Genomic DNA, 71,303 nt, shown 5'->3' on the forward strand with positions numbered 1-71,303 from the left:
AAATAAATGTTTTTCTAAAAAGTTGACAGGAGGTTGAGATGTACGCCAGTAGTAGAGCATTTGTCCTAGGAGGCCGCAGCTTAATCCTAGCACTCAGAGACAAAGGGAGGTGGATCTCCGATTAACACCAGCCAGGTGACTAGTGGGACACTGTCTTGGGGGGGGGGGGGGATAAAACAAACAAAGAAAAACTTTAAAGCCCTGAGATCAACCTTAGAAACACACATATAAGACTTTGGGGTTTTTTGTTTGGTTGGTTGGTTGGTTGGTTTGGTTTGGTTTGGTTTGGTTTGGTTTGGTTTTGGTTCCCTGGGTTTTTTGATTGTTTGTTTGTTTTGTGAGACAGGGTTTCTTTGTGTGTGTAACAGCTCTGACTCTCCTGGAACTCACCACGTAGACCAGGCTGGCCTTGAACTCACAGAGACCCACCTGCCTCTAGCTCCCAAGTGTGATATTAAAAGCATGGACCACCACTGCTCAGCTTTGAATCAAGTTTTATACAGTTAACAAATTACTAATCAGCTGGCCAATTAAGTGTGATGGTACCTGTTTGTAATCCCAGGAGGCAGAGGCAGGCTGATCCTGTGAGCTCAAGGCCAGCCTTGTCAGCAGATGAAGTTCCAAGACAACAACTGCTTGCCAGACAGTGGTGGCAGACTCCTTTAATCCCAGCACTCGGGAGTCAGAGGCAGGATCTCTGAGTTCCAGGCCAGTCAAAGCAACCATCACCTGCTGGTGGTTCAATCTAAAGTAATAGCTACAAAGTCCCACGTGAAATTCTATCTGTTCACTCATTCCTTCCCCAAACACTATTGAGCACAATTTCTTGATCCCAAGAGAACATTGGCTGGGCCTTTAATTAGAACTATAAAAGACACTGTTGTAGAGTGGAAAGAGCAAGAAAGAAAACAAGCAATTAAGACAGTCTGGTGAGTCCAGTGTGGTGATGCCCGCCTTTAATCCTAACCCTCGGGAGGCAGAGGCAGGTGGATCTCTGTGAGTTTGAGGTCAACCAGGTCTACAGAGTGAAATCCAGGACAGTTGGGGCTGTTACACAGAGAAACCCTGTCTTGAAAAACCAAAAAAGAGAAAAACACACTCTGGTCAGGGGTAGGAGGCAAAGCTAAGCCACCCTGGCGGCCAGGAAAGACTGCCAACGGGCAGTGATGCTTCAGCTGTTCTTTACCAATGAGACGGAACTAGGTAGTACCTCAGGGGCAGAGTGCTTGCCTGCTAGACCCTTGATTCAATTCTCAGGGGAACAAAAAAAGATAAGTGGGAATAAGGCTTCTGGAATGACATTGTAATGGGAAGAGCCAGAATTCCTCCTTTCTACTCTTAGAATCCCAGTCAGTGTTCTAGGGTCTAGAATTGTAACAGCGAACAAGACAGAAATGTCGAAGCCCTCCTGTGGAGAAGTGTCACGTAAGAAGAGGACCGGGAAAGAGCCAGAGAGGATCTAGGGCAGTATTGTTCAGGGGAGGAACTCCCTAAGGATGTAGCATTTGAGTGAAGGACAGGAGGAACCTCAGGAGGGGCAGAAAGTGCAAAACCCCTGAGGTTGGCTGTGAATCTAGAAACAAGTGGTTAGCGAAGAACAATTCAGTCAGAGATCATATCTGAGAGCGATCTGGGGAGACACCATGGAGAACCTGGCATTTGTCCCAAGGGACTCTGGGGGATCATCAAGGAAATGACCGTGGAGTTAGAAGAATATTTCAGAACTGGGACTTATCAATAGATACAGGTTTCGTGCACCCTTGGCGCACACTCTGCTGCTGAGTTTCTTCACTATAGAGAGTAAGCACCATAGGCTCTGCAGTCAGGTTGTGCAGGGTGAAGGTGGTCGCTTCCTAGGTATCTGTCTAACCTTGAGCAGGTCACTTAATGTTGCCCCTCAGTTTCTTGATCAGCTAAGTTTCACCCGTCTCCTAGAAATGATAAGATAACTAATTAAACTGAGGTAAACACTGAAGTATTTGGGAGTCAAGCACTGTGTGCAGCAACCCTCGGACCTGGAAAGTAGAGGCCAGAGAAGCAGATCAGTGCTGGGGGGATGACTCCATCAGTGGAGTTTGTCCAGCAACCATGAAGATCTAGCATCAGCAGCCACGTAAAGATAAAAGCCAGTGCTGGGCATGGTGGTGTATGCCTTTAATCTCAGCACTCAGGAGGTCAGCCTGGTCGACAGACCAGGTTCCAAGCCAGCCAGCGCTGTCTCCAAAAGCTGCAAGCATTGGCAAAATGTATACATTTATATAATATATAATTTACATAAATACTATATATCTATATAAATATATAGAAATACATACACACATAACATACATATATGACCAATACTGGGAGAAGAGACAGTCAGCTCCCCAGAGATTGTTAGCCATCAAATTTAGCCAAAACATTGTTTCAGGATCAGTGAAAGACCTTGTCTCAAGGCACTAATTGGAGAACCATACTGACAGACAGACAGACAGACAGACAGACAGACAGACGCACACGCACACACACATACATGGTGGAGAGCAATAGAAAAATGTACCTGCTGTCAACCTCTGTCCTCCAGGGTTGTCTGCGAACACACACTAAACCAAAAACAAACAGAAGTTCAAGGTCACCTTGGTTTCACGTCAAGTTCAAGTACAGCAGATCTTGCCTCAAACAAACAAAAACAGTCAGGCTTGGCGACTCACTCCAGTAATTCGAAGACAGAAACAAGAGAGTCACCACAAGTCCAAGGTCATTTGTCTTCCTATCAAGTTCACTTGTTAGAGGACAAGTTTGGTCCCAAGCACCAACCCTGGGAGACTCACAGCTCCGTGACTCCAGCTCTATGAACATTTGAAACCTCTGGCCTCTTGGTGTGCATACCTATGTAAAGACTCACACATATACAGAATTTGCAATAACAAACAAACAACATCAAAAACTGAGACTAAGCCGGGCGGTGGTGGCGCACGCCTTTAATCCCAGCACTCCGGAGGCAGAGGCAGGTGGATCTCTGTGAGTTTGAGGCCAGCATGGTCTACAGAGCTAGTTCCAGGACAGGCTCTAAAAACCACCGCCTGGCTAAGTTTTTATTTTATATATGAGTGCACTGCCACAGCCCGGCCTATTGTTGTTCTTAGGATTCATCTTGTTTTTATGTTTGTCATGAGACAAACATAGCCAGAACAGGCCTGGAATTCCTGTTCCTCCATCCTCTGCCTCCATGCTGGGATGTCAGCTGGGTACCGCCACACCTGACCTATGACATTAAGTTTTCTAAGAATGGGGCAGATATGAAGATATTTTTATCCTGGCTCATTATCTTGTCACATTGCAGGTACATAGCTCCTATAGTAGAAGCAGAATTTGGAATACAGATGTGTATTCATAAAGGTTGTCTTGTCCCTTGAGCAAACCTTGGGATTTTGTTGTAAACCCCATTGTTTCAGCTGTTAGGCAGTCAAGGATGCTATGTCATGTACAGTCAAGGATGTTATATCATGTACAAGGATGCTATGTCATGTATGGTCAAGGATGCTATGTCGTACAAGGACGTTATGTCATGTACAGTCAAGGGTGCTCTGTCATGTACAAGGATGTTATGTCATGTAGAAGACCTTGGTGGTCTTGTGTCAGTTGTCTTCATAGATGTGTCTATGATTCTATTTCTTTCTCAGTATTTTAGTTAGTATAGTCAATATGAATTTGAAACGCCCTTACTGTGTCATTCCCCACTGGTTCTTTCTCTGCCCTTTATTTATTTATTTTAAAGAACTCTGGATTTTTTTAATATTTATTTATTTATTATGTATACAATATTCTTTCTACGTGTATGCCTGCAGGCCAGAAGAGGGCACCAGACCTCATTACAGATGGTTGTGAGCCACTATGTCGTTGCTGGGAATTGAACTCAGGACCTTTGGAAGAGCAGGCAGTGCTCTTAACCACTGAGCCATCTCTCCAGCCCCCCCCCTTTTTTTTTTTAAAGATTTATTTATTTATTATGTATACAGTATTCTCAGTACTCTGCTTGCAGGCCAGAAGAGGGCACCAGATCTCATTACAGATGGTTGTGAGCCACCATGTGGTTGCTGGGACTTGAACTCAGGACCTTTGGAAGAGCAGGCAGTGCTCTTAACCACTGAGCCATCTCTCCAGCCCCCCCCCCCTTTATTTATTTTGTAGTACTGGGGACTCCCAGGACTCCTGCATGCTCTGCCACTGAGTACACTCCCACCTCCTTTAAGGTTGGCCTGAAATTGCTATGTAGCCCAGGCTATCCTTGATCTCTCCATCTTCCTTCTTCAGCCCAGAGTCCTGGGAGTAACTGTAGCTGTGTCTGGACTCCTTTTGGATCAATTTAATGCTTTCCCCCTATCTTTTCTCCTTCCTTCTCATGCTACTTTTGCTTCAGAAGAAATGTATTTGCTAGCCAGGTGATGGTGATGCACACCTTTAAGCCCAGCAGTCAGGAGGCAGAGACAGGTGGGTCTTTGTGAGTTCAAGGCCAGCCTGGTCCTCAGAACGAGTTCCAGGACAGGCTCCAAAGCTACAGAGAAACCCTGACTCAAAATCTTTCCCCTAGTGTAGCTTTAATGCTTGAAAATATAGAACCAATCCTACTTCATGAGTGAGAAAAATGGGTAGAAGTAACCCTGGTCTCAATCTCCGGTTTTATCACCTACAGGCGGGGATAAACAGATAAGGTGCCTAGGAGCTGCCCTGGTAATTACAGTTCTTTGGCTTTTTAGAAAGAGCTCATTTAAAGTGTGGAAAGGCTGTGGTGGGCGGAGCAGGTCACAGTTTATGCAAAAGCAACTCCCACTCCAGGGATTCAGCCAGAGGATCCAGATGACCCTGGTGAGCTCAACAGAGACAGCAGGAGGCTAGAAGCCCAAAGGCTGAGTCTACATTCTCTATCCACAATCAGGAGCAAGCGACCTTTCATAATATATGTGGAGCTATTTATATATTCGATTGTATATTGCTAAGAACTCTGCTGGAGGCTAACTTCCGGTAAGGGTTAGATTTGGTATCCTGTATTTTTCTATAACATTAGAGCCCCTGCTACTATGAAGTAATTCTGACACAGCCAAACAGAGATTCATTGACTTGCTTCTAGGTTTCCTAATAGTGGAAGCAGAAACATGAATTCCTCAGGCAACTCAGGCCATTGGGGACAACTTAGATTCTACAAATGCCGGGATAGACGAGGGGCTGGAAAGATAGCTCATCAGCTGCAGCACTTGTTGCTTTTCCAGAAGTCCTGAGTTTGGCTCCTACATCCACATCAGACAGCTCACAACAGCCTGTAACTCCAGTTGCAGAGGGTCTGACCCTCTTCTGACCTCTGAGAGCATGTGCATGCACCTGTGCATCACACACACACACACACACACACACACACACACACACACACACTTTAAATGAGCCTTTGGAAAATTAGACGTAGGACCTTGAAGCTTTCGGAGCCCTGGACTAATCTGTATACCATGAATTTCTTGGCCTGCAGAATCACTCTTCCCCATCAGAAAAGTGAGGCCTTTGTACATGGTAGGGAACTTTACAGTTTGTATCCTGGTATAATAGGAAAAAGTTTGAACTGTTTACATTGATGACATTGATAAAATGGCATTTTAAAAGTTTCTGTTGTTTTTTTATTTAAATATAAGTTTTATTAATTCTTTGAAAATTCCATATGTGCAATGTATTTTGATCATATTCACACACTCACACTCACTCACACACATACACACACACTCTAAGCAGTCATTGTTATTGCTGGACATGCCTGTCTGAGATGCCAGCTCTTATGAGGCTAATGAAAAAGGACCATGAGTTCCAAGCCTGGGCCTCTGCAGGGGACCAACACTGCTTTTTCGTTTTTTTAGTATTGAAAGCTGCACGCTTGTTTTGTCCCAGCCTCCTGTGCAGCATATGGTTCTTACTCAGCTGTCATGTTATTTTAGTTATTAAGACAAGGTCTCATATATCTCAGGCAGGCCTGGAGCTTTCTATGTTGCTGAGAAAGATCCTGAATTCTTGATCCTCCTGTCTCTACTTCCCAAGGGCTGGGACTACAGGCATATGCCACCCACTATATTTAGTTATATACATCTATATATCTATGTCTATAAATAGTTTATAAAATGGCCTTGAAAAGTATATGTTGTTTTTTATTAAAAAATATAAAAATAGGGCTGGAGAGATGGCTCAGCGGTTAAGAGCACTGACTGCTCTTCCAAAGGTCCTGAGTTCAATTCCCAGCAACCACATGGTGGCTCACAACCATCTGCAATGAGGTCTGGTGCCCTCTTCTGGCCTGCAGGTATATTGTATACATAATAAAGTAAATAAATGTTTAAAAAAATATATAAAAATAACCTTTATTTTTACTTTCTATATTTGGGTGCTGTCATTACGCAGATCTTGTTTAGGCAATCGTATTGTTGAGACTCTTCATGGGTGTATCTTCCATGTCATGTCTAAAAGACACTTTCTAGCAGCAGGTGTCCTTGTCTTCTGGCTTCTACAATCTTTCTGCTCCCTCTTCTGCAATATTCCAAGAGCTTTAAGTGCAGGGATTGTGTTGCAGATGTATTAACTAGTGCTGGGCCTCTGCACTCTGACCAGCCGTGGGTCTCTGGCCAGCTGTGGGCATTGCACTCTGACCAGCCGTGGGCCTCTGCCCTCTGACCAGCTGTGGGTCTCTGCACTCTGACCAGCTGTGGGCATTGCACTCTGACCAGCCGTGGGCCTCTGCCCTCTGACAAGCCGTGGGTCTCTGTACTCTGACCAGCTGTAGGTCTCTGCACTCTGACCAGCCGTGGGTCTCTGCCCTCTGGCCAGCTGTGGGTCTCTGCACTCCAACCAGCTGTGGGTCTCTGCTCTCCAACCAGCTGTGGGCATCTGCACTCTGACCAACTGTGGGCCTCTGCAGTAGCCCCCATGTGCTGAGAAAGAAGTTCATCTAAAGAGGGAAAGAGAGCGGCACCGACCCGTGGATATGAGGACAGCTATTGAAAGCACATGTAGGACTACATTTATTTAGGATACTGACAGCAGTGGGCTCTCTGCTGAGGCCGTTAGCTTCTCTAGCCAGATTGGCTGTAGCACGCACGCATGAATTCCCTCCTACTGAGCAGATCCTAAATCCAATTAGACAGCTGTTGGTTAGCCCCAAGAGAAAAGTGCCACATCACCACTGGGGATGTCTTGCCAGGTTGCTCATTATTGTGGTTCTCAGGCTCAACAACCAGGCAGGACTATTGAGTCCTTGGGCACATCTCCCGATACTATGAGAGCCAGTCCTCAGGGAAGTGGTCAGTTCTAGCTTGATTCCTCCAAGTCCTATGGTGTCTTTAAGAACTTACCTTTAAGCTCTAGGCGATAACTAAGGGCCATGACAATAACCTCTACTGTTTTGATAGCTTGGATTTCCCACTACTACAAGGAATAACCACTATGATGTGACTTCCAGGAAATTATTGTATGAGACAAGATCTCACCTTTTACTTTTGAGCTGGAAATTCTCTGTGTAGGCAAGGATGACCTTGAATCTCCTCATTCTTCTGCCTCTACTTCCAGACGCTGGGATTTCAGGAGGCCTGCAGTACCAGCTTAGCTAAAATTCTAATTTGTTTTGGTTTTTTTTTCTGGTTTTTTGAGACAGAGTCTCACTATGTAGACCAGGCTGGCCTTGAACTCCCAGAAATCCAGCTGCCTTGCCAGAGCTGGGTTTAAAGGTTTGTGCCACCATACCTAGCTCTGTTCAAATTCGCATAGTCTCTGTCTTCATTCTACCCCAGAGGACACTTCATTGGCATAGTCTAGGGGTCTTTAGTGACTAGCATCATCCATGGACTAGCATCAAATTGCCTGAAAGTTTGCTGGAGTGTAATTTCAGGCTTGTGCCAGATCCAGATCAAAATATGCATCCCCACAGGTCTGCAGGGTGGTTCCTGTTTATGGCAAAGTTTGAAAAGAATTAATCCAGTGAGTGGCAGCTTTCTCTTCCCTCCTTCCTTCTACCAGGGTTAGAATAATTTCAAGCATCCTGTATTTCAATCCAGCGCTGCTGGTAATGTTTTGGGTGGAATAACACGGGATTTTGAGTTTTTGAGGGAAGGGTTGACTTGTGTTATTTTACACCATCATTGGCCTCTATTAGATGCCAGCAGCATCTCCTGGACCAGCTGCAACCCTCTAACGTGTTGCCAAGTTAGTCATTTACTACACTTTCTTTTTTTCGAGACAGTTGCGCCACCACTGCCCGGCTAAAATTGCTTTTTAAAAAACATTTATTTAGCTGGGTGGTGGTGGCGCACACTTTTAATCCCAGCACTCGGGAGGCAGAGACAGGCAGATCTCTGTAATTTGAGGTCAGCCTGGTCTATAAGAGCTGGTTCCAGGATGGGCACCAAAGATACAAAGAAACCCTGTCTTGAAAAAACAAAACAAAACAAAACAAAAAAAAAATAAAAAATAAATAAAAATAAAAAAAACATTTATTCAATTTATTTTATGTGTGCTTTTGTATGTGTATCTATCTACACACCATACATGCGCTGTGGGGGTCAGAAGAGGGCACTGGATTCCCCTGGATCTGGAGTTATAGAGGATTGTGAAGCACTGTGTGGGTTCTAGGAAATAAACCCAGGTCCTCTGCAAGGGGAACAAGTGCTCTTAACCACTGAGCACCTCTCTAGCCCATTAGTACGCTTGTTCTTCATTTTGGTTTCTTGACACAGGATCTCTCTACATAGCATCAGTTGTCGCAGAACTATTATACTTTTTATTGCTTGTCTTCACTTTTGAATAGCTACCATGTGCTCTGACTCGGACACTGCAGACAGCATTGGGGGCTTGTTTTTGTACTAAGGACTGAACCTAGGGCGCCACGCATGCTAAGCAGGTGCGCTCCTGCTGAGCATAGCCTCAGCCCTTTTAAAATTAATTAACAATCTGTTTATTTATTTGCATTTTAGAAATCAGGTCTCATGTAACTCAGGCTAGCCTTTCTTTTCTTTTTTCCAGTTCATGGGCAATTTTAATAGAATTTAAAAAGAAAAGCCCCTCGTGCAGGGAAACTGAGGTCTCTGGGGAGAATAGGGAAGGTAGAGCCATGAACTGACTAAAGGCCCGAGGTGGAGAGGAAGCTTCAGAAGGAACGGAGTACAAGAGCTCAGAACAAGCATCCTTGATTTCCCAAAAATGGCCCAACCCAGGAACCTCATGGTGGCTGGGAGGGACTGGCTTTTTATTCTTTTTTTTCTTTTTTGAGAAAGGGTCTTACTATTTTGCTGTTCTAAGGGCTGTTCTGAAACCCATTATGTAGATCAGGCTAGCCTTGAACTCATAGAGATTGATCTGCCTCTGCCTCCCTATTAAAGAGTTGCATGACTGGGCCTGACTGCCCTGAACCTTTCTCCAAAGCTGGTTTTGAACTCCTGATCTTCCTGCCTTGATCTCCTAAGTGCTAGAATTACAATGACAATGTCATGCTGGCTTTTTTCACATTAAAAATTCATGTTTTATATCTATCAACTGGGGGAGGGCATGCCACTTGTTTATGGAGGTTAGAAGACAACCTTTTAGAGTTGGTCCTTTATTTCCTACGAATCTAACTCAAGTTGTCAAGTTTTGTAACAAGCACCTTTACCCACAGAGCCATCTTTCCAACATAATTCTTGTTTGTTTGGTTTTGGTTTTTCAAGACAGTTTCTCTGTGTAGTCCTGGTTGTCCTGGAATTCACTCTGTAGACCAGGCTGACCTCAAACTCAGAGATTCACCTGCCTCTGCCTCCCAAGTGCTAGGATTAAAGGTGTGTGCCACCACTGCCTGGCTGCCAACATAATTTTTAGATAACATTTTAAATTAACTGTGAATGTGTGTATGTCAGAGGACAACTTGTGTGAGTGGGTTCTTTCTACCGTGTGAGTTCAGGATCAAGTTGAGGTCATCCGGCTTGGTGGAAGGTGCTTTTACTGGCTGAGTCACCTTGCCAGTCCTTAATTTTTCATTTTTGAAACATTAAATTTTTTGAAAATTGCTGAGTTGGCCTCAAATCTGTGATAACTTCTGCCTCAGACTCCCATCTACTGAACTGTGTCAACATTAAAAACAACCACTCTCATCTTAAAGGGAATGAGAGATGGTTTATTCTGCAGCCATTTTGAGTGGCCATGGCCTAGTACACAGATTTTGGTTACCCAAATTTCACATTCCAATGTGGAAGCAGTTTCATGAAGTTTTATAGATTTACAGAACAATGACAGTCATAAGTTACGGCAAGTTTAAAACACATTAGTAGGTACATCAGAGAGACAGGTTCAGAAAGAAGGGGGAAGCTTTTCTAAAGGCCCAAGCAGCTGTCTGACAACATTCTCTGCATTTGAGTTGGTCTAGGCCAGTGGTCTGCTATGTTTAATAGATTCCAAACAGTTTTTATCTACTAGTCACAAGATGTTAGTTTCTTTGCAGAGAAAGATAAGGAAGTTTTGGAGGCTAAAGCTAGCCTAACGAAGGTAGTTAGTTAACTTGGACCTGTAACACTGCAGGCTCTCCACAGCACTGAAATTGCATGCAGTCAACCAATCTCTGCAGACATGGCTTCTTGTTTTCCTTCACAGCTGAAATCACAGTGTGCACCACCACTGCCTGGCTGGAAATGCTCTCCTGATTTTGAGACAGTCTCACGGCCGTTTATAATACAATGCTCAGGGGCTATAGAAATGGCTCAGCAGCTAAGAGCATCAGCTGTTCTTTCAGAGGACCCGGGTTCAATTCCCAGCACCCACAGAGTGGCTCACAACTGTCTGTAACTCCAGTTCTAGGGATCTGACACCCTCATACAGACATATACAGGTGAAATACCAGTGTACATCAAATAAAAAAAATAAACCTTTAAAAATAATACCATGATCAGCTACTGACTTCTCCTATGGGTGCAAGGTGATCCTATATCCAAAAATACTGAAGAAATGGGGAATGGTTACTTACACCTATAATCACCTCTTAGGGTGGGTGGTTACTGGACTAGATGGGTCTATGCAACAAGCTCCAGACCAGCAAGGGTTACTGGGTTACTCCCAGCACCCAGGAGGTAGGCACATCTCTGTGAGTACAAGCCCCACTGTCTGCATAGTGAGTTCCAGGACATCCAGATCTATGTAGAGAGACCCTGTCTCAACAACAAACGGTCAGAGCAAGCTATCATCCCTTTCTCCAAATTCCTAATCTTTTATTCCCTGAGCTAGGAAACTTACTTGCCAGTCAAGGAGGTACATACCTGGAAACTCAGTACTGGGGACGCTGAGGGAGGAAGTTTATTGAGTTTGAGGTCAGTTTGGGACCCAGCACAGTGTTAGGGCTCTTACCTAGCATATTCAAGATTCTGGTTCAAGACTGAGAGATGGTGCAGTGGTCAAGAGGGTGTGTTACCCTCTTAGAGGGTCACAGTTTGATTCCCAGCACTCAGGCCAGATAGCTCACAATTGCCTTTAATTACCGTTCCAGAGGATCTGAGGAGCGCTTCAGGGGACCCAAGGGACACCTCCATTGTCTTTGAAAGCACCCACACACATGTGGCACACACAGAGACACAGAGACATACACAAGATCAAAAAGAAAATAAATATTTAAAAAATCCTCACCAGGTGTGGTGGCACACACCCACAATTTCCTTCACTAGGAGGCAGAAGCAAGTGGATCTCTGTGAGTTTCAGGCCACCCTGGTCTACAGAATGAGTTCCAGTATACCCAGAACTATATAGTGAGATCCTGTCTTGGAAGGTTTTTTTTCCCTCATTCAATGTCCAGTACTGCAGGTGAAAACAAAACGAAACAAACCGTCAGGGGATCGGAGGTGTATCTTAGCTAACAGCGTGCTTGCCTAGCGTGCAGAAAGTCCTGGGGTCCACCCTCAACAACACATAATCTGGGTGTGATAGAGGACACCTGTAATTCGGAGGCAGAAGCAGAAGGACCGGAAGTCAGGATCATCCTTGGATACAGGCAGAAGTGGAGGTCAGTCAGGGACTGTGAGTGCAGAGGTGGTTCAGCAGCTGTAGCACTCATGACTCTTTACAAGCACCCACAAGGCAGCTCATAACCATCTCAGAAAATCCCAGACCCAGGGGATCCAATGCCCTCTTCTGACCTCTGTAGGCACTAGGCATGAACACGGTACACGGAAGATGCAGGTATGTCATACACAAGTGCACATGTACCCACTCCCGCACATGCAGACATGCACAGGAACATGAGCACAAATGAAATTACCAGGTGCTGCACATCCCCGCAAGCCTTTTGGAAGCTGAGATAAAAGGATCAAGGACATCCTGGCCATAGCCGTGAACACAGAGTGATTTCCAGACCAGCCTGGGCTATGGAGCAATACTCTGCTTTAAAAGGGGTGTAAGGCCGGGTGGTGGTGGCGCACGCCTTTAATTCCAGCACTCAGGCAGAGGCAGGCGGATCTCTATAAGTTCGAGACCAGCCTGGCCTACAAGAGCTAGTTCCAGGACAGGCTCCAAACAGAGAAACTCTGTCTCAAAAAAACAAAAAATAAATAGATAAATAAATGAATAAATAAATAAAAAAGGGGTGTATTAGGGTGGTGGCGGCACACACCTTTAATCCCAGCACCCTGGGAGGATTTCTGTGAGTTCAAGGCCAGCCCGGTCTACAGAGTTCCAAGACAGCCGGGGCTGTAACTGGGGCCACATCGAGTCGCTGTCTCAAAACAAAACAAAAAAACCAACCAAATAAAAAAAAAAAATGCTCATTCTAGCCCAGTTTGCTGACACTTTTAATTCTAGCACTCCAGAGGCAGAGGCAGGTTGATCTCTGTGCGTGTGAGATCCCTGTTTCAAAATAACCAAAAATATAAGGTCATTTCTAAGCAATGGAAGACCTTATGTCAAAACTGATATAGGCTTTTAGGCAACACTTTGGCAGTATCTATCAAGACAAATATGAGTGGCCTTTTAATTCTGAAACATTTAGGACTTTAACCTAGAGATATGTCCATATTTGTGCCAGAAGGTAAATGTATGAGATTACTAACTGCAGCCTTGTCTGTCACAGGGAAAGCAGGAAACACCTTAATTATCCATTGTGAAGAAGCTATTGAATCATTGATGACATTGAAAAGATGGGAGAGCTGGCATAGTGGTCCATAGCCATAATCCCTGCACTAGGAGGTGGGGGTAGGAAGATCAACAGTTCCTGGCCAGCCTCAGGGCTCAGCATCTAGATTACTCATGATCTCTTCCTTTACAAGCACCGGCTTGCCTGGGCTACAGGAGACCCTCCTTAAGGGTATGTGTGTGCTACAGAGCTCTAGTATAAGGCTGCAGTGGACTAGACACTGGGTAAAAGGATCAGAGCCAGGCGGTGGAGGTGTACGCACGCCTTTAATCCCAGTACTCAACAGGCAGATCTCTGTAAGTTCGAGGCCAGCCTGGCCTCCAATTCCAGGTCAGGCTCCAAAGCTACACAGAGTAACCCTGTCTCGAAAAACTGGAAAGAAAAAAGAAAGGGAAAGAAAAGAAAAAGGATAGGAGAAAGGCAGATGTAGGGGAGTTTTACTTATAATCTTTTGCCATTGTCACAAATGTTAACCATGATCAAATATAGTTTTATTTTTTATTTCAGGCTAGTTTCAAAGTTGCGTGGTAATCTTCATGCCTCAGACTCCTGAGCCTTGGGGTTAAAGGCTTATAGCATCTTACTTGGAAAATACTATTTTTTTTTTTTTTTTTTGGTTTTGTTTCTGAGACAAGGTCTCACTATGTAGCTCTGGCTGGTCTAGAGCTCTATGTAGATCAAGCTGGCTTTGCTTCCCCAGTGCTGGCATTAAAGGTCTGTGCCACTACAACCAGCCACAAAAAGAAAACTATTTTTCCAAAGGGCATATACCTGTAATCCCAGCCAGCACTTAAGACGGGAATATCATGAGTTCAAGGTCGGCCTGTACAACTTATCCTGATCCTTTGTGTAAAAGACACTGCAACTATTTAGTAGTGGCATATGGTGGCACTAGGGAGGCAGAGGCAGAATGACCACTGCCAGTCCTAGGCCAGCCAGGACTATCCATCAATACCCTGTCTCGGTGGGGCAGGGGGAGGAAGGAAACGACAAATTAACTCAGCAAAGGCCTCTGATTCCTCAGCTGTGCTGTGCCGAGTAGCCCCTAATCCAAACAAACAGGAAGTCTGGGGGTAGTATAAAATTGGGGTGGGGTTGGGGTAGTTCCTGCAAAAAATAAATTTATGGGGATATAAAACATTTAATAGAACATTGCACAAAAGATCTTCCGTACCTACTGGATAGCAGGTACTCACTTTTCTTTATTTCCGTATCTGTATCCTTGGGGAAGGATTGGTTCTAACTATTGAAGGTAATGAAAACTGAGACAGTGTCAGATCTGGGTTCTGAGTATTTGTTTTTGTGTATCGAGATAGGATCTTCTGTTTCCAGCTGACGGAGAATTTACTCTGCAGCCGAGAAGGGCTTTGCATTCCTGCCACCTCCTCCCAAAAGCTGGGATATCAGGCCTGTGCCATCCTGCCAGGACAAGTTAGCTTAATCTATATTTATCCTCCTCTGGTGGGCTGCTGCCTCTGTTTTTTCCTGGAGACAGCTCTTCTATGTAGCCCTGACTGTTCTGGAATTCTCTGTAGACTAGGCTGGTCTCTCTCCATCTCAGAGATCCACCTCTGGAGTGCTGGAATTAAAGGTGTCTACCATCACCACCAGGCAGCTGGCTGTTTTATTAGGGCTATGGATGGGCAGTGGTGGCGCACGCCTTTAATCCCAGCACTCGGGAGGCAGAGGCAGGCGAATCTCTGTGAGTTCGAGGCCAGCCTGGTCTACAAGAGCTAGTTCCAGGACAGGCTCCAAAACTACAGAGAAACACTGTCTCGAGGAAAAAAAAAAAAAAAAAAAAAAAAGGAAGGCTAATCAGCGAAGCTGACTTGGCACTTGGGAGCCACGTGTTTGACTTTCATAGACTGTACTATGTGAAGAAGTGTACAAAGGGAAACTACCAAAAAGAAAAACTGAGCGTGGCAGATTAAAGGCACCAAATTGAAAGAAACTGGCACGGACTGCAGTCTATACGCGTTGTTGAACCAGTAACAGGAATTTCAGTGTTTTAATTTTTAGGATGGACTCCTTGTTGAAGCAGTCTTGGGAGTTAAAATTTTAAGGTAGCTTACCCAGTAACTAGCCACCGTTTCCAGGGCTCTGAGATCACAAGGCGCCAAACTTGCCCGGTCCCCGCCCCCCCGCAGGGCCCATACCCAGGCCTCTCACAATGGATCCCAGGCCCAGGGCCTACGATCCCGCACCTTCGTGCTCCTTTCGATCCGGTCCCTCGCCTCCGCCTATCCTGATATAGAAACAACAGGGTGTGCCCTCCGTGTTCGGAGCGCAGACCCAATCCGAGGGGCGGTAGGGCGGGTGCTGGGGCCCCACGCCGAGGGCCCTTGAAGTTGGCGGGAGCCCGAGGGGGGCGGGCCACCAGGGAACACGGGAAGCCGAGCAGTGAGGCGCGCGCGGCGCTCAAACTCGCGCCGCCTGTAGCTCACGCACGAGCCCCACCCTCTCCGTCACCAAAGGCGCCCAGCCAATGGGCGAGCCGGAAAGGCCGGGCTCGCAAGCGAGGGACCGGGAGGGGGAGCCGCGCGCGGGGGAAGGGAAGGCGAAGGCGGGCTGCGCTTGACGGACGGCTCCCTCCAGCCAATCCTCCTTGCGGCTTCTCCGCTCTCTTCTGTGCTGGGCTCTGTTCCACGTCCCTCCATCTCTCCCTCCTCCCCCCCACCCCTCCGACTCACTCCTCTGCGTCCCGCCCCGCCTCCCCTCCCCCACTCTGCGGGCAAATCACTGCTGGAAAGAGGCGGGGGCCGAAGCGGCAGGCTCGTGTGGAGCCTTGAGGCGGAATTGACGGGCGCTCGGACCAATAGAAGGTAGGCTGGTGGCGCGGCTGTGGCCGGGTCCGACCAATGGGCGCGCGGCCTGGGGGCGGAGGCCCAGGTTCCAAACGCTCCGCGGCGCCATGGGCTGAAAACTCAACCGAGATGGAATCTCCCAGTCTGAACCGGTTTCAACCGGTTCCGAGTTTGAGGCACTAGGAGGAGGGGGAGAAGCGGCTGCAGCGGCCGCGGCAGGAGCAGCGGGAGCTTCAGCATCAGCAAGAGCAACAGTAGCTACAGCCCCGGCGGCCGTGCCTGTTCCAGCCTTTGCTGCAGCAGTCGTGCAACCATCCCGAGGGGGAGGGGGGAGCCGCCAGCCGCCGAGGAGCACGCGAAAGGGGGAAAGTTTAGGCGAGCCCGGGTGGGGGGGCCCGGCGCCGGAGCGGCGTGAGCGAGGGAGCCCTGTGTGGTAGGGGGAGCCGGACTGCAACTGGCGGCAGAGCGGCCCCGGCCGTACGGACTCGCGCTGCTACTCCCGCCGCCGCCTGTGGCTGGAGGGTCCTGGGCTCTGTCTCCCGGACTGGCCCGCTCCCCTCCCCCTTTCTTCCCTCCCCAGCCGGGCGGGAGCATTTATTCCTCGGATTAATTCCCCTTTTTGGTGGGGCGCGTGTGTGTGTGTGCGTGCGCGCGTGTGTGCGTGAGTGTGTGTTGGGTGGAGTTGTCCCTGGAATAGTAAATATTGAGCTTTTTTTTTGCCCTCTTCGTTTTTTAATTTCTTATTTTTTTAAAGGTGGGAAAATTGTGAAACCCACCTTGATCTCCTCCCCTCTCCCTCCTCCCCACCTTCCCTCGCCCCAAGCCCGGACAAGGAAGGAAGAAGCAGTTGGCTGAATTTCTGGGTAAGTCGGCCGTGTGCTCGGGGCCGAGGGTCGGGCGGCGGCGCGGCCGGCGTGAGGCGAGGCGGGCGGGCGGGCGCGGGGCCCTCGGCGGAGCCTGCGATTGAATGGAAGCGCTTCTGTCGATGGAGGCGGGGAGGCGGCCGCGGGAGGGGAGCGCTTGCTGGGTCATTGGCGTGTGCGGGTGGCGGTGGAGGAAGGCGAAGAGCGTGGTAGTGAGGTAGAGCCCCTGCGTGTGGGTGGAAGGGCTTCCCCAGTCCAAAGGGCTGGCTAGAGTTGGGGTGATTTCAGGAACGTCTCTGTAAATTATTAGGAGTGGAAGTTTCCAGAAATATTTAGTGCAGCAGCATTGAAACGTCCGCCTGCATCACGTGGCCCCTCGGTGGAGAGCTTGGGATGGGGGAGGGAGGGGCTACCGAGTCCCTTCTTCTGGTGGGGAAACTCGAAAGCCTCGTGGGTGGTTTTTTGTTGTTGTTTTGTAGTGGAACAAGAAGTAGGAAAGATGAGTTAAAATTTTTTCTGGGATCAGTAAGTGGGGTTCCGCGTTGGAGGTTTTTTTCTTTTCCGTCCGGGGCTTGTGTGTCTTGGTGGTGGAATCATTTACTGCTGGCCATCGACTGTGAATGATGCCCTCCTAGATACTCCTTCTAGTCCCTTGAGTTTGGGGTGGAGAAGAGGAAGTGGTGGTAGTAGAGGATGCACTAAATACTCGCCGAGGCGGGACCTCGGAGCACTCAGAGGACATGCTGCAGAGAGAATGGGGCGGTGAACTTTAGGCGCCGGGTCTGAATGCCTCCTCCGAGTATGGGCGGGGTGAGTGCGTGCTCCTGTGAGCTATAGTTAGAAGTGCTGAGAGTCGTTCGGGTGGGAAGCCAAGGGAGGGCGGGCCTTCCTAGTGAGGCGTGTTTCTTACTGAATGAAGCAGGCGGTTGCCCACACGCCGAAGTAACAGTCTTTTGTAGCGTCTTGTTTCTGACCTAATGTGAAGTTACCTCCAAGCTTTGGTTAGGATTTTCAGATTTTTGGGTGGCAACTGGTAGGTAGTGTGTCGCTGCTTGCTTGAGGTGACATTGAAGGTATATCAGCACTTATTAGAGTCAAAGCTTTGGTGGATGGTTCCCTATTGTACGCAGTGACTGCGAGTGGAATTTAGGATTAGGGAATACCAACAAAAAAAGGGTGTTTCTGGTGAAAGCTCTCCCGCTATGGCTGTTTACTTAGTGCATGGTCTTCGCCTGGTAGTGGAAAGAATGTTTTGGAAGCTGCTTGATTTGGGCTATTAAATGTACTTGGCATTGACCACAAAGCAGCCATTTCTGGGTTACCTGTAGTTGAAGAGAATAGGTTGGTCATTTGGAAGATGACTGGTAGTTCTGAGGATGGCCAGCATCTGTATTTAAGTATCCTTAGATTGTACCCCTCCCCATACGAGTCTAGCATTGGAACTCTTGAAGATGACCAACTTGAAAATGAAACTTGAGGGGCACTTTGACTAATAATTATTTCATGTAAATTGTGGTAGTGTCGAGAAAAAGTTAATTGCAACTTTTAACCATAAAATTCTGTTTTACTTTGTTATGGCCCTTGAAGGTAGCGGAAGCATAGTTCTTTGTTTATGGAATGTATTTCTCTTGTATATTAGTATTTAGAACTTATTGAGGTACAGTCGCGCTGTGTACCCCAGTCTGGCCTTGGTGCTTTCACCCCCATTAGGTTACAGATGTGTTTGCCTATTCAATTCTCACAGGGTTTTTTTTTTGAGCCTCATGTAGATGAAGCTGCTGGCCTGCCTTTTACCTTAGAAGTGCTTGGTTGATGGCATTGTGTTTCTTTAGTTTACATTAATTTTTTTTTTCTCGAGACAGGGTTTCTCTGTAGTTTTTTTTTTTTTTTTTTGTTCCTGTCCTGGAATTAGCTCTTGTAGACCAGGCTGGCCTCGAACTCACAGAGGCCTGCCTTTGCCTCCCGAGTGCTGGGATTAAAGGCGTGCGCCACCACCGCCCGGCTCTACGTTAACGTATTTTTAAGTGTGTCTTTATCAGTGTGACAGAATGTTTGGACTCTCAAAGAGCAACCAGTGCTCTTAACCACTGAGTCATCTCCAGCCTGAAGGTTTGAATAGGGACATGGGCAGTTCCTGAACCTGTTACCCTCCTCTTGCCTTTATCTGTTGAAGTAGTGTGCTGGGTTCATCCTCTGGACTTCTGTTAGTCTCGGCCTGATTATTAATTCCTTGAGACAGGGTTTCATAGTTGAGGCTGACCTCACACTCTGCAGGTGAGGATGGGCTGGATCTTCTGATTCTCAAGAATAGTGGGGCTGCAGATACATGTCGTAACCACCCCTGGTTCCAAACCCTGAGCTTCATGCATTGTAGAACACTACTAGCAGAACCAAGCCTAATCTTTGACTTATTGCAACTAATTTATATCTCAATAAAACCTTCATCACAACGGGTAAATGTGCAATTAAATAATGCAAAGAAATAAAATGTAGAAACTACTGATCTTATATGTGTTTTGAGACAGGTCTTACTCTGTAGCCTTGGCTGGGATGAAAGCTGTGGGTGACCACACCTGGCCTTGTTCTTCATTCAGGATCTCTGTGGTCCAAGATGTCCTGAATTTACATCTCCACTTTCACCTCCTAGGAACTGGGATATAGGGCTAAACCACCAAGCCCTGCTTGTATAGGTTTCAAACTACTGTTTTCAAAAAGGGGTTGAGGGTTTGGACTGAATGGCTCAGCAGAGGACCCAGCACCCATTCTGGGTGGCCCATAATAACTGTCACTGTAGCTCAGGTGAAATCTGACATCACTCTGGCCTCTGCAGACAGCTAGCTGCACTCAGGTGCACATGCCCACACAAACACATACAGAAGTAAAAAATAAGATCTTAAAAACATCTTTTCTTACCTCGTTGTTCAAAACCTGTAATCAAATATGCCATTCATTTCCTGGTCCTGGAAGGTTTCCAAACACTGCTAAAAGGTGCCATGGATACCTAAGGTATCCTCTTTAAATGCTATGCAGTTGTTTTGTTTTACTTTCATTTTATGTGCATTGCTGTTTTGCCTGTAGGTAAGTCTGGGGATTGTTAGATCTTAGAGCTACCAACAGTTGTTAGCTGCCATATGGGGTTGGGATTTGAACCCAGTTCCCTTCAAAAAACAGCAAGTGCTCTTAAACACTGACCCATCTCTTCAGCCCCTGCAGAATTTAACTTTGAGCTAGAAGCTAGGTGTGGTGGCTCAAACCTATAGTCATGGTGTCTGGAAGTTGAGGCAGGAGAATTGCCTCATAAGTGATGTTCATAGGCAGCTCTCTACTTCTAAGAGGATTCTACTGCTGAGGCACTGATACAAGCCAGGCCTGTAATCCCAGGCTGATTTGGGTCTGCGACAGAGGATGGCAAGTTCAGGGTTTCTTGTGCTACAGTGAGTTCAGTGCCATCTAGCAACTGGGAAAGTATCTGAAGATAAAACCAAGGGGTGGGGAGAAATAGCTCAGTGTGGTATGCTGGGCCTACCATTTACACCGTTCAGCCCCTCAGCACCACAGACACAAGAAGAGTTGGCAGTATATTTTATTTGCTTGTGTGCACTCAAAAGGTCAGTTTGTGGAGGTCAGGTCTTTATTGTGGAAGGGGGATCTCTTGGATTAAACTCTGGTTATTTGGCTGCAAGTACATTAGCCACTGAGCCATCTTGCCAGCCTCTGTTATCCAGAATTAGAATACTTTTTCTGTTGCCTTACTTATTTTTGTTTGGGGGCAGTGTTCATTACGTGGTTCTGGTTGTCCTGGAATTGTCTGTGTAGACCAGGCCTCACAGAGCTTCACCTGCTTCTGACCCCCTAGCTTTCATTTCACCAAAGTACAGGTTTAGGTTTTACTTTTTTGTTTATTTTTTTATTTGTTTTAGACATGGAATTTACTGTGTTGCTCAGGTTGACCTCCCATGTAGGAGGTAGGGTTCTCTGACCTAAACCTTCTAATGCTGCGGGATTAGAGGCATGAACCACAATGCTCCTCTCCCCTGGCTAGGTCTGCAAAGCCAGTGCCACTAAGGATTGACTGGTTAAATCAGTAGTGCTATACATTTTGGTGGGATAGTCAGAATTCCTTATAATCAGGGGAGCACCTTAGCTTTACCACTACCAACCTTTTATTTTTTATTTTTTTATTCATTTTTATTTTATTATTAATATTTATTGAGCTCTACATTTTTTCTCTGCTCCTCTCCCTGTCTCTCCCCTTCCTCTTTAATCCTCCCCCAAGGTCGCCATGCTTCCAATTTACTCAGGAGATCTTGTCTTTTCTACTTTCTACTTCCCATGTAGATTAGATCTATGTAAATCTCTCTTAGTGTCCTCATTGTTGTCTAAATTCTCTGGGATTGTGATTTATAGGCGGGCTTTCTCTGCTTTATGTTTAAAAACCACCTATGAGTTAGTATATGTGATAATTGTCTTTCTGGGTCTGGGTTACCTCACTCAAAATAATGTTTTCTAGCTCCATCCATTTTCTTAAAAAGTTCAAGCTGTCTTTTTTTTCTGCTGTGTAGTACTCCATTGTGTAAATATACCACATTTTCCTTATCCATTCTTTGATCGAGGGGCATTTAGGTTGTTTCCAGGTTCTGGCTATGACAAAGCTGCTTGTCCTTGTACGATTGAGCATCCTTTAGATATATACCCAAAAGTGGTATTACTGGGTCTGAGGAAAGTTGTTTCCTAATTTTCTGAGAAATCGCCACACTGACATCCAAAGGGGTTGTACCAGCTTGCATTCCCACCAGCAATGCAGAAGTGTTCCCGTTTCCCCACAAACAGTCTATTTTTTTATTTTTTGTTTGTTTTTTGAGACAGGGTCTTACTTTAGTCCAGGCTAATTTTGGAGGATTCGTGGTAAAAATTATTCTTGGTTTTCACATTGTGTTTTTTCCTCTTGATACGTATGCTTGAAGATTTTGATTTTTGGTTTTTGAGACAGGATCTCTGTAGCTTTGGCACTTGCTTTGTAGACCAGGCTGACCTTGAACTCATAGAACCTCCTGCCTCTGCCTCCCGCCTAGGACAAAAGGCTTGCACCACCACCTCCGCTGCCTGGCACTTGTCAGTAGATGTAGCCCAGGTTTGTTTCAAATTAGAGACTTTGTCTCAAACTTCTAGTGCTGGGATTCTATGCATATGATATGTACTATGCTCTTGATTTGGATGGAAAGTAGTAATGTATTTGAGTGGTTTGAATGTAGAAAATAAATTCTGTAGGGGTTAAGGGTATTGGGTTCTAATATGTTAGACTGATTCTTAGCACTACTATGTACAATACAAAATAAATATTTTAACACTATGCTGTTTGAGATGCTTATACTAAGTTATTCAAAAGAATCACATAGGATTTTTTAATCCTTAAAATCACGTTTAAAATTTGAAATAACTTTTAAGAGGGCTGGGCATAAAGGTGGTAGAGTGCTTGCCTAGCGTGCCTTCCCTAGCACTCTGTAAAACAAGAACTGGAGAGGGGGGTGGTAGTAGAAGTTCAAGGTTGGGAGGTGATGGTGCACACCTTTAGTTCCCAGCACTCTGGGAGACAATGGCAGGCGGACTTCTAGGGCAGCCTTCTCTCTCTCTCTCTCTCTCTCTCTCTCTCTCTCTCTCTCTCTCTCTCACACACACACACACACACAGAGTTAAGTTCAAGGTCATTGTTGGCCATGTGGAGTTTCAGGTAAGCCAGGCCTAGAGACCACAAAAGAAAAACTAGAAAAGTCAGACAAGCAGGAACCCATTGGTAACCTGGTCATGGTCACACACTCCTGTAATCCCAGCACTTGGGAGACCTGGTGTCTTAGATGGTGAATTCCTCTCTGCCCTCCATACTCACACCCTTACCCCCAAAAAGGATTCTGAAATTATGATGGGTTCACCTGAAAATTAGATTGGTATAATTTTATAAATGTAAGTGGGAAATGTAACTAGGAAAGTTGAATGGGCTTATTAATGCAGTTATAGAATAGCTTGTTAATAATTTTGTTTTACTAGTTTCATAATAATTAGGTTACAATGTCTTTATTCTAAGTGTTTGTGTGAATAGTGCTGAAGTAAAATTACTTGGATAGATCTGTGTTGGCTGATGTCCAAACTTAAGTAACTTCACTTTTGTTTTCTTCCAGTAATCTATGCCAGCAATTATGACAATGTTAGCAGACCATGCAGCTCGTCAGCTGCTTGATTTCAGCCAAAAACTGGATATCAACCTCTTAGACAATGTCGTGAATTGTTTATACCATGGAGAAGGAGCCCAGGTAATGTAGATGATTAAAACTTTATGAAGTTATTAAAATGTAACAAAGTAGTTGAGTTTTTCTCCTTAATATAAAATGTATTCTATAATTTATAAATTTGGAGTTATTTACTAATGAGAATCAGTCTGGAAAAAGTATTATTAGACTGGTCAAGAAGGAGACTTAGGAATAGACTTGTCTTTTTTTTTTTTTTCTATATATTTTTTCTTTTGGTACAGTCTTAACTGTGTAGCAGGCTGGCCCCAACTCAACAGAGATCTGCTTATATGTAGGCATGAGGGCTAAAGGGTTAAAGGTATTTGCCACCCATCCCAGCTTTTGTTGTTTTTTCCCTAGGTTTTCTGAGACAGGTCTGGCCTTGAACTTTAAGAGATCTACCTGCCTCTGTGTTTAAGTGGGTATAGGGGTGCCCTTAAAAACCAGGTATCCTGGAACTGGAGTTAAAGGCAGTTATGAGCTACCCGATTATAGATGTGGAAGTCGGGGAACTACTTGGTTCTGTCCTATGGATTCTGGTGGTGAGATTCAGATTGGACAGATTTGGCCACTAGGCCATCTGGCTGATATCTACTACCAGTTTTTTAAACATTGAAATTGCAGGTGTTTCAGTTGCTTATCTGAAATTAGATTAAGAGCCAGATGTGGTGCACTCCTTTAATTCCTGCACTCAGACAGAGGCAGGAAGATCTCTTGAGTTTGAGATGACCTCAGTCTACATAGTGAGTTCCATGCAATATGAATTTTAGTTTAATTTTGTGTTGTTGTAAAAGAAGTCCTGTTAGTGAAGTTAATTATCTCACAGTAAGCTATATTTTGATGATTTAAGACTTAATTATAATATAGGTGTTTGTTCTGTGGTCCTATCACTTGTGAGGCAGAGGCAGGAGGATCTTGGGTTTGAACAGAAGAATTTTGAGTAAAGTTCTATGCAATTAGCCTGCCATGTATAAACAACCTGAATTAGTCCCTGGGGCCTGCCTGGTAAAAGGAGAGAACCCACTTTGGAAAGTTAATTGTCTTCTGATTTAAATGTTCTGAAATTAGCAAAAAAAAAAAAATCCTTTTATAATAAAAGTTGGCCATGGTGGAACATGGTTTTTTTATTTTTGTTGTTGGGTGGTCTTTTGTTTCTTTTTTGGATGTGTGTGTGTTTAAATCTTGGCACTAGGGAGACAGGAGGATTAGAATTAAAGACGGTGTCTTGTGCGTGCCAGGTTCGGAAACTATCTCAAACATGCTTTTGACCCCACAGTCTTGTAACGACCACATCTAACAGAGCAAATATTGTTTCCAAACGTTTGATTTCTTGGACGATTTCTGCTGGAAGTTAATTGTGTTTTGTGTGTGTGTGTGTGTTTTATGAGGGTGGAGAGTTGGGGGGTTGAGACAGGGTGTATAGACCAGGCTGTCCTGGAACTCCCAAGGTATTCGGCAAGTCTGGCTTGTTAAGATATTTTTGTCTGACCTTGGGTACTATCATACAATTTATAAACTTTATATAAAGAGAGCTTAAGGGAGGGCTGGAGAGTTGTCTCAGCAGTTAGGAGAAAGAGCGAGTTGCTCTTGAAGAGGACCTACATGGTAATTCATTAACAATCTTGAACTCTAGCTCTAGGGGATCTGATGCCTCCTTCTGACCTCTGAGGACACAAGGCTTGAGAGTGGTGCTTATTTATACATGTAGGCAAAACACTCATACACACAAAATAAAACTTAAAAATCTAAAAAATTTTAGGACTTAAAAACATATGAGCAAAGATGAAAATTTGCCATGGGCTTTTTAAAAAAAGATTTATTTTACATGTATGAATGCTTTTGTACATGCCTATGTGCATGTATGAACCATGTGTGTCCCTAAGACAAGTTACAAAGGATTGTTAGCTCCCGTGTTGGTAGGTGCTAGGAGTAGCAACAGTGCTTTTAACTGTGAACCATCTCTGCAGTGCTATGCCCCCGCCCCTTATGTTTTGAGACAAAATTTTTGCTGTGGGTGTTTTGCTGGCCTAATCCTTCTAAGTACTGAGATTTAAAAGATTCAGAAAAGTAGAAGCAGCTGGACTGTGGTGACACACACCTTTAATCCTGAACTGGAGACAGAGTGACCCTGTTTTGAAAAAGAAAGAAAAGGTAGAAGCAGCCCGGCGGTGGTGGCGCACGCCTTTAATACCAGCACTTGGGAGGCAGAGGCAGGCGGATCTCTGTGAGTTCAGACCAGCCTGATCTACAGAGCTAGTTCCAGGACAGGCTCCAAAGCCATAGAGAAACCCTATCTCGAAAAACCAAAAAAAAAAAAAAAAAAAAAAAGGTAGAAGCAGGAGCATCAGAGTTGAAGGCTAGCCTGAATCACATGAGAACCACAACAGAAATTCTCATCTTTTAATCTGGGATTAAAGGCATGCCCTCCCCCCCTGCTCATCATTTTTTTGTTTGTTTGTTTGGTTGGTTTTTTAGACAGGGTTTATCTTTTTTAACAGCTCTGACTATCCTGAAACTCACTTTGTAGACCAGACTGCCCTTGAACTCATCCACCTGTTTCTGCCTCTCTGGAATTAAAGGCTTGAATCACCACTAGTCCCAGCATAAGCTTTTTTGTTTATGAGAGCAATAGGCTAGCTTTTCTAAGTAAAGGACTTTATTTCCAGTAATAAGCTGACAAGTCAAGTGTAGAAAATGTAATCTATCACATGACTTAACTGTTTTTTTTTTTTTTTTTAATAATGAGATCTCATACCATAGGATAATGTGAGAATAGACTACAAATGCAGCTCTGGGTGACCTCGAACTTCTGGTTCTTCTGCTTCCACCTCCAGAATGTTAGGGTTACAGTGACGTGACACCATGCCAGGTTTATGCAGTGCTGGGACTGAACCCAGGGCTTCTGCAATAAGCATTCCACCAGCTGAGCATCATCTCCAACATTTTATTGTTTTTAGGAGGCAAACTTGGAAGATTGCTTTAAGTTGCTCTTGAATTCATGATCTTCTGCCTCCACCTACAGTAGTGAGATTGCACATAAATGTCGTTTATCATGCTCTGCTTTGTTAATTAATTAATTTCTTCATAGATTCTCTAGTTGTATCCTTAACTCCATGTACAAAATGTTGCCTGTATTACGATATTTTGAAAGGTTAGTGATAAAGTCTATAAAGGACCTGTTTCAGACATTCTGGTTAAAAAGAAAGGTATTATTTAAGTCACTTAGTGGTGTATAGACCTCTATAATCTCAGTTCTGAACGCTGAGGATGCCTGTGTAACTTAGTGAGATCTGTCTCGTAGTTTAGAAAAATCTGAAAATATTAATTCAGTGACATGAGACTTTTGGTTCAAACCCCAGTGTTGTAGAAATGGAAAAGGAAAGATGCATTTTGGCGTGTATTCTCAGGGAAAGGATTTAAGCATGGTTTGATTTGATCATTTGCTTCCTTCATTCTTGTAATAGGTGGTTAAGTAATGTAAAATAAAATTTATGCACTTTGGGATATGGATCCTAGCTTGTAATAAGCATTGTTTAAATGACTTACCTTTGATAGGCTGCTGGTACTAATGCACCATTCAGACCCTTGTCAGTGCTGTGCACAATGCAATTAGCTATCCTTGTGAGGTGTCCCATGTAACCATGCCCTTGTCCTCCCTCAGAGGACAGAAGTAGGTCACTAGGGACAGGCCTAGAAAGTTACATGTCTGTTTCTCTCTCTCTCTTTTTCTGACAGTTTATGTAGCTCTGGCTGGCCTGCAGCTTGCTTTGTAGAGCATAAGAATCAGTGTGCCTCTGCTTGTACATGCTGGCATTTAAGGTAGATGCCATTGTGCCCAGCAACACAAAATATATTTTTCAAAATAAGTGGTCAGAACCTACAATTTTTTTTTGTAGCATGAAATAATTTATAGGCAGAACTTTTGCCTGTATGGGGATTTTGGTAAGATTCTTAAACTGTAATGGTTGGAGACTGAAGTGTTGGCCTAGCAGCCAAGAACATGTGCTATTTTCCAGAGACTAAGTGGTTCAGAGCGCCCACTTTCGGCAGATCCCTGAGGGAATCCCGTGCCCCCTTTCTGGTATTCACTGGTTACTGCACTAAATGCAACCTCCCAGATACACATAATTTTAAAAGTACTAAAATATTAGGTATTTTTCTATTTTTAGCCAGTTAGCCCAAAGGAAAAGAGTGAAGAATGGGTGTGTTTTCCAATGTTGTGTTCTGTTGGTTATTTTGAACTTTTCTATTCCTAAGGAGTAGAAATGCTTTTGCTTTTACTAGAAATTTGCTTTTACCTTCCCTCTTTTTGTTACTGTTTTGTTTAAACCCTTTTGAGATTTTAGGGTAATAGAAATGTATTAAAAGAAAAATGGGAGATAGGGCAAAATAAAGAAGATAACTATGGTACAAATGGTGCTGTTAACTTGGAAGCGTGAGGTTATAACCAGTAGCAAAGCACATGTTATCTGTGGGGGCTGGAACCAAAGGTTATAATGTGGAAAGTGCTCTGCACATCAAATGACCTGACTCACCTGAAGCTGGTGTGACTCAGGAAGGAGACTGAGGCAAGTGGACCTTGAGTTCAGACCATCCTAAAGAGCTGGCAGTAGTAGGACCAAGTAAGTTTTATTAGGTAAAGATTCACAATATGTACTGTTTTGTTACAAGTTCACACTCAGTTATTCTTACGTCGAGTGAGGTAGAGGTCATCTATAATCTTAGGCAGAAGCAAGAGGATTGTTGTAGCTTCATTTGTTTTTCATAATTTTTGTTAGTAAGTCCCTTGACAAACTAAATGGGAAATGTACATAAGTGGCTTGGCACCATGGTATATCTACCTGTAATTCAGTACTCTGGAGAATGAGGAAAGAGGATCCATAGGGACAATGCCAACATAGGCTATGCAGCTAGACCCTGACTTGAAAAACAAAACAAGGGCCTGGCGGTGGTGGGTAATGCCTTTAATCCCAGCACTCAGGAGGCAGAAGCAGGCGCATCTCTGTGAGTTTGAGGCCAGCCTGATCTACATAGCAAGTTCCAGGTCAGGCTCCAAAGCTACAGAGAAACCCTGCCTCGAAAGACAAAAAACAGGGGGTGGAGGTGTTTGTTTTTCTAGACTACCCAGGTTCATTCCCAGCACCCATTTGAAAGCTCACAGTCATCTATAGCAGGCAGAGAGGATCTGCTGCTCTCTTTTGCCATCAGTGACACACATAGACAAAACACTCAAATAAATACCTTACCAACAAATAAAAAACTCCTTCAATTTTGCCTAACTTCTAACCCAAGATCTTCATGGTAGGATATATAGGTAACTCAGTTCTTCCTAATTCCACAGTTGCTTTTGGGTAAGTTTTAGAACCACAATGTCTGTTGAGTGTATTTCTATTTTTTTAAATATTTATTTATTATGTATACAATATTCTGTCTGTGTGTATGCCTGAAGGCCAGAAGAGGTCCCCAGACCTCTTTACAGATGGTTGTGAGCCACCATGTGGTTGCTGGGAATTGAACTCAGGACCTCTGGAAGAGCAGCCAGTGCTCTTAACCTCTGAGCCATCTCTCCAGCCCGCCTTGTTTTATTTTAAACTTGGGTTTTGCCACATAGTTCTTACCAAACCCTTCCTTGATTGAATGCAATTTCAGTTTAATAAACCAGATTTATGAAAAAGGCTGATGTATTTCTAATTAAAGCCTTCCCTGTCTCTCCCTCACCTTTCTAAAAATCCCTCCTCTCCCCCTTTCCTTATAAGGCCTCTGTAGCTTTGGCTGTCTCTGAACTCAGAAGCCATGTATTTCAGTGTTCTAAGAGTTAAACTTGGAGACATGCCCTGTGACTTTTTAAAAAAGAAAAAAGTGTCTATCTTGTGTCTATGTGAATTTGAAGGTTAGAAGACAGCCTGCAGGAGCTGATCCTCTGTACCATATGGGTTCTGGGGATGAATATGTGCCATCAGGCTTGGTGGTAATGCCTTCACTTAATGAGTGCTCTCCAGGGCATGAGCTCACTAATGGAGTGGGAATAGAGAACTAGGGAATCTTACCTTATCCTACCCTCCTTAAGTGCTTGGGATTACACCCTGTACCCCAAAGCCTGATGAGCTTCTCCTTCTGGAATAGTTCATCTCTCAACTGTTTCCAGAAGGTAGAGGTATCACTGTGCTGTTAGGTTTGTGCCTTTCTCTGTACTTTACATTTTAATGAATTCTAAAGAGCACAGTAGCTTAATTCTTTTTGTATAATGTTTTAGCAAAGAATGGCTCAAGAAGTACTGACACATTTAAAGGAACATCCTGATGCTTGGACACGCGTCGACACAATATTGGAGTTTTCGCAGAACATGAACACGAAAGTAAGCAAGTGGTGGTTTTAAATATCTGTTATTCTTTTCTTCCAGTCGTAAACTTTGAGGAAGGTATCTCATTTTTAGTATTAGCATTTGTTACCAAATCATTTTATATTGCTAACTAATTTCAAAATTATTTTAGACCTTAGAATTAATTCTTGCAAATAGTCCTAAGAATTATGGATGAAGTTTTTGTAATTGGGACTAGTATGCAAGGTGTTTTTTTTTTTTTTTCCTTTTGGGGGTGGGAGTTTTTTAGAGCATGTATATAGGTCTTAGTAGCATAAGTTTTAAAAGTTATTCAGAGATGAGACTTGACAAATTATTTTGGGCAAGTAATCAATATAATACAGGTTAGGCACCATCAACACCCAGTAAGTGTGGACAGCTTAAAACCCTTAAAACTCCATGGTACCAGTGTTTTCAATGAGACAGCACTCAGTTCTTATTTGCAATTGAAAATGTTATAACTCAGGGCTTTTTTTTCCTTGCTTTTTTTTTTCTTGAGTTTGAACAGAAGGGTTGATCAAAATGTGTTTTGACTGTTTAATGCTTGATGATTCACGCTTCTCTTTAAACGCCTTAAAGTAATAAAATACCATGGCATTCTGTTTAATACACAAAAGGCTTCTACTTGATATACATTGTGTTAAAACAGAAAATAGCCGAGTGCACATCTGTTTATGAAATCAGAATGTGTTAGTTAACAGTTTAGAATATTAATTAGTTTTGACATCTTGGTAAATTTTAAGGCAAAAATACAGCCCAGAACTTCCTCAAAGTGCTAACCTTAAGTAACATAACAGTGTTTGCCTGTTTGCTTGCCTGGTAAATTTTGCTTTTTATACTGACAGACATTACTAATGTTTAAGTTGATTTATCAACAGTATTTTTAAAAACTCAAATTTGTCTTGTGAAAAATGAGATGATTAGAGGAACAGAAAGAAAGCAACAGGTAAAGAATTCTTCAATTTACATAAATTACAAATGATTTGGTGCTAAATTTATGCACTATGACATTTGGCTTTTATGCAATCATTTTTTTTCTTTAAAGATGTTAACACTACCTGATATTAATCATAATGTTCCATTATGTTGATTGCTTGTAATAGGAAGAAAAGGGGTGTCTTCCTGTGCAACTACACAGCTAGGCTTTGACGGCAGGCCTCCACAAGGTCTACCCTTTTGATTCCCTTTAACTGAATTCTGTTCATCAATTGTTTTTGTTTTATGGGTGGTGGGAGGGGAAGGGGGACTCAATGCATAAAATAAGTATTTCTAAGGGCTCAGAAATTTCTGCCATAGGGATCATTTCATGCGTTTGTTTTTTCATGTAGTCTTTGCTGTTATCTGTCCCTCATCTTCATAGCTCAGCATTGGATAGCTCAAGTTCTGAGATTTAAAGTAGAAGTAGGTGTTTAATTTTTTGTTAGTTTGTTGTTGTTGTTGTTGTTGTTGTTTTTTAAGGACTGGCTGTCACTTCACATTTATGAAGAACATTATTTTCCCAAAGGAACAAGAATTCTCTTTCCAAGTTTCATACACAGAGTTGTTTTTGATGAGGAGAGGTTAGAGCTTAGACTGTAGAATGGACATGCCGTGTGTGTTCCTTTGACCACGTGTGTGGGATGCTTTTATTTCAACCTGTTTGTTAGGGAGTTTTAAAATATGAATTGTGTGTTCAGCAAGCTGATCCTACTTTTGTAATTGTAGAAATGACTGGAGCTAGTAAATCAATACAACATAACGAGAATGTTAGTAAAGAGTGAGTAAATTAATAAATATGATAGTAATGGAAGGGGGCTTTTTCATTTGAAATAAAAATTAGGTCAAGTATATCTTAAAAGTTTTTTTTTTTTTTTTTAAGTCTGACTATGTTGTTTAGTTCCTTGCTGCTTTGTGAGTCTTTTTAATTGGTTATTAGCAAGAGGACATTTTGTAGCACAATGGTGTTCTGCCTTGATTTTTTTTCTTTGGATTCTTTAGGGAAATAGTTTTTATGCTAACTTAGAGAAACTTTTGTCTTTTGTATGCATATGAGCACCCGCTTTCTGCAACTAATGACCAGGATAGTGAGCTTCACTACTGCTGATTGGGAAGTACTGTAGTGACATTTAAGTTCTTAACGTCAGAATTTGTTTTGGCCTTGTTCTTATTTTTAGAAGACTTTAAGGAATGTTCTGCAAATGTAGAGTTTGGGTAGAGATTACAGAGGAATTATTTTTGTAAGGTATAAAATATTAAAATGAGAGAAAACAGCAAAAACATTTGAACACAATGTATTTGGGACAGTCTATATTGTGCTTTGACTAAAATGAGCATTTATATGATCCCTTTGGTTGAAATACTAATGCTCCTATTATTGTGTAAATGACTAACAATTTTAAAGATGAACTCTTATTCTCAGCCAAAACTTGCAATCTGAGGCTATGTCTGTGTGAATGGGTTTACCTTTCAGGTATTATAGCCAGTTCTTAGAATCCCTAATTCTTGAGGTGAAACAAAATGCATTTTGGTTCCTTTTCTTCCTCCTGCCTATTTACACTAATTGGTAATAATAATAATGACCAATAATAATTCAGGTAATAAATCCTAGAGTATTATAAATTCTCAGATGTTGACTATTGTCCATAATCAGCAGAAGGGATAAAATGGATTCAAAGTGGTCTGTCTCTGTTATTTAACTTTTTCACATATGTAGTTACAGCTTCCATGTTTATAAAGGGATACCTGAAAGGTAGACACAGATTGCAACATGCATTTGTATTTTATTTTGACTGTGCACAAAAGTTTATCTTTAAATTAGTAGAAATAGAAACTGCGTAAGGGTGGGGCTAGAATTGAAAATGAACCTGTGGGTTTGTCTTGCTGCTCCTTAAGTAACACACCAGAGACGCTTACACTTGTGTAGAAAGTTATCTGTGGCAACACTTCATGTATGGCTGCAAGCTTGTAGCTCCTAGAGGAGAATAGGGAGCTTGACAGCATTCAAGTTACTAAATTTAGGAGCCTGGTTGTGTTAATAATGTATGCAAGCCTATGAGCAGTCTTATGCTGAGAATTCATATCTGGCTGTTATTTTTCCTTCTACAGATAAGCCCATTTGGCTGCTAAAGGGCTTTTTATTTGGTTCTTCCTGGTGTGAGCATGTATAAACAGCAGGATGTTACATAGAGTAGTAAACAGTAAAATGAGGAAAATGCATGAAATTTCAGCTTATGGGTGAATAGATCCTTGTTTAATATGTGTAATTAAACTTGATAGCATAATGTTTTTGCAATATTAGCTATAAATGTGTGTCTGTCCATTTGTGAGCCCTGAAAGATCCTAGTCCTATGACAAGATACTCACATAATTCTATTCTCCAATTTTCAGTATTATGGACTACAAATTCTGGAAAATGTGATAAAAACAAGGTGGAAGATTCTTCCAAGGAACCAGTGTGAAGGTAGGAAAATAAACAATTCAATTTTGGGTCATGATACTCTTTTACAGTTGAGTTTGTTAATGTCGCATGGCAGGGTTTTTGTGCAGGGAAAGAGGAGTTGGCTATTTTAGAGGAAAGAGGCAGCCATCATTTTGAGCAAACCTTGATTAGAAAATAAGAGATTATGCACACGGTTAGGCAGGGTGATAAATCCCTTTTAGTTCCAGGAGGCAGAGGCAGGTGGAACTTGGTAAATTTGAGGATCAACCTGGTCTACAGAATGAGTTCTAGGATGGCCAGGGCTATGTAGAGAGATCCTGTCAAAACAGAAAGAAGGAAAAGAAAGAATGAATGGACATAAATACCAGGTTGAGATGAAGAATTGGAGTAGAGTGTTTGCCTAGTATTTGGAAGTGGGAGTCACTGGACCATCCTCAGTTTCACATGCACACCAAATTAATACATACCACTTGAGCTACTTTGGGGCATGGCTTGAATTTGAATGTTTTAAGATCATGAGACGAGTAACCAATAATATTTAATTTTAGCAGCTTGATTGGATTAAGGGTGGAAAGCATCAAATCAGGGCTTTTTACCTTGCTATTTCTGAGGTTGCTTTTTATGTTTTGGTGCTGGAGGTATTAGTGATTCTGAAACTTACTAAGTCAGTGATGGGAACAGAGCACAGGTCCTCTGTAAAAGTAATAGGTGTTCTTAACCTTTGAGTCATCTTTCTAGCCCTGTTCCTTTTTATTTAGATGGTGTCCTCTGTAGTTCAGGTTGGGGTTTTTTTTGGTTTTTGGTTTTTGGTTTTGTTTTTGTTGTTTTTCGAGACAGGGTTTCTCAGTGGTTTTGGAGCCTGTCCTGGAACTAGCTCTTGTAGACCAGGCTGGTCTCAATCTCACAGAGATCTGCCTGCCTCTGCCTCCCGAGTGCTGGAATTAAAGGCTTGCCCCACCACCGCCTGGCAGGTTGTTTTGTAGGTAAGGATGGTGTTGCATTTTTGGTTCTCTTGCCTCCATCTGAGGACTGGGAATACAGGCTTGAGCTACCATAGCTTTGTGAATACTGACCAAATTCAGGACTTTAAACATAGTAGACAAGCACTTTACCAACTGAACTAGTCTTTGCCCTAAAATTGTATTGAAAATGAACAAGAATTCACTGTGTGTAGCCAGGTGTTAGGACTGAATCATCATACTTGGCTGAAGTTTAAGTTTTAGAAGAAATATTTCTTAGTATTTTAAAATAGTAATTAAGTTTACTGTTTGGCACTTTTTAAAAGTTTATATGCACAAATTTTATTTTCGGGCAGGGGTATATTTTTAATATGTAAGGAACTTATGAAATTAATGGTAAAATTATCAGAAACTTACAGAACAATGAGTATAATGTGAACAAGCCAAATATGGTGGTTCATATCTTTAACCTCAGCAGTGGGGAGGCAGAGCAGGTAGATCTCAACTAGAAGCCAGCCAGGGCTACAAAGTAAGACCTTGTATTGATTTTTGAAGATAATATAGGACTGGAGCACTGGTTCGACAATTTTGAGCATTTGCCAAAGACTTGTTTGGTTTCTTCTAGTATGTATAGACAGTGGGTGGGTGACTCTGACTCCAGTTCCAGGGGATCCAGTGCCCTCTTCAGGCCTCTGAAGGTACTTTGGACACATGTATATATTTAGGCAAACACATGCTCTCATAGGGCAGAAAAGAGCTTTGTTGTTTGATGTGGTGCTAAGAGCCAAACTTGGGTCCACTTCTACCTGCTACTCCATCTCTCCACCCTCTAAAAAGCCATCTTAATAATGAGAAAGGCATTACAAAATATGGGACAAAAATGTAAAATGTGTTATAAATTTTCTGCATTGCTATGATCATTTAGCCTGGGGCCAAAAAAATAACAGCTTATGTTTATGGGCTTATGTATTAATGATTATTAAGTTTGATTTGCTAGTATTGACTGAATTATTTTTCGGGTTAATAGGTTTCTCTCAATTCATTTCTTTATATTAAGTGCTGTTTTGAGAAACTAGCCCAAGGAGACCAAGAAGTTCTTATGCTCTCTCCCCCCTCTACCCTCAGCAACCATCTCCTTCCTTAAAAGTCCCTTTTCCACATTGACACCATTGTTTGTGACTCACTGAGTTAATCTTGGGCTAGCCAAGGAATGTGGGTGAAGCTGTCATTTGGAGCCTCACAGGCTCAACCCATGAAGTTCAAGACAATGACTTCTCCCCCAGCGACAATCAATGGCCAATACCTTTTTGTTTAGTTGGTTTTGTATGCATGAAAGTGAAGGTTAAGACAAAAACAAAAGACCCAATAAAAGTAGATCTATTTGTGTTCAGTGTTTTTTTATTATTAAATTATAGTTTTAACTGGGTTTCTAGCACACCTTATTCCAGCTGCTTCAGTACAGCCAGGACTGCACACCTGAGACCCTGTCTCGGGACAAAAAGGAAAAAACATAAACATCTTATTTTTAAATTAAAAGTTTAGTTTGTGATTCACCAATCCCACCACCATTATCTCCCCCTTCCCAAGGTAGACAGGGCTAAATTTGGGTTTTACCATGCCCAGCTTCAATCCAGTCAATCCCATAGCACAAGGTCATTCTTTCTCTTCCTTTCCTTTTCATTTTTCCTTTTCCTTTCCTTTCTTTTTTTGGAGACAGGGTTTGTCAGTAGCTTTGGAGCCTGTTTTGGAACTTGTTCTGTAGACCAGGCTGGCCTCAAACTCACAGAGATCCTCGTGCCTCTGCATGAGTGGTACCACCACTTCGAAATAGTGGAGACTAGCCGGAACTTAAAACCCTGTCTCTCAGAGCCTAGAGGCAGAGAGTGAAAGGAAACAAGAGTGACTTATCCCAGAACTTGGGAAACTGGTGCGGAAAGATCATCAAATTCAAAACCAGCTCAGTATACAATGTTTATAAGACTAGTTAGAGACCCTCAAAGATAATTTTGGAGGTAGAAGCAGAAGGGTGAGTTTTAGGCTAGTCTAGACTGCAAGAAACACTGTCCTTCACTTACTAGGCAGAAGTCAAAGTGATTATTTTAAGGCCCTCCCCCCTCAAGAAAAAGAAAATAAGTGCTAAAAACAGTAGTCCTGGAGAAAATGTACCTACAGTTTTAAATGATGTGTGTTTTATTCACAAGATAAATATCAGTTGCAAAGGAAAAATCCTGGATTGGAGATAACCTAGCAATTGCAAAACTTGCTGTACTTAGAGAGGTTCTAAGTTCAGTTCCCAGCATCCATATTACCTGCAACTCTGGTCCTCTGATCTCACTGGGCATTTGCAGGCATTTGCACACAGGAGATAGACAATCACTAACACACATGAATAACAATGTAAAGACCAAAAATGTGTAATTTAGTCATGCTCCTGTATACTCCCGGGACTTTGGGGGCAGGATCAAAAGTTCAAGTATGTATATATAGTTCAGTGTTTATATAAGATTGATATGGTGTTAGATGGGCATAGTAGTGCATGCGTATAATCTTACAACAAAAGAATAAACGGGATTTAGGAGGATGATAGCTTATTGTTAGCATGGGACTGCTGGTTTCTGATTTTTTTCCCTTTTGGTTTTGATTCCTCCCCCTGTCCCCCCTTCAAGACAGGGTTTTCCAGTGTGTCTTTGGGTGTTTGGGAACTTGCTTTGTAGGCGAGGTTGGCCTCAAACTCAAATTTGCGTGCCTCTGGCACCAAATGCTGCTGGGATTAAAGGTGTATACCACCACCACTTTGATTCTGATTTTTCAAAGCTTAAAAAGTTCAAAAGTATAGAAAGCATGGTATGTTAGGCAAGTATGCTACAACTGAACTACATCCAGAGTCCTATTTGACACTCTTTGAAATTGCCAGCACCTGTGAAGGATTTGGAGCCTAAAACTGACTGATTACCCTCTCCTGGGTTTGTTAGCCTGGTGTAAAAATATGGCTTTCTTAAATTGAGTCACATTCTGGCCAGGTGGTGGAGGCTAATTAACACCTTTAATTCTAGCAATCAGGAGGCAGAGTCAGGCAAATCTGAGTTCCAGGACAGCCAGATCTCCACAAGGATACCTCGTCTTTAAAAACAACAACAACAACAAACCAAAACAGGAATAATAATGTCTCCTTCTAGTTTGGGGTGTTGTGACAGTTCCTTTGCCTCAGGCTCTGAAGTGATGGGATTATTTATAGGCATAAATCACCATGCCTATTTTTTTTTAAGTTTAATTTTTTATGCATTATATATATATTTTTTAATAGGAATAAAAAAATATGTTGTTGGCCTCATTATCAAGACCTCTTCTGACCCAGCTTGTGTAGAGGTAAGAAAATTCTTAATTTTTAAACTTTATTTTCTTTGTGTGCACATTTTTTTTGACACACATGAGAGTGCCCGAGTAGTGTGGTGATCATAGAATACTAGAGAGGGAGTCAATGCTCCCCTTCTCCTTCCACCCTGTGGTCTGGAGTCCATATAGGCCCAGAGAATTGGAACTTGGGTTGTCAGGCTTGGTGTAGCAGTTGGCTTTTCATGCTGAGCCACCTCCATGGTCCCCAAAGAATGTGTTCAAGAAAGAAACACTTAAGTTTAGTCTACTCTTAATAGTCACAAAAACATATTTATTTGTACTAGACCTATAATTATCTCTTTTCCTTATGTTTGTGCTGTATGTTTTAGGTACTTGTTTAACCTGACCCCTTTTCTCCTTTCCTAGAAAGAAAAGGTGTATATTGGGAAGTTAAATATGATTCTTGTTCAGGTAAGCTTTCTAATATCATCTTCCTAGGAAAAATTAAATGATTGTTAACAGTTAACATTTCAAACTTCCTTTATCCCTAGATAAAAATATTTGTATTTTTAACTATGGGTAGGTGTGGGGGGTGTGTGTAGGTGTGTGTGTCTGTGTCTTCCAGTGGGTATGTGCATGCGAATGAAGGTGCCCACAATGGCCAGTGGTATTTGAAATGCCTGGACCTGGAATTACAGGTGGTTGTGATTGACATGGGCTCTGGGAACTGAGCCTCCCCCGAGACAAGATTTCCTTGTAACAGTTCTGGCTGTCCTGGAACTTGACTTCCAGACTAGGCTGACCTCAAACTCAGAGATCTGCCTGCCTCTGCTTTCCAAGTACTGGGATTAAAGGCATGTGTCACTACACCCAACCTGAGCTCAGCTCTTTAGTTAACATCTGATGTGAACCTGTGGTGGTAAGAGTCAACAATTATCTTAAGACTTCAGTTTATATGGCTTTAGTGTAAATTGGACTGCATACTGGAGTTGGATTCTTAGACTCTATTTGCTGATGCTGTGCTTTTCCCTTCCATGTGGCTGGTCCAGTTCCAGTTTATATATCCTTACCTGGAATTAGGCCTCCTAGATAGATACAGTACCGACATGTTTTCTTTACTGACCCCCAACAGGTCATTCATTTGTAGAATGTTTGGAATATTCCTGGCTATGACAGTATTCAGAATTTTAATGTATTTCATTAGGGATTTAGTAGAAGATTTCATTCCCTGCTTGTGCTGGCTACTCCAAGCTTGTAAAATGTCCACACCCTACTGTAATTCAAGAACAAGGGCTCAGTGGCATCAATTTAATTTGGAGGCCCAATTCAACTTCACTGCATTAGCAAATTTGAGATAATATAAGGACTGGATTATATTCAACAAAAAATGTCTTTTGTTAGCTTTGGAGTAGCAGGGATTGATTCCAGGGGCCCATATACTAGATGAGCATTCTTGTTAGCCCCTAAATCTGTCTACTTAATCTCACCCTTTATCACTTAATTAGATTTCAGATGTTCTACCAAGGAAATATTAATATTCATACATTCTAGAGCCATATTTAGCCATCAGGGTGACTGAGTTGGTCTGTGAGTATTGAAGCACCATTTTTTGTGTTTGTGTGGTATTGAGAATGACATATTTCTGCCTTAATAAAAGGGTAAAGTAAGTAATATTTACTCTGGTTTTGAAATTGTTTTGTCTTTGTCAAATGAAGTGAAATGGAATATCATCTTTAATTTTAGATACTTAAGCAAGAGTGGCCTAAGCACTGGCCAACATTTATCAGTGACATTGTTGGAGCAAGTAGGACCAGTGAAAGTCTATGTCAGAATAACATGGTGATTCTTAAACTCTTGAGTGAAGAAGTGTTTGATTTCTCTAGTGGACAGATAACCCAAGTGAAAGCAAAGCATTTAAAAGACAGGCAAGTAATTATGTTTTAAATTATCTTGTGCTATATGGAGCTCTATGTGTAAATGTGTTTGTGGTCAGCAAGTTTTAAATTACTTGGGAGTGTGTGCACAAGGAGATCAAGTGTCCTCCCTGTCACTCTCCATCAGCTCTGCTTGAAACCGGGATTTGTCTTTACTCTTTCCTAAATCTTTTTTTTTTTCTCCTTAGCATGTGCAATGAGTTCTCACAAATATTTCAACTCTGTCAGTTTGTGATGGTAAGTGTTTTCAATTTTCTTCTTTCTGAAATAGAGTGAGAGTAAAGTATATTCATGATATGCTTGCCTTTGCAGGAAAATTCCCAAAATGCTCCCCTTGTACATGCAACCTTAGAAACACTGCTAAGATTTCTGAACTGGATTCCATTGGGATACATCTTTGAGACCAAGTTAATCAGCACATTAATTTACAAGGTAAAGCCAGTACACTTCAATTTTGTCTCTGGATAGGCACAAAGAGTTTTTCTTCGCTGACACTGCTGTCAAGATTTTTATATGAATAGTAATTGTTTGAAATGATTCTTTAAATCCTGGTTTTTTTGTTGTTGTTTTAAACTTAGAGATAATGGTATATGTGTATGTAATTCCAGTACTGCAGGGTCAGGAGTAGGAAGTTTTTTATTTTTTATTACATCTCTTTGTTTTGTGTGAATGTGGGGGAGGGGTCAAAGGACAATTTGTTTGAGAGTTGATGCCCTCTGCCATACAGGTTTAGGAGATTGAACATCAGGTGCTTCTTTACTTGCTGAGCCATTTCAGCAGCACCAGGTACAATGATGTCAAGGTTGAGGGGTGTTCTAAATTACTTACCTAGGAGGGTTTGTCTAAGAAACCGACAGCTAGCTAGGTCAGTTTGATTCAAGAATCAGGTATGAATGCAATTTATGATCTGTGTGAAAGCTTCCCCCCCCCCCCAGTGTGACAGCTGGAATTTACAAGGTTGGCCTTGAATTCATATAGGGTCCTCCCATCTCTGGAGTGCTGAGATTAAAGGTGTTACTGCATTGGGCTGCAAATTGAAAGCTTTAATACCAACACATTTGGAACCTCTTAACCCAGGACTGTAGGACTGGGGGGGGGGGGACAAAACAAAAGTAAAGTGAAGGCTGGAGGTTATAGCTCAGTGGGGGAAGAGCTTGGTTCCTTGGTGTTGTCAAAAACAAACAATAATGCTATATTGGGTATATCTCTAGTGGTATATTGCTTTCACTTGAGTTACAGTGAAAAGATCAAATGATCCTATTTTGTATGCAATTGGCTGCCCCCCCCTCCCGGGATCAGATGTAAGGGCGTAATGGCAAGTGCTTCAATACTGAGACCATGAAAATCTATTTTGCCTGAAAAATTAGAATGCTATGCACTTCCTATTGTTACTCAGTCATAGATAATTGCTGTTATGTGTAGGTAGCATATTTCTGTCCCAGCTCCCTGCTCCCAAATAATTGACTCAGAGACTTAATAGAAATTATAAATGATCTGCCAATAGATAGCTCAGGTTTGTATTAATTAACTTTTATATTAAAATTAACTTGTATTTCTCATCTATGCTTTGCCATGTGGCTCATGACCTCATTTTCTTTTTCTTTTTTTTCTTTTTTTTTTTCTTCGAGACAGGGTTTTTCTGTGGCTTTGGAGCCTTTCCTGGCACTAGCTCTGTAGACCAGGCTGGTCTCGAACTCACAGAGATCCGCCTGCCTCTGCCTCCCGAGTGCTGGGATTAAAGGTGTGCGACACCATCGCCCGGCTGTTACCTCATTTTCTACATGGTTGTGCTTACTTGGTGGCTGGCTGGGGTCTCTTGACTTTGCCATTCTCTTGTCAGCTTTTTTATTAAACCCATCATAGTGACATATATTCTCGTGGTGTACAGAAGGATTATTCCACCGTAGTTGCCAGTGCATTATGTGTTGTATTAACTTGATGAATGTTACAGAGGTGTTTATTGAACCTTAGTAAAGATAAATTGCTAACACATGAACATTGTAGATCAGTTATTAATATTTCCCAAATTTACCACCAAGGGTATACAGAATATATAACTAAATCTCTCCATAATATATTAATCTCAGTTTTGTTAATTATCTCATAAAGACCTTATTTCGGGGTTGTGAAGAGTGGTAAAGCTATCTTGGTTTAAGTTCGCCTTAAATTCAATGTAGCTGATGTGTAAAGTGGCGTTGACTATTTTTCAGCCATTGTTTATTCTCGTCAGAGTAGGTTTTGTTTTGATGTTATTGGTTTATTATTATTATTAAGACAGGGTCTCAAGCCAATCAAACACATTGTAATGATTTTAAGAAAGCGACCAAACAAGTTTTATTATTACTTTTATTTCAGATGTCATGGGAATGTAGCTCACTGTTTGCTTAGCATGTGCAAACCTTAGGTTTAACCCCAGTGTCCCTTATTACATACCTATGATGCAAGCAGAGGGGTCAGAAGTTTGAGGTTATTCTCAGCTTTATAGTGGCTTTTGTCTCCTAAGATCCCATCTCAAAAGACACAATGTGCTTTGAGTATATGGTGTTTCTTCAAAATGTATATGCAAAAATAAAAATCTGTTATTCACTGTTTTTAGACTGTATCCTTGTTTATGATTGTAAGTTTCCTTTATTTGTAAATTTTTTTGTTTTTGTGTACGGGGGATGAGTTTACTGTGTGCGTACCACGTGTGTTTATCACATGAGTGTCTGGTGCTCTTGGATGTCAGAAGGCATAGACTTCAGAGGGTTTGAATCCCCTTGGAGTAGCTACTTGTGAGCTGCCATTGGGTCTTGTTGGGAGTAGAAAGAACCTGGGTCCTCTACAAGAACACCAAAAGCTTTTAACCACAACCAACTCTTTAGTCCCCATACATACTCCTTTGTCATTTTTAAAATAAAATGTTTCTTAAGATTAATTTTGTTTTCTCTTTTAATAAAATAGTTCCTAAATGTCCCAATGTTTCGAAATGTGTCGCTGAAGTGCCTCACAGAGATTGCTGGTGTGAGTGTAAGCCAATATGAGGAACAGTTTGAAACTCTGTTTACACTTACAATGATGCAGCTAAAGCAGGTAATTGATAGACCACTGCCTTGAAAATGAATGGAATGATTTTAATGCACTAGAAATGGTTACATTCATGATCAGTAACATTGCCAAATAACCAAAAATGGTTGAATTAAGTTAAACTATAGAACAGTTAATACACATTAGTTATAGTATGCTTATGTATATTATATACAATCTTAGGTAGAAGTGGTTTTTTTAATTTTCTTCCTTGTAATATTAAGGTTTTATGGGTTCCATGATAATATAGTTCTAGAAATTTGAAGGTTGGATGATGTGGAGACTTGATCACACAATGGGGTAATTGAGAACCTTCTAGGACCAACCTCTCCCTCCTCCGTCTAATTTAACATTGCTTGTCCAAACTGGCCAACCTCTTTTCTAGACTAAGGTCTGTTGGTACAGGTATGAAAGAATTGTTTGAAGACAAAATTTGATCATCTAGGCAGTTAAACATGATGCTATATTACTGTTTGCCATTTGAGTGCACCTTTATATTTTTCCGTGTCTTGGGAAAAATCTGATGCAAAATTCAAAGCATATATATGAGGCAGTTAATAGCTGTTCTTTGTATGTTGGTGTTAGCAACTGGATGTCATTTTAGAGTTCAGAGTGTTTTGTTGTTGGTTTTGTAACGTTGATTGATAATGGTTTTCAACTTCCAGATGCTTCCTTTAAATACTAATATTCGACTTGCATATTCAAATGGAAAAGATGATGAACAGAACTTTATTCAGAATCTCAGTTTATTTCTCTGCACCTTTCTAAAGGAACATGGTCAACTTTTAGAGAAAAGACTGAATCTCAGGGAAGCACTGATGGAGGTAGGTTTGTTTCCTGACATTTTTCTCTGAAAAGGAAAATAAGGGTTCTTAAATATGTGCTGTTTTGTATGTGGATATTGAGACACATCTTGTTTGCTCTCCACCTGTGGCTTTTGTTTTTTTTTTTGTTTTTTTTTTGTTTTTTTTTTTTTGAGGAAAAGTGCCTTTATTTTGCCCTGACTGTCCTTGAAGTCATACTAGAGAGATCCATCCCTCTGCATCCCTGATATTGGGATTAAAGGCGTGCCCAGCTGCCATTTTGTGTTTTGGAGATAGTGTCTCATACTATTTCCTAGGTTGGTGTGAAACTCTGTAGGGGTATTCTGTTGTTGAACTTGTGGCGAATCTGCATTCTTTAACTTTCTGCACTAGCATACTTTGTTTCCAAACCAGATTTCATTTTTGGTTTTTGTGTTTCACTCTGTCTATGTGTTTGACCAGGCTGGTCTTGAACACACTGTGATCAACCTACCTCTGCCTCTCAAATCCTTGGACTATGCCTGACAAATTCTTTTACTTTTAAATTGGAAAACTGTTAAGATCCCAGAACAGATAGAAAAGCCATACATTATAGTGTTGTACATTTGAACCCACACAGGACCACATGATGTAAATATCATATTGGGACAGCCTTAAGAAACCTAGTTTTGAAACATGCTTGTGCTATAATCTCAGCACCTGGGAAGCTGAGGAATGAGGATTCCCAGAAGTTCAACATCAGAGTTCCACACCAGCCCCGGAAATAGTTTCATTGTTTTGATATGTGTCTGAATGGTATAACCAACACCAATTTGGTTTCTGAAGATTTTGTCTCCACATCAAATTCTGTACCAGTGTTTTAAGATCATGTTCTTTAGTCCTGGTTTGCACTAAACTTGTTTATACCAGGCCATCCTCAAACTTGTGAGGATCTTGTATCTGCCACCAAAGGGCCCATTTATGTTGTGGGGGTTTCTGACTCACCTCAAAGTGATTACTTGAGGATGACATGTAATTCCTGGTCCTCTTGCCTTCCTAAGTGCTGGGACTAGAGCTGTAGGCCATGCTTTTCAGTTTTCAGGGTCTGTTCAAACAGACTTGATTATAACTGTTATGTATACTGGAAACATTTGTTTGCAGAGCACTCTATTCAAGGCATGAGGATCCTGATGTATTTCAAACTAATAATTTTTAATCCTGATTTAAGTGCTGGGAGCCTAACTTGGAGATTTGGTGGTAACATTTTAATTTTGCTGGTTTTACTGTGTAGGCCCTTCATTACATGTTGTTGGTATCTGAAGTGGAAGAAACTGAAATTTTTAAAATCTGTCTTGAGTACTGGAATCATTTGGCAGCTGAGCTCTACAGAGAGAGTCCATTTTCTACGTCTGCTTCTCCATTGTTATCTGGAAGTCAACATTTTGATATTCCTCCTAGGAGACAACTGTACTTGACTGTGTTATCAAAGGTATGATCAAGGGGTTGGTGAGTGCTGTTTCTTACTGTAATGTTGATGATTAGTTGGTATTGGAAGTGGGCAGAAGAAGGAGAGGTTTTTTTTTTTTGTTTGTTTGGGTTTTTTTTTGGTTTTTCAAGACGGTTTCTCTGTGGCTTGAAGGAGAGGTTTTATTAGAGTGAACTCCCCTATCTATTCAGTCGGTGAGGTACATGAAATCTGTAGGCCAGAGGTTGATTATTTATTGATAGTGTTAACAAACAAAAACCCAGATCAGGTAGGGCTCTGAAATGCAGGTTGCAAAGTTAACATTCAAGTTACGTTTTACTTTTTAGAATTTTTCATTGTTTAGGAGACAAGATCTTGAATCCAGATCTTTCTGCTTTTCCAGTGCTAAAATTAAAGGTGTGTGTCATCATTAGACCTAGCTTTTTTACATTGAAACATTTGATAGCTCGGTTGGTCTTAACTGGTCAAGGCTGACCTTGACTTCTTGATCCTCATAAATCAGCCACCCAAGTGTTGGGACTATAAGCATGTATGACAATGCCTTATTTGAAAGTTTTGTTTTTGGGTTGGTAGCCAATCCTAGCATCTGACTAGTAATCACTCAGTATTCTGAGTCCTGAAACTACAGGAGTGTGACACCATCCATGACTGGCATCTTAATTGAGTATATGCTTTTAGCTGGGTGGTGGTAACACGCTTTTAATCCTAGCACTGGGTAACCAGAGGCAGGTGTCTTGAGTTTAAGGACAGCCAGGGCTACAGAGAGACTCTGCCTCAAAACCAAAACCAAAAAAGTATATGCTTTTAAATGTCTTCCACTGATTCTATATTTGGCATGGGTGTCAAATGTCTTAACAGTTTCTTTATTGGTTCATTGATATGTAGGTCCGTTTATTGATGGTTAGTCGCATGGCTAAACCAGAGGAAGTACTGGTTGTAGAAAATGATCAGGGAGAAGTTGTAAGAGAGTTCATGAAGGATACCGATTCCATAAATTTGTATAAGAATATGAGAGAAACATTAGGTGAGTTAATAAATGACAATGATTTATTCTGTAATTTTTATGTCTTATTTGTGAAAATACTGTTTGGTCAAAGTTCCACAGTTAACTGAATCTTTAAGTAACTATACTTAATAGTATTAAATCGTTCAAGTTTTGGGTGTCAAACATCTGTTTGTTTTTTTTTTTTTTTGTAGTTTATCTTACTCATCTGGATTATGTAGATACAGAAATAATAATGACTAAAAAACTTCAAAATCAAGTGAATGGTACAGAATGGTCATGGAAAAATTTGAATACGTTGTGTTGGGCAATAGGCTCCATTAGTGGTGCAATGCATGAAGAAGATGAGAAGCGATTTCTTGTTACTGTTATTAAGGTATGCAGCTAATAGGATGAAATAAAATCATAAATAAGTATGTCTTATTTAACCATAAAAACATCTTTAACAATAACTACATTTGTCGTATTTTACAGGACCTTTTAGGATTATGTGAGCAGAAAAGAGGCAAAGATAATAAAGCTATTATTGCATCGAATATCATGTACATAGTAGGTCAATACCCAAGGTTTTTGAGAGCACATTGGAAATTTTTGAAGACAGTAGTAAACAAGCTGTTTGAATTCATGCATGGTAAATCACATTTACTCGTATTTGTTGAAGGAGGCCTGCTTGTTTATTCCTGGCTGCTCAGTCCTGAAATAATCACCATATTATTTAGATCACTGCTTGGCCCATTACTTTCTTATTTGCTAACTCTTACATCTTAATTTAACCCATCTCTATTAATCTGTATATCACCACATGGCTGTGGCTTACCAGCAAAGTTTCAGCATGTCTGTCTCTGGTGGTGGCTCCCTGGCTTCTCCCTGACTCCACTCTTCTTTCCCCCAAGCATTCAGTTTAGTTTCCCCCACCTAGCTCTACTCTGTCCTATCACCAATGGTATTCACAGCATACAGAAGGGAATCCCATATCATGTGTTTAATTTTTGTTTTCATTGTTTTGTTGAACAAAAAATAAATAAGTGTATTTATCTTGATAGAGACCCATGATGGAGTCCAGGACATGGCTTGTGACACATTCATTAAAATAGCTCAAAAATGTCGCAGACATTTTGTTCAAGTTCAAGTTGGGGAAGTAATGCCATTTATTGATGAGATTTTAAACAACATAAATACTATAATTTGTGATCTTCAGCCTCAGCAGGTATGTAAGCCACTGTGCTGATTATTTGCTGTGTTGGGTTTTTACTTACATGTATGTGTGTCTTGTGAACCTCCTCTTTTCTGGTTTCTGCAGAAGCCAGAAAGTGGGTACTTATGCTAGAACCTGAGTTTCTGGGAGGATAGCCGGTCCTCTTAACCCTTGAGTCATCTCACCAGGCCTTAAAAGTGTATAAAACTAGTATGTACATGGGACGGAAAAGTGGGTCTGCTTTTTCTGAGGATTGTAACTGGGATCCCAGCACCCACATTGAATGCTACTGTATCCATCTGCATGATATCCTCGGGCTCCTACACTTGAATTCATATGCCCCCGTCTCCTTCTCACACACAGAATCAAAAATACAGGAACAATTTTAAAATGGGGGCATTAATCAATACTATATTAATATATTATTTGCTTACATGTGTTTTCCATTATTGATGTGAAACCATGAAAATAAAAATGCTTGCATTTTAAAACAGGTTCATACATTTTATGAAGCTGTGGGATATATGATTGGTGCACAGACAGACCAGACAGTTCAAGAACATTTGATAGAAAAATACATGCTGCTTCCTAATCAAGTATGGGACAGTATAATTCAGCAGGCAACCAAAGTAAGTTTTGAGTGTTTTGTGAGGTTTTTGTTTGTTTTGAGTTCTAATGGGGTTTAAAGTATAAAATCAGTCTTGGTGCTTTTGAAAAATGTATGTTCATATATTGTGTGTACCTATTGCACACATAGAAGATAGATAGCCTCTGCTGTCGGTCCTTCCCTGCAATGTTGTTTAAGACAAGGTCTCATCATTACTACTTATCTTGGAGTGTTTATCCTGTGACTTTAATGATACTATGTCTCCCTATGGGAGTCCTGAGAAAACGCATTTTTGCTAAGCCCAGCTTTACCTAGGGATCTGAGTTTAGGCCTTCAGGTATTGTGTGACAAAGCCCTTGACCAAAACAGCCATTTTCCTTGAATGCTTTAATGTGAGTTTGGACAATTGAAACATTACAGAAGACAGGCATGGAATTATATATAATTCTAGCAGTTAGAGGCAGGACTAGAAGTTCAAGATCATCTTTGGCCACACAACTGGGTCAGCTGAGACCCAGAAGCCCCTGTCACAGAACCAAAAAAAAAAAAAGAGAGAGAGAGAGAGAGAGCCATTATAAGATCTTTTCTTTGTGGAGGCATTTGCCTGTTTGAGACAGTTTACGTGTGGAGCCCTAGCTGTCCTGGAATATACCTCTCAAGTGCTGGAATTAAAACCTGTGCCACCATGGCTGGCTTTAGGATATCTTTGTTCTGTTTTGATATTTTGGTGAGATTATTAGACACTTTTTTTTTAATGTGGGTTTTAAGTAATTTAGTTTTAGATCTCGTTGGGTTCTAGGAACTAAACTTGGAACTTTATGTATACAGCACATACTCTGCTACTTAGCTGAAGCCGAGTTCCAGTATTTGTCTTGATGTTTTGAATAAGCGAGATTGTATTTTGTTTTGATAATTCCAGAATGTGGATATCCTGAAAGACCCTGAAACAGTCAAGCAACTGGGTAGCATATTAAAAACAAACGTGAGAGCCTGCAAAGCTGTTGGACATCCATTTGTAATTCAGCTTGGGAGAATTTATTTAGACATGCTCAATGTATATAAGTGCCTCAGTGAAAATATTTCTGCAGCTATTCAAGCTAATGGTAAGTGATTCTGGCTTCTGGGGAAGTGATAGAATTAAAGTCTGCCTGAGTATCTGGGTCCACGACCGTTTCTCAACAACTCTTTGCCCTTTGCCCTATTAGTATTATTCTTGCCTACAAGTATAGTTTATTGACAGTGGCTGCTTTAAAAATATGCAAAGCCATGTTGTTTAGTCTTGTATATCTTGCTGTTCCCATTTTATAACTTTGTCCTGCGTTAGTGTTAGACTCTTCAAAAATGGTAGTGGAATCTGAAGTAGACCTATCACTGATGTAGTCTGTCAAGTTAGTTTATATTGGATTTTTTTTTTTAAGGTGAAATGGTTACAAAGCAACCACTGATTAGAAGTATGCGGACAGTAAAAAGGGAAACTTTAAAGTTAATATCTGGTTGGGTGAGCCGTTCCAACGATCCTCAGATGGTAAGTTTTTCTCCTTTGAGTCACATTGGCCAGGTGGTGGTTGCTCACGCCTTTAATTCCAACACTTGGGAGGCAGAGGCAGCCCTGGTATACAGTGAGTTCTTGAACAGCTGGGCTTCACAGAGAAGCCCTGCCTCAAAACCAAACAAACAACTTGTTCAGAAAAGGTCAATGGAATTGATGTGATATGGGTCACATTGAAATCCAGGCATATGGTTCCTAAGTGGGTAGGACTATCATGACTTTGACCTTGTAAGTTAAAGTTTTGAGCCATCTCAACAACCCCCATCTTTGATCTTGAGATTTGATGGTCAAAGTAAGAAAATGCCCTTACTTCCAACATAAAATTACATGAATAACACATACATATTCAGTAAGTCAGAGTCCTAATTGGCTAAAACCAAAATACTACAAGACCAAATTTCTTGATGTGTACTGTATAGTGGACTTTAAGAATATATATGAAGCTGGTGTGTTGGCATACACCTGTTTGTTTTTACAGCTCTGGTAACCTGTGGCAGGATGAGTGCCAACCTGGCTATAATGTCTGAACTGTTTGTGTATGTTCAGTTATATCACTATTTATTTTAACTTTACTGGTTGCTAAATTTTCAGCACGGTATCTCAGCAGATAATCTGAACTTAGACGGGAGTGACCCATAGCTTAAAAGTAAGGACTTTTTTTCCCTCCCAACAGGTAGCTGAGAACTTTGTTCCTCCTTTGTTGGATGCAGTTCTCATTGATTACCAGAGAAATGTCCCAGCTGCTAGAGAACCAGAAGTGCTTAGTACTATGGCCATTATTGTCAACAAATTAGGTGGACATATAACAGCTGAAATACCTCAAATATTCGATGCAGTTTTTGAGTGCACATTGAATATGATAAATAAGGTAAGTGGTTTGTGTTTTATTACATAATGAAAAAAATTTTAAGGCCCTAGAATTAAGTTGTATTATAGTATAAGGAATAATTGTCATCTTAATAGCAAAATCTTGACATCAAGCAATAAATTAAGACTGGTCATGGAAAAACACGAGGCAGAGATGGGTAGATGTGGATCTTTGTAAACTCAAGGCCAGCTTGGTCTACATAGCTGGAGCTACACAGTGAGACCTTGGCTTTAAAAAGTGGATGGGGTGGGCATTAAAGTTGGGCTGAGGCTCAATATGGTGTAGAAATTAAAAATTAGGGGCTATCAGATATTCTGTTAATTTCATTGGTCTCAAGGTGTAGCAGGATGTAATTTAGTGATGAAGTTTTAAAAACTTTTTCTTCTTCATGGATTATAACACAAACACAGACCAGGGTCTTTAGGGGTGCCTATTGGGAGGGACAACAGCATTTTGTTGAAAAGTACACTCTGGCCTCGGACTTGGAGCCATACACCTTCCCCAGGCTTCTGAGTCCTGAGATGATAGGCATTCACCACCCAACCTGGTTATGTTTCCTGGTTTAGTTATTTGCAGAGCGTGATATTTAAACCTTTAAAATAGGAATCCTAAAATGTGGGGCTGCCAGCCTGCTGATAAATTACATTGGAGACTTACTATTAGTTAGGGAAGCCTGGCCTTAGCCTAGGCCTTTTCCCAACTAGCTCTTATAAGTTAACCTGTCTTTATTAATCTATATTAATCCATATCATTCAGTTAACCTTTCCTGTACAGTATGGTCAGTTTTTTCTGTGTCGCAGAGAACTCTTTCCCTGGAGGTTCCACCAGTTTTCTCCTGCCTAGCTTAGCTATTGGCCATTCACCTCTTTTAAGCCAATCAGAAGGCACCTTTGGCAGAGATACAGTTTTCAAAATGATTATCCCACAACATGTGGGTTTTCCTTTGGGGGCAATATATCTTACAGGACCTATGGGTAACTCTGAATGTGTGTGCAAATACAGGCTTGCTATTTCCCTCCCCTGATAATGTAATTTTGTTCTCATTTCTTTTAGGATTTTGAAGAATATCCAGAACACAGAACAAACTTTTTCTTATTACTTCAGGCTGTAAATTCACATTGCTTCCCAGCATTCCTAGCTATCCCACCCGCACAGTTTAAGCTTGTTTTGGATTCTATTATTTGGGCCTTTAAACATACCATGAGGAATGTTGCAGATACAGGTAAATACACAGAAGAAGGTAGTTTAACTCATTTGCCTCATGAACCAGAAATATATACAAAGTTCCGCTCAATATCTCTTTAATTTCTGAGGGTTCACTTACCAGAGGTTAATGAAGTTTCTAAAATATTGAATAAATTTAAGGAATGAAAGTATTACTTTTCAATCTAACCATTCTAGCATCATTACGAAAATCTGGGCCATGTTTCGTCATCCTTTATAGAGCTCATGCATTTTGTGTATGCTCTGTGTCCATTAATTAGATTTTAGTGGCTATTGTTTTTGCTTAATCTCCACCCTCCCTCATTTCTGTGCCTGTGAATGCAGGTGTGTGTGTGTGTCATGGCTTGCATGTACAAGTCCTCACAGTCCACCTTGAGTAAGATGGAATCTGAAGTCTGGAGAATGGCCCAGAGGTTAAGTGCCCTTTATTGCTTACCAGTGTACTCTCCAAGCTAGAAGACTAGCTGGTTTATTGGCATTCTCCTGCTGCAGTTGTGGCAAGCCTCCTGTCCTACAGTCTGGATACTTATGAGTAGTTACATAGGTGCAAGAATTTTTTTTTTTTTTTTTAAGGCTCTTTGCGTGTCTTAGAGTAAATTGTGTTTGCAAAGCTAAAGTGGCCTAAAATGGCGGTTTGGTGAACATCACTTAAGAGAGGCAGTTCCATAGCTGTTTTGTCTTATTTAGGTTAATTATTGAGGAAAAGACCTGGTCAGTCAAATTAGACTTAGACCATGAAACCCAACATGGACAAATTGGTTCAGTAGAACAGCTTCAGTATTACCAGGGCATAATTTTTTCTTTTTCTCAAGATAATTTATTATTATTATACATGTGTTGAAATTGGTTCTCAGAGACCGTTCTGATATTGAGACTCTTTGATAGTTTTTGTGTTGATACAACAGAGCATAAAATTATTTATTTTGGGGGGCTGGAGAGATAGCTCAGCGGTTAAGAGCATTGCCTGCTCTTCCAGAGGTCCTGAGTTCAATACCCAGCAATCACATGGTGGCTCACAACCATCTGTAATGAGGTCTGGTGCCCTCTTCAGGCATGCACGCAGCCAGAATATTGTATACATAATAAATAAATATTTTTAAACAACTAATTATGTGGGAAACTCAGCTGGGCATGATGGTGCACACCTTTAATATCAGCACTGGGGCGATAGAGGCAGGAGGCTCTCTGAGTTTTAGGCCAGCCTTGTCTACAAAGAGAAACTCTGTTGGGAGGCTGGGGTGAAATTAAGAAGTACTTAGGAAGGGACATTAATTTGTAACCTGTGGTGGTAGCCAAACCATCAGTCAAGAAAGGAATTGCCACGAGTCAACATTAGCATTAGCTATTTTGGGAGGGACCACATATTTAGAACATATGTCAATATATATCTGTTATCCATAATAAAGGAAAATAGGCTTTAGTCAGGTAAGTTATAATATTGGTCTCTGGGGCTCAGAAATCAAGAGTCATGAGGACAGAGATTAATTAGATCTCACCACCAAGACCCCCTCACATAAGTCAGTCTCTCTTTTCTATTTGTTTTAAAGTTAAAGAATATCTGTAGTTGGGCCGGGCGGTGGTGGCGCACGCCTTTAATCCCAGCACTCGGGAGGCAGAGGCAGGCGGATCTCTGTGAGTTCGAGGCCAGCCTGGTCTACAAGAGCTAGTTCCAGGACAGGAACCGAAAGCTACCGAGAAACCCTGTCTCGAGAGAAAAAAAAAGAATATCTGTAGTCATTTCAAAGCAATCTATCAGTCTGTAACGCTGTTCTGTTAATTTAGGCCTACAGATACTTTTTACACTTTTACAAAATGTTGCACAAGAAGAAGCTGCAGCACAGAGTTTTTATCAAACTTATTTTTGTGATATTCTTCAGCATATCTTTTCTGTTGTGACGGACACCTCACATACTGCAGGTAAGAATGAGACCCACGAAGCTACGAAGTGTCCTGGTGTTTAAGCTTCATCTTTGGATTAATACGTCTCTTCTATTCAACAGGCTTAACAATGCATGCGTCAATTCTTGCATATATGTTTAATTTGGTTGAAGAAGGAAAAATAAGTACACCACTAAATCCTGGAAATCCAGTTAACAACCAAGTGTTTATTCAGGAATATGTGGCTAATCTCCTTAAGTCTGCATTCCCTCATCTACAAGAGTAAATACTTTTATTACTATACGGGGGAGGGGTTTGTGCATGTGAGTGTAGGTTTGTGTTAAGACCAGAGAAATCCATCTTCTGGAGCTGGAGTTACAGACAGTTGGGAAGGGTGCTTGGGCTTGTTTTTATTCTTAAGTTTTGTGTGTGTATGCATATGGGTGTGTGCACTTTGTACATGTATAGGGTCAGAAGAATACATGGGAGTTAGTTCTTTTCCTCTACTATATGGTTTCCAGTAATGGGTCCTAGATTGCCAGGTGCTGCAAGCACTTAAACCTCTTCCCTCAAGTTCTGTATTATTAAATCTTCCCAAGTTTTGAATTTGGCAGATGTGCTGGTGATAAGACAAATAGTCTTAAAAACCTTGCTTAAAATGTTCAGTTTTTAAAAATGGTTATTTTGTTTTGATTTGTAGTGCTCAAGTGAAGCTCTTTGTAACAGGACTTTTCAGCTTAAATCAGGATATCCCTGCATTCAAGGAACATCTTAGGGATTTCTTAGTCCAGATAAAGGTATGTTTTTATTTTATTTTTTTATTTATTTATTTTTTCGTTTTTCGAGACATGGTTGTCTGTAGCTTTGGTGCCTGTCCCGGAACTAGCTCTTGTAGACCAGGCTGGCCTCGAACTCCCAGAGATCCGCCTGCCTCTGCCTCCCAAGTGCTGGAATTAAAGGCTTGCGCCACCACAACCAGCTAAGTTAAGGTTTTTATTTTGGCTTTTTGTGACAGGGTTCCTATGTAGGTGAACATCCACTTGTCTTATTCATGCATCTGGACTTGATTTTAATTGGTATACATTGATGTTTAGCCTGCATGCCTGTCTCTAAGGGTGTCAGATCCCCAGAACTTGTTAAAGACAGTTGTGAGCTACCATGTGGGTGCTAGGTATTGAACCTGGGGGCTCTAGAAGAGCAGCCAGTGCTCTTAATGCTGAACCATCTCTTCTGTTTATTTTTTTAATATTTTTTTTATATTTATTATGTATACAATATTCTGTCTGTGCGTATGTCTGCAGGCCAGAAGAGGGTACCAGACCTCGTTACAGATGGTTGTGAGCCACCATATGGTTGCTGGGAATTGAACTTTTGGAAGAGCAGGCAATGCTCTTTAACCTCTGAGCCATCTCTCCAGCTCCTGGATTATATTTTGTGTAAATCCAGGCAAGCTACATTCTACCACTACCTCCATCACTACCCAAGCCTGGAACTGAAACAGTTTCTGGCTGTTCTGGAACTCAGTGTATAGACGAGGCTGGTCTCTAACTCAAAGGATTCATAATCCTCTGCCTCTTTAGTGCTGGGAATAAAGGTGTGCAGCACCACTACTTGGCAATAATTTATATTTCTATTGCAAATGGCAAAATGGTTACATAACATGTCTGCATACAGCTCCTCCCCACTTCAAACCCCACCTCCGGTCTGGCAGCAACTTGAAGTTTCATTATGTTTGACCTGTGTTCACAGGAGTTTGCAGGTGAAGATACCTCTGATCTATTTTTGGAAGAAAGAGAAACAGCACTTCGACAGGCTCAAGAGGAGAAGCATAAACTTCAAATGTCCGTACCTGGGATTCTTAATCCACATGAGATTCCAGAAGAAATGTGTGATTAAAATCTGAAGTCATGCTCGGGTTTTTTTCTCTCTGCAAGATATGTACACAGAAGAAAACAGCATATGGATTATTTGTCGACCAAAATGATGCCAATTTGTAAATTAAAATGTCACCTAGTGGCCCTTTTTCTTATGTGTTTTTTGTATAAGAAATTTTCTGTGAAATACCCCTTCATTGTTTAAGCTTCTGTTTGGTCATCTTTAGTTTGCATGAAGTTTGAAAATTAAGGCATTTTTTAAAAACTTTTACTTCATGCCTATTTTGTGGCAAGGCTGGGGGGGGAGGAAGTAAATTAGATTTGAACATATACTTGTAAATTCTAATGCAAAATTAATTATAAAATTCTTTTCTTGTAAACAATACCAATTTTAATTAGGGAGCATTTTCTTTCTAGCCTGTATTTCGGTCTAGAAGAAAAGTAATGAGTAAAACCAATTGCGTTAAGAGGGTTGTAGAGCTGCATTGTCTGGAGTTGGCACCTCGAGCTGAATTGTCTGTCTCTAGACTTACATGTATTAGAGTCTGTGTGTCGAGTTTGCAGCAAGATCATGTGCATATCATCCCATTGTAAAGCAACTTAAAAATCTGGGAACAGTTAGTTATTTTTACACAGTTCTTTTTGTGTGTGTGTGTGCTGTCGCTTGTCGACAACAGCTTTTTGTTTTCCTCAATGAGGAGTGTTGCTCATTTGTGAGCCTTCATTAACTCAGAGTGAAATGGTTAAAAATATTTATCCTGTTAGAATAGGCTGCATCTTTTTAACAACTCATTAAAAAAAACAAAACAAGAAAGAAAACAAACCTCTGGCTTTTGAGATGACTTATACTAATTTACATTGTTTACCAAGCTGTAGTGCTTTAAGAACACTACTTAAAACGCAAAATAAACTTGGTTTACATTTATTTTTCCCTTCACTGGCTTAAAATTATTCCTACATTACTGAAGGTAATTTAGTTTAAAAACTGTAATATTTTTATCTGAAATTTTGTTCTTGTCTTACAAATAAGATTGGTAGCTTTGTGTGGTGGTGGTGCCTGTCTTTAATCCCAGCACTCAGGCAGAGAGGCAGGTGGATTTCTGAGCTGGAGGATAGCCTGGTATACAAAGCAACACCCAGGGCAAGCAGGGCTACATAATAGACTCTGTCACAAAAACAAAGCAACAACAAGCAAGATGCCCAAAGCTACTGGTACCAACCCACAAGTGTGTCACTTGATTTCTGAGGTTGTCCACATGCATGCACAAACACTCAAATGTTTTAGAAGACAGTAATGAAGATAAGATGAACTACTGGTGCTGTACTGACCGTGTACTCCTCACAATAGCCACTGACAGAAGGAAGTTGGTGTAAGCATTACTAAATTCAGCGCTTAGGATTTAGCAGTTAAGACCTTCTAGTTCTAGCCAAACACCTTAAGTACCAAATAATATGCTAGTATACACCATGTGTGAGGTGTGAAGGAGGGACATTTAATTCATAAGGCAGGTAGCAGGACTTTGGAAATCAAAGGCATAGTGTCACACACCTGTCATGCCAGCACTAGGCTCCTTAAACTGAGGTACTTTACCAGACCAATTCTAATCTCCCCAGATCCCTGAATTTCCACCCTGTCCATACAAATAAAGGTTCTAGGAATGCAGTTTTAGCTTAAATTAGTAGAAGACCACGGCTGACCCAGAATTGTACATCAGTCTGACCTTCAACTCTTAGAACTCTGCCTCTTGAGCAGCACCACCGTTTCTGCCGTGGATTGTACAGATAGGTATTGGGGAGCTATGTTTCTGCTGGGAACTGAACCGGGGTCCCCTGCAAAAGTGGCCCTCCAGTCCGGTGAGGCATGTTTGTACAGGAGCATGTGATGGTATTTCAATATTAACCCAATCACAAGATTATACTTTGAAAAGTGGGCTACATGTCAAGTTAATGGTTTTTAATACTGCCCTCTGAAATATGCTCATATTCATTACAATGTTTTATTTTTCAGTAGTGCTGGGGTTCAAACTCAGGACTTCTCACATAAGAGGCAAGTGTTGTCTATCCTTAACACCCCTGTCCAAGTTTTCTTGTTGAAGACAGTATCTCTTTAGCTCCATCTGTTCTCGGTGCCTTATAGAGTGGAGAGAGAGTGTGGTCTTGCACTCCCAGGCAGTTGTGAAATTTTGGCTTTATTTGGTGCTCAACATGCTAAGCAGGCACTCTCAAATGAAGCCAAACCCTCAGGTCAAAATAATCTGTATAACCTAGTAGGAAGCTGGGGAAGGTTTCTCAGGGGAAAAGAACAATTGCTTGCTCTTCCAGGGGATGTAAGTTCAGTTCCCAGTACCAACTCGTGTATGGTGGCTCACAAACATGACTCCAGTTCTAGGAAATCTAGTGCTCTTGCTCCTAACCTTGGGCACCAGGCACATATGTGGCATATAAACATGGGGATGCTGGTAAATATAGACAATGTCATTGTTTTTTGTCTATTTTTTTTTAAAGATTGATTTATTATGTATACAGTGTTCTGCCTGCATGTCAGAAGAGGGCACGAGATCTCATTACAGATGGTTGTGAGCAACCATGTGATTGCTGGGAATTGAATTCAGGACCTTTGGAAAAGCAGCCAGTGCTCCCAACCTCTAAGCCATCTCTCCATCCCGTATTGGTTTTTTGAGACAGTATCTCTGTGTAGCCCTGGCTGTCCTGGAAGTTGTTCTGTATAACAATCTGGCCCCAAACTCAGCGATCCTGGGAGTCCTGGGATTAAAAGTATGCATCACCACTGTTTGACCCCTTTTTTTTTGTTTGTTTGTTAGGCTAAAATTTTGATACCAAGTGTGGCTAGGGTGGGCATAGTAAACTGAAGACATAAGATTTCTCAATGGATAATGGTGTTTGCTACCTAGACTCATAAATTGAATTTAATCCTTGATATACACATGGTGCAAGGTGAGAAGCATCTCCTGAATAAGCTCTTGGGTGAGGGACAAGTATATACCCACATACAGGTGAATAAATAGAGGTAGTAGAATTATATTCTAAAAAGAGGCTGGAAAGATGGTTCATCGGTTAAGATCACTGACTACTTACTCTTCCAGAGGACTCGGGTTTAACTCCAGTTCCAGGAGATCTGACACACACAGAGACATAAATGCAGGCAAAACACTAATGAACATAAAAAGTAGCTGTTTAAGGGGGGGGGCAGGGGAGATGGCAGTACTCTAGTTAGGGCTTGGGAGCACTGATCCCTGGAACTTAGTGGCCAGTCAATTTAGCCAATCTGTCAGTGCCAGGCTTAGCGAGACATTGTCTAAAAGTGGAGCGTGGTCAGGAGAAACACCTGGTGTTGATCTCTGACCTCTACATCTATACCCACATAACTACCTGCATGTACATGTGCATGTACCCACAGGAACGTGTCATACACATAGTACCTGGGATTTTAGCTCAGAACATGCCTGTGTACTGTTTGAGGTCCTAAGCAAGATCTTCAGGACAGAAAAAATCTCAATCAGCGAAGTGTTTTTTATTCTTGTATGACACACCTGTGATTACCTATCTTGGCAGATCCCAATTCAGTGCACACCACTTTCATGTCATCGTCTTCAGCTGGAAGGGAAGTACTATCCTGAATAACAAAATGGAACTATTTCCATTTGGTTCCTGCTTTAAGGGAGTCAAACCATATGCTTTCCTCCCTCACTTTGAAACATAATCTTGCTCTTCCTCCTGGCAGCTCGGGACGCCCCCATCGTGAACGACACAGTGATAGTCCAGACCTGGAAGTTGATGACTCACCATACACTTGAGAGGAAGCAAACGCTGTTGTCCTTCACCCTGGGAAGGCAACAGTAGCAAAGGGAGAATTGGGAAAAGCTAGCTGCCATGTACAAGATCACACCAGAGCACCTTTTAGATTATACAAAGAATGAGCCTAACTAAACAGACTTGTAAGACATGGTCTTTAGGAAGAAAAAGACCTCCAGAAATCAGGGAGAGCAACAGCAGGGTCAGTGGACAGTAAAGGCTGGGGCTGGTGACTGCGATGACTCCTGCTGTGATGTTCCTAACTGAAAAGAAACATGACCTCAGCGGAATGGTGGCTTTAACAAACCTTTAATTCCAGCATTGGGGAGGCAGAGGCAGGCAGTCTCTGAGTTTAAGGTCAGCCTGGTCTACAAAGTGAGTTCCAGGACTGTTACACAGAGAAACCCTATCTCAAAAAACCAAGATAAGTAAATAAAAAGAAGCATAACCTTTGTTAGTGTTATAGTGGCTGTCCTGAAAATAGGAGGTGGGAACCACTGTGTTAAATAGGATAAAGGCGAAGGACCTGTGACCATTGCAAAGGTCAGTCTTTTGGAGTCTTGCTTTCGCTTAAAAATAATAATAGTAGGGGCTGGAGAGATGGCTCAGTGGTTAAGAGCATTGCCTGCTCTTCCAAAGGTCCTGAGTTCAATTCCCAGCAACCACATGGTGGCTCACAACCATCTGTAATGGGGTCTGGTGCCCTCTTCTGGCTTGCAGGCATACACACAGACAGAATATTGTATACATAATAAATAAATATTTAAAAAAATAATAGTAAACTCCATTTGTTTGAGCCGCCCCCCCCTTTGTGGTGTTACAGAGGGATCCAGAGTCTTAATAATTATACCAATGGACTATAGTCTCAGTCTACTGATTTGGACATCAAACCCTGGGACTTAGAAGTGCTAAACAAGGTTGCTGGAGAGACGCTCAGAAGTTAAGAGCACTGACTGCTCTTCAGAGTCCTGCATTCAATCCCCAGCAACCATATAGTGGCTCACAACCAATCTGTAACGAGATCTGGTTCTGTCTTCTGGCCTGCAGGCAGAACAGTGTATACATAATAAAATTTAAAAAAAAAAATTTTTTTTTTTGAGACAGGGTTTCTCTGTGGTTTTGGAGCCTGTCGTGGAACCAGGCTGGTCTCGAACTCACAAAGATCCGCCTCTGCCTCCCGAGTGCTGGGATTAAAGGCGTGTGCCACCACCTTCCGGCTAAAAATGTTTTTAAAAAAGTGCTAACCAAATTTCATGAGTTTCAGGCTGGAGAGATGGCTCAATGTTTAAGAGCACTGGCTGCTCTTCCAGAGGTCCTGAGTTCAATTCCCAGCAATCATATCATGGCTCATAACCATCTGTAATGAGATCTGGTGCCCTCTTCTGGCCTGCAGGTAGGCATACAGGCAGAATACTGTATACATAATAAATAAGTAACATCTTTAATAAAAATTTTGTGAGCTTCATACTGGCCTCTTTTTTATATTTATTTATTTATTATGTATACAATATTCTGTCTGTGTGTATGCCTGCAAGCCAGAAGAGGGCACCAGACCTTATTCCAGGTGGTTGTGAGCCACCATGTGGTTGCTGGGAATTGAACTCAGGACCTTTGGAAGAGCAGGCAATGCTCTTAACCTCTGAGCCATCTCTCCAGCCCCATACTGGCCTCTTAAGACATTCTTTAGTGAGTTCTGGGATAGGTCATGCTATGTAGCACATCTGGCTTCTTGCTCGTCTCCTGCACACTGGTGTTATTTTGCAATCAACTGTTCATTTCAGGAAGGCTCTACAGCTGTGGGAAATGTTCTTGTACACTGTAAAGATTTGTCACTCATACTGGTTTCATAAAATGCTGATTGGCCAGTTGCTAGTGGTAGGCCACCATACTAAGATAACTCTGGGAAGAGTAAAGGCAGAGTCAGTCAGTCTTCAGCCAGATGCAGAGAAAGCAAGATGAGAATGCCTCTCTGATAAAAGGTACCAAATCATGTCTGAACATAGACAAGAATTATGGGTTAATTTAAGTTGTAAGAGCTGGCTAATAATAAGCCTAAACTACTAGGCTAAACAGTTTATAATTGTTATAAGCCTCTATGTGTTTCTTTGGGACTGAATGGCTGTGGGACCAGGTGGAACAGAAACTTCTGTCTACACTATAACTACCAGACAAGCCGTGAATTCTCCAAATTTCCTTGCCGCAGTCTCCTGAGTCCTGGAATTATAGGTATGCATAATGACACTTGGCATAAAGTGGACTGCGCTCTCTCTCTCTCTCTCTCTCTCTCTCTCTCTCTCTCTCTCTCTCTCTCTCTCGACAGGATTTTTCTGTTTAACAGTCCTGGCTGTCCTGCAAATCACTGTGTTGACCAAGCTGGCCTCGAACTCAGAGACCTGTCTACCCAAGTGCTGGGATTTAAGGCAAGTGCCAGGAGCGTAATTGGGGTGGAGAAGGGAGAGTGGGAGGGGAGTTGGAGGGAAGGGAGGAGAATTTGAGGGAATGGGATAATCTGAGATGGAGGAAGGATAGAGAGGAAGTGCAAGGAAAGAGGTTTTTTTTTTTTTGTTTGTTTTTCGAGACAGGGTTTCTCTGTTGTTTTGGAGCCTGTCCTGGAACTAGCTCTTGTAGACCAGGCTGGTCTCGAACTCACAGAGATCTGCCTGCCTCTGCCTCCCAAGTGCTGGGATTAAAGGCGTGCGCCACCACCGCCCTGCAAGAAAGAGATTATTGATTGAGGGAGCCGTTATGGGGCAGCATCAAGGAAATTCCCAGGAATCCACAAGGATGACCTCAACTAAGACTCTAAGCTATAGTGGAGAAGGTGCCTAGCTGTGAATCTCTGCATCTGCTTCCATCAGTTGCTGGATAAAGTTTCTATGATGACAATTAGGGTAATCATCAGTCCAAGAGCAGGAGGAGCGATGAGCAAAGGGGTCAAGACCATGATGGGGGACCACAGAGATAGCTGTCCTAAGCTGGTGGGAGCCCACTGACTGGACTGACAGGGAACCAGCATAGGACTAAACTAGGCACTTTGAATATGGGTGACAGTTGAAAGCCTGAGGCGGTCTGTGGGGCCATTGGCAATAGGACAAGGATTTATCCTTACTATTTTTTCCAGTCCATTCTCTTGGGAGGGATACCTTGTTCAGTCAGAGGAGAGGCTCTTGGTCCCACCTCAGAGTGATATGTAAGACTTTGTTGACTCCCCACAGGAAGCCTCACCCTCCCTGAGGAATGGCTGGGGTGAGGTCAGGGGAAGGTAGGGGAGCAGTAGGAGGGCAGGGACTAGGATAGGTATGTAAAATGAGAAAAAATTTCAAAAAATAAATTTTTTAAAAATTTAGTCTAAAAAGAGGCATGTTCTCCCGACTGCCTGGTTTCCCTCTTTTTTTTAAAAAAACAAACAAACAAACAAAAAACAATTTTTATGTGTATTGGTGTTTTCACTGCATGTATGTCTGTTCTGCCCTCTTTTTTTGTTTGTTTTGCTTTTTCGAGACAGGGTTTCTCTGTTGTTTTGTCCAGGATACTGTCCTGGAACTCACTTTGTAGATTAGGCTGGCCTCGAACTCATGGATATCCATTTGCCTCTGCTTCATGAGTGCTGGGATTAAAAGCATGGGCTCCCAACACGTGCATGGCATGTTCTGCCTGCAGAAGCCAAAAGAGGGCATTGGGTCTTTGTGAGCTGCAGTGTTAATCTGTATGTGTGCATGTGTGTGCTCTGAATTAAACTTAGGTCCTCTACAAGAGTGGCAAATCCCCTTAATCTCCGTGTGTCATCTCTCCAGCTCCTCACCTCCTTTAAGATTAATGCTGAGGGCCGGCGCACGCCTTTAATCCCAGCACTCGGGAGGCAGAGGCTGGCGGATCTCTGTGAGTTCGAGACCAGCCTGGTCTACAGAGAGAGTTCCAGGACAGGCTCCAAAGCCACAGAGAAACCCTGTCTCGAAAAACAAAACAAAACAACAACAACAACAACAAAAAAGATTAATGCTGAGGGTGGAACCAAAGAGGTGCCCCCTTTTAAATTTATGTGTATAAATATTTTCCCGCATGTATTCGCACCACATGCATGCCTGGCGCCTAATAGGTCAGAAGAGAACATCAGATCTGAACTGGAGTTACAGGTACTTATTAACCACCATTTGGGTGCTGGGAAACAAACCTGGAACCTCTGTAAGAACATGTGTGCTGGGCTGGAGAGATGGCTCAGAGGTTAAGAGCACTGACTGTTCTTCCAGAGGTCCTGAGTTCAATTCCCAGCAACCACATGGTGGCTCACAACCATCTGGTGCCCTCTTCTGGCCTGAGGGCATATATGGATGTAATAAATAAATAAATCTTAAAAAAAAAAAAGAACATGTCTGCTGGACATGGTGTCACATGCAGCAGAGGCAGGTGGATCTCTGTGATTTTTGAGGCCAACCTGGTCTACACAGTCAGTTGCAGAGAGCCAAACAAAACAAATAAATGAAAAACAGGGTCTTATTAAATGTTTAAGACCTATTTCTGCCTTCCAAGTGATGGGATTACAGGCCTGAGTCACTTTGCTTATCAGGAAGCCTTTTCTTTTATAACAGTGTATCAGGTATCCAAGGCCTGGCTGGCTTTGAACTAGATGCTAAGGATGCCAACACAAGGTACTTGGGATTGAACCTAGGACCTCATCCAGCATTCTATCCATCAAGCTATATACATATATATTTTTTTCCGAGACAGGGTTTCTCTGTGGTTTTGGAGCCTGTCCTGGAACTAGCTCTTATAGACCAGGCTGGTCTCGAACTCATCAAGCTATATTCTTTATGGGTGAAAATGATTTCTTTTTCCCTACACATTTCTATTAAGTGTATACTGACCTGCGTGGGCACATGTACATGTGTGTCGACCTGTGTGGGCACATCTGCCATAAGTCTTGTGTAAAAGTCCAAAGACAGGGCTGGAGAGATGGCTCAGTGGTTAAGAGCATTGCCTGCTCTTCCAAAGGTCCTGAGTTCAATTCCAGACAACCACATGGTGGCTCACAACCACCTGGAATAAGGTCTGGTGCCCTCTTCTGGCCTGCAGACATACACACAGACAGAATATTGTATACATAATAAATGAATAAATAAATAAGTAAATAAAGGCCAAAGACAATTCTTGTCAAGTTGGTTCTTTCCTTCAACATTTATGTTGGTTCACTGTCTCAAATGTCGGTATTCAGGATGGTGTGGCAAGTCCCTTTACACACTGAGTCATCTCAGACACCATTCTTTGTGTTGCTTGTTTTTCAAGACAGGGTTTCTTTGTGTAACAGTCCTGGCTGTCGTGGAACTCGCTTTGTAGACCAGGCTGGTCAACAGAGATGTGCCTGCCTCTGCCTCCTGGGTGCTGGGATTAAAGGTGTGTGCCACCACTGCCCAGCTATAGTTACTTTTATATTGTGTTGAAGCCCAAATTGTCTTGTGTCTGTATGGTTTATACATGTGTACTAGATTTTATTTATTTTTAAATATTTATTTTATTATGTATGCAATATTCTGTCTGTGTATATGCCTGCAGGCCAGAAGAGGGCACCAGACCCCATTACAGATGGTTGTGAGCCACCATGTGGTTGCTGGGAATTGAACTCAGGACCTTTGGTAGAGTAGGCAATGCTCTTAACTTCTGAGCCATCTCTCCAGCCCCGTGTGCTAGATTTTTTTATGTGTGGAGGCCAGAGGTTGATGTCAGGGTGTTGTCTTCACTCACTTCATCACTTGTAGGGCCCATGAGTCTACCCCGGCTCCTGGAGTTCATGTTGAAGACAGTTTCTGGTCAGCCAGCTAAAACATTCTGTTTGTTCCTGTGCTAGCTCTGCCCTGCCTGGTGATTAGCTGTAGGGCATTGTTTACTTCATCTTGGGTGTGGCAATTTCCCACCTGCCTGGGGGGAATTCCTTGTGTAGCAGCTGGGTATTTAAGGATTTCCTCAAAGTTGAATAGATGGCATTCCACTGGTCTCCTTTCGAACAACCCCGGTCTCTTGTGTTCTTTCAGTCTCCAGGTACAGTGGCACGCGAACACCTGTAATGCAGGTGGTACAATCACTGTTTTTTTCCCTAAAATTTATTTTTTTGAGATAGGATTTCTCTACGTAACAGACCCAGATGTTCTGGAACCCGATCTGTAGACCATCTTGGCCTGAAACTCAAGAGATTCACCTGTCTCTGCCTCACGAGTGCTGGAATCAAAGTGTGCACCACCACACCTGGCCTAAAATTTATTCTGTGTCTGGATGTTTGCCTGCAAGGCTCTACGTACAGATCAGGAGGTAGCATAAGACCCCATGGAGCTGGAGTTACAGGGATTGTTTCTGCCCTGTCAGCTCACGTCCTCCAGCTCATCAGACAGAGTTTCTGTGTAACTTTGGAGCCTAGTCTAGAACTCGCTCTGTAACCAGGCTGGCCTCGAACTCAGAAGCCTGCTTGCCTCTGCCTCCGGAGTGCTGAGATTAAAGATCTGAGCTACCATCACCTAGCTAGCCCATCTGCCTTACAGTTGTCTGGCTAAGCACTGAATTTGAGGAATTTTCCTGTTTGGTGCCCTGTGCATTAATATGGGTGCTGGCCACACAAAGGTCATCGTGCTTGAGCAGCGAGCACCTAAAGAGCCACCTCCCCAGTCCTTATGCGCGTTTTGAGATAGTGTCCTTTATACTCAGCCTCCGTACTCCTTGATTGGCAGGTTTGTAATCACTAGGGCCCCTATTTTCTAAAAAGTCTAAAACCTTTACTATTTGTACCTGCTACAGCCTCTGCTGAGCCCTGATGTAGATAATGGAAGAATGATCACTTCTGTGACTGCCCAGATTCTCAGAGCGTTTCTGTCTGTATGTGTATTTGCAGGATCCGAATCGGGATGTGCGCATGCTGATCAAGCCGAACACTAAACTACACCCTCAGCTCAGGTGGCGTGTTTGTTTTTTTTTTTTGTTTTTCGAGACAGGGTTTCTCTGTGGCTTTGGAGCCTGTCCTGGAACTAGCTCTGTAGACCAGGCTGGATCTCAGAGATCCTCCAGCCTCTGCCTCCCGAGTGCTGGGATTAAAGGCGTGCGCCACCTGGTGGCGTTTTTTGTTGTTTGGAAACAGGGCTTTGTTGAGGTGCCTTGAATGTCCTTGAACTCAGTTTGTGGGCCAGGCTGACCTTAAAGGCGTGACAATCCTGCCTGCCTCTGCTGGAATTATAGTTGGGATGCTAGCCTTTGTTTTCCCCACAAAGAAGCATGTGCTACCAGACTTGTAGGAAATTTCTATTTTTTTTCTCACATAAGCAGTCTAAGAATAGACCCTTGGTCAAGGAAAGCATCAGGGACCCAGATTTTTTTATTTTTTGTATTTTTGAGACAGAGTTTCTTTGCATAGCTCTGGCTGTCCTGGAAATTGCTGTATATTCTGGGCTGGCCTCGAATTCAAGTGTTGGGATTGAAGGGGTGTGTCATCCCTGTCTGGCAGGGTCCTAGTTTTTATTAACCTGTTTCAATTTCAAGGTTAGCTCTTATCCTATTTGTAATTTTAAATGTTAGGGGTGGGGATGAAGTATAACTACAAAGTGACACAAAGCTGTAATCCCAGTTCCCAGAAGGCAGGAGCAAGTGGAATTCTATCCAGTCTGGGCTAACACAGCAAGAACCCCATCTAGTTGCGTACTACATGAACCCTACAAAATGTTTTTAATTATCTTCTATATCTAGATCATGTTTCAGGCAAAGAGAAGGGTTAAAATACACGTTGGTTGAATTCATTTATTAGAGAAGGGTAATCTTCCCCCAAAGACTCAATACTGCAGACTTGTCAATATCATAGGTAATAACTTAAAAGTCGTTCGGACTGCCCTCGAAGTCCAAGCCATCCTCCTGCCTGCGTTTAGGGATTACTGTCATAAACCATCACGCCCGGTTTCGTTCTTCACGCTAACAGCTTTGAGGTCTGGCGTGCTGAAAATGCCGAAGCCACCATTTCCGATGAAGAATGGGAAGGCATATTGTGAGAAGACCTCGTGAGTAAAAACGAGATGTCATGGGGGCATTCTGGCGCGCCATTTCTAGCCCTGTCAAGGTGTGGTGTCTCCCTGCTGGAGGGCAGGCGAGCCTCCCGGAACGGCGCGGGAGCGCTCGACAGAGACTCAGGTGAGGGCGCGCCCTGGGCTGTTCCATTCTCACGGAGCCAGGTGGGGAGAGAGGCGCGCGCCGGAACCCGCTGACCTTCCGCCGTCCGCACGCCCCAGGGCTCGAGTGGCAGCCACACTCGGACCTCGTCCCCTCGAGGGGCCGCGGGGCGAGAGGCCTTAGCGTTGCAGCGGCGGACACGGCGGCGCTCCCGACCCAGCTCTCGGAGAGCCTCCCCGGAGCGCGCAACCGGCCCGGGGCGGGAGAGTCCGCGTAGCCGCGACCCGCCCGCAGCCTCCGCCATCTTCTACTCACCCGACTCCCCCCCGCGGCAGCGGGCGGCGCGCTTCCCTTCCGGCCTCTGACAGAGATCCGGGCTGGGCGGGGTGGGCGAGCGCGCGGAGGGGGTGGACCGAGGGCGGGGAGGCTGGACGGAAGAGGAAAGGGAGGGCGGCCAGCGGCTCCGGCAAGGGTGTGAGGCGTGCGGCGTGTGTGCGGAGAGAGGCGGAGGGCGGGAGGAGCCGGGAGGGAGGGCGGAGGCATGAGAGCGCGAGGCGCCTCTCCTCGGCTCCTTCGCCTGGGCGGAAAGAGCCGAGCGCAGCCCGAGCGCTCCATTAAAATGGCGGCGGCGGCGGCGGTGGCCGCGGCGTCTGGTCGGTGGTGAAGTGACTCTGCTGCTTCTCTCCCCACCCGCCCCTCCCTCCTCCCTCCCCCGTCCTTCCCCCTTCCCCCGCCGCCTGCGCCTCGGCGCCCCTGAGGCCTGCACCTCCCTCACCCCCCTCCTCGCCCCCGCCCGCTCCCGGGCCCGCCGGCCCCCTCCCCCACCCTCCGCTCCCCGCCCCGTCCTCGCCGCCGCCCGCCCGCCCGCCCTCGTCGCTTCCCCGCCCCGCCGGCAGGCCGGCCCCCTCCCCTGCTTCTGTCCCCTCCCCCCCCGCCGGTCGGGATCAGTCAGCGCGATCCTCAGCGGGGGAGGGGGGGGCGGCGGCCGAACGATGTGCGAGAACTGCGCAGACCTGGTGGAGGTGTTAAATGAAAGTAAGTAGCCGGCTAGGGGACCTGTCGGGGTGCACGGTTTGGGGGTCCCCCCACCCCGCACCGCTCTCCGGCCTCCTCCCCCGTCTCCCGCGGCCTGCGGACAGTGCCGAGCCGGCCGGCCGGCGTGCGGGCCCGGGAGCCCGGGGAAGGTGCGCGGTGGCGGGGCCGTGGCGGCGTCTCGGGCCCAGGCCGGCCGGGTTACCTGGGCGCCCGGGAGGGAGGCCGCGGCGCAGCCCTGGCCTAGCCTGGTCTGGGCGGTCTCGGAAAGTTTCCTCATTACAGGTGTCAATTAACGAAGGCACTAATGAGCCCTTCCGCCCCCGGCCCCTGCAGAGAGGCGAGGGGAGGTGGGGTCGGAGGACTGGCCTTTCCTCCGCAGTCCGAGCCGGAGGGCCGCCCTCTTTGATTTCCAGCGTGCTGCGGAGGCCTGGCTTACCTGCTCATTTTCATTACAGTCCCCGGGAGAAGGGTGGTGATTTTTCCTTCCCTTGAGGGTGTGTGGGTGTATTAAATCCATCTGCCAGCCCTGAAATAGCAGAAAATGAACTGCACTAGTGATGATTGGGGCCGTCTTACCTTAATTAAAAAGAAAGGCGATAGTATTTCTTCAGCGTACCACTCGTCGTTTAAGGAGTAAAATCTATTATGAGGAGATCTCTGTACCAAAGACAGCCATCTCGAGTAGTCATGGTCTTCTATCCCCGAAAATCATAGGCCTAATTCTTTATTATAGTACATATTTTATTTGTGGCCGTTGCAAGATTGTGTTTCTGCTTAAAAAGAAAAAAGGTATATTGCAAGTCAGCTGCTTAATGGGTCCAGAGGCCTAGGTAGGGAGAGGTGATGTTGATGAAATGATAATTTACAAAAACTTGATTCATTTGAAATATTGGAACTCACATTCATGTGATCTGTGATATTTTGCCAGATTTCCAAACTGCTTATTCTTTTTTTAATACATTGTTTAAATAGTGAGTTTATAGACTGCAATGCCCTTTTTGTGTTTAAATTTTACTTTATTATGTGCTTGCATTTTACCTTAATGACTAAAAGATCTGTAATTTATTTTTAGCTCTGTATTTACTTTCGGACAGATGCAAGTGTTTCCATATATATTTTTTCTCATATTTGTGTCATCGTAAATTTTCCTAGAATTTTAAGGTTATTTCTATTTTGACATAAGTTTCATTTTTGGTGCGGTGATACGGTAAACATAAGTTTTAGCATTTAAATTTTCAGTAAGACATTTTTATTTTTTTTTTCGAGACAGGGCTTCTTTGTAGTTTTGGAGCATGTCCTGGAACTAGCTCTTGTAGACCAGGCTGGTCTCGAACTCACAGAGATACGCCTGCCTCTGCCTCCCAAGTGCTGGGATTAAAGGCGTGCGCCACCACTGCCCAGCTTCAGTAAGACATTTTGTATCTTAGAAATACATTGGTTATTGTGACTTCTCAAATTTGAAAGTTACTTTATTATTTAGTATGCATTAGAAAAATGATTAGGGGGGATTTGAAGATTCATTTTTATTATTTTAATTGTTTGTAGGTGTATGCATGTCTGTTTGTGGGTATATTCTTGTGAGTGCAGCTGCATAAGGCCAGAGACATCTGATATCAGGAACTGGTGTTTGAGACAGTTGTGAGCTGCCCCATGTGGGTGCTGAGAACTGAACCCAGGTCCTCTGGGGAGAGTAGAAGTACTTTTAACCACTGAGCCAGCTCTCCACCGATATCTTAAGATGTGATTTAAAACATGTTAAGCCTAATTAGGAATGTTGTAAACATAGCATCTAAAGACTTTATTTGTAAAGAGATGGTGTTTTTATGCTAGAGTCTGTTTTTGGGCCGATGAGAGTGCTTACGGGGTAAAGGTGCTTTCCTCTGTAAAAGGATGACTTGAGTGAGCTTATTTCCAGAACCCACACATGCTCACACACATGTGCATAACTTATAATAATAATAATAAATAAGTGCTATTTAAGATTATCTGTGAAACTCTTGAAACTTTGCCAGTGGTCTCCAAAGGTTCTTACACTTTTAATGTTTTCTTTAAGGCTCATTTGGAAGAAAAAAAATGTCTTCAGTCATCTCATAAGATACTTTATTCTTTCTCTCTCTCTCTCTTTTTTTTATTTCTTGAAACAGAGTTTCTCTCTGTGTGTGTGTTCTGGTTTTCTCTGTCTGTCTGTCCAAAACTTTCTTTGTAGACAAGGCTGCTCTCAAATTCAGAGAGATAAGCCTGCCTCTGCGTGCACCATTACACCTGTCTGTATGTTTCTCTCTCTTTTTCTTTCTCTCTCCTTCCCTTCCTCCCAACATTGTAGTTTTCTTAAATGTTTTCATATGTAGTGAGACCCTGTCTCAAACAGTACTGTTTCATTTGTACTGTTCTTGTATCCCAGTTATAATAATAAATTCTCTGAGAACAAGGCAGGCATATCTCATTACTGATGATAATGTTTGCCCATGCAAATGATGGAGGGAACTTCATGATGAGCATGGTGGTTGAACTTTGACTAAAACTTGTTGAATTAGCCTGGCCTGGTGGAAGCTGAGGCAGGGGGATCACAAGGTCAAGGGTTTTCCTAGGTTACAAGATGAATCCAAGGCCATTGTGAGCAGAAAATACAAAGTAAAAAGCATGCTGGAATTAGAGTTAGTGGTAGTGTTTGCCTAGTGTAAAGCATGGCTCTGGCTTTAACCCCCAGGAATGGCCTCCCTCAACAAAAGCAGCAAAAAAGAAAATAAGCTGTTTTGAAATTTCAGACCTTTAAATTTAATTTTATGTGTGTGTATGAGCGTACCACTCTCATGCCTCGGGTGTGCCCTCAGAGGTCAGAAGGAGGCATCAGATCCCCTAGAGCTAGAGTTCTACAAAGTCAGCTTTTTAAATTGAAGTGGGTTATGTCTTTCTTGTAATTTTATTTGGTAATAATGTATTGGTGATCTTTTCCTTCCCTGTAGATTATGCAAAGATGAATATTCAACCCTGACTTAAAGTTCATAATTAAATTCCTCAAACCACTTCTGCTGCCTTTTTGTTTGTTTGTTTGTTTGTTTGTTGTTGTTTTGAGACAGGGTTTCTCCGTAGCCCTGGCTCTTGGAACTCACTCTGTAGACCAGACTGGCCTCAACTCACAAGAGATCCACCTGCCTCCTCTTGTGTGCTGGTATTAAAGGTTGCAGCGGCTATTTATTTATTATTAAGGAACTCAAAATTTTTTTTCTTTGGTTTTTCGAGACAGGGTTTCTCTGTGGCTTTGGAGCCTATTCTAGAACTAGCTTTTGTAGACCAGGCTGGCCTTGAACTCACAGAAATCTGCCTGCCTCTGCCTCCCCAGTGCTGGGATTAAAGGCGTGCACCACCACTGCCCGGCCAAATATAAATATATTAAGGAAAAGAGAACACTTGGAATTTTAAGAGGCTCCAAAGGAGGAATACTGTGGAACATTAAAAAAAATGCAATAAAGTAAGACTAAGACTGAGAAGATGGACCAGTGGTTAAAAGTACTTGCTTGTTTTTGGAGAGCACGAGAAATGGGTTTCTAGAACACATATGGAGTGGCTCTCAGCTGCCATCTTACTCCAACTTGAGGGGATCAGAAGGTCAGACACTCTCTTTTGACCTTCAAGGTATGTCAACATATCTACTCCCACACACACAATTAACAATAAAAACAAAAAATTGGCAGAGAGCAGGGTGTT

The 71,303-nt window shown here is 42.6% G+C and overlaps 2 protein-coding genes across 4 annotated transcripts in view; both read left to right on the top strand.

Annotated features, from left to right (window-relative positions):
* Window positions 1-16,038: 16,038 nt before the first annotated feature.
* On the top strand, window positions 16,039-55,545 carry Xpo1 (exportin 1). 3 transcript variants are annotated; one of them, XM_050141008.1, is made up of 25 exons: window positions 16,039-16,805; window positions 22,979-23,110; window positions 29,340-29,441; window positions 32,811-32,883; window positions 37,126-37,187; window positions 37,581-37,625; window positions 38,898-39,079; window positions 39,277-39,325; window positions 39,401-39,520; window positions 42,032-42,160; window positions 42,820-42,978; window positions 44,228-44,425; window positions 45,308-45,446; window positions 45,620-45,801; window positions 45,900-46,056; window positions 46,469-46,632; window positions 47,115-47,249; window positions 48,147-48,330; window positions 48,646-48,752; window positions 49,450-49,644; window positions 50,698-50,866; window positions 52,651-52,785; window positions 52,869-53,028; window positions 53,447-53,543; window positions 54,496-55,545. In XM_050141008.1, exons 2-25 carry the CDS (start codon window positions 22,985-22,987, stop codon window positions 54,640-54,642), a joined length of 3,216 nt encoding a protein of 1,071 aa, XP_049996965.1. In that variant the 5' UTR covers window positions 16,039-16,805; window positions 22,979-22,984; the 3' UTR covers window positions 54,643-55,545. The 3 variants fall into 3 exon arrangements, with proteins under 3 accessions (XP_049996965.1, XP_049996966.1, XP_049996967.1); XM_050141009.1 differs by lacking the exons at window positions 16,039-16,805; window positions 22,979-23,110 and adding an exon at window positions 30,323-30,390 and having other exon boundaries at window positions 29,377-29,441; XM_050141010.1 differs by lacking the exons at window positions 16,039-16,805; window positions 22,979-23,110; window positions 29,340-29,441 and adding an exon at window positions 30,548-30,610.
* An 11,912-nt stretch (window positions 55,546-67,457) lies between these two features.
* The window catches only part of Usp34 (ubiquitin specific peptidase 34), a 204,573-nt gene continuing 200,727 nt past the window's right edge, over window positions 67,458-71,303 (top strand). The window contains 1 exon segment of the mRNA XM_050140825.1: window positions 67,458-67,598. Within this exon segment, the coding sequence (XP_049996782.1) occupies window positions 67,556-67,598 (43 nt within the window). The 5' untranslated portion in view covers window positions 67,458-67,555.

The sequence above is a fragment of the Alexandromys fortis genome, unplaced genomic scaffold, assembly GCF_014885135.2.
Source record: "Alexandromys fortis isolate MF-2015 unplaced genomic scaffold, M_Fortis_MF-2015_v1.1 scaffold_7, whole genome shotgun sequence".
Classification (NCBI taxonomy): Eukaryota; Metazoa; Chordata; class Mammalia; order Rodentia; family Cricetidae; genus Alexandromys; species Alexandromys fortis.

Coding starts and splice junctions, on each gene's coding strand:
- Xpo1 (XM_050141008.1), top strand. CDS start 22,985: ATGCCAGCAATTATGACAATGTTAGCAGACCATGCAGCTCGTCAGCTG. Junction 46,057..46,468: donor GCTGTTTGAATTCATGCATG/GTAAATCACATT, acceptor TTATCTTGATAG/AGACCCATGATGGAGTCCAG. Junction 53,029..53,446: donor GCATTCCCTCATCTACAAGA/GTAAATACTTTT, acceptor TTTGATTTGTAG/TGCTCAAGTGAAGCTCTTTG.